This window comes from Haemaphysalis longicornis, unplaced genomic scaffold (genome assembly GCF_048455015.1).
Source record: "Haemaphysalis longicornis isolate Haplotype H1 unplaced genomic scaffold, Haemaphysalis longicornis Haplotype H1 scaffold_70, whole genome shotgun sequence".
Classification (NCBI taxonomy): domain Eukaryota; kingdom Metazoa; phylum Arthropoda; class Arachnida; order Ixodida; family Ixodidae; genus Haemaphysalis; species Haemaphysalis longicornis.
The window spans coordinates 228638-300726 of NW_027526423.1; the positions used below are offsets into that span (position 1 = coordinate 228638).

Here is a 72089-nt window from a genome sequence, read left to right on the forward strand (position 1 = left end):
TTGCGATTGGCTTCGGCAAAGCAGGACTGTTTATCAGATGAAATGGCTTTGTATTTTTGGATGCCAAACGGCCAACGACATTATATGGAAACTCTCGGAAACCCTGCAGAACAGCTACACTCTGACCTCCCTTCGCGTGGACTACTTTTGTCCTTCCAACCCGCAGTGGCAACAGGTGAAAAATATTGTCCGTCGAAATTCCGCCCTCGTGGAGCGCGCCGCACACTTCGTCCTCGGGGCCAGAACCAGGAACTGTGCAGCTGCATACGAGACCATGTCGTGGCATCCGCTCGTACTTCGCAAGGTGGCGAAACTTGCGTCCGTGGGTGAGGAAGAGGCCCGTCAAAAACTCACGGAGGCCGAGCAAGCTCTTCAGAACGACTTCTGGCGCCTCTCTGGCGTCGTCAAAGAGGAGCTCGCCTGCGAAAACCTTGGTCATGGCGAAGTGCAAATTGACCGACTCGGAATGGACGCTTGGCTTACTGTGCGGAAGTTCCTCAACGTGTCCGACATAGTGGACGCTAAACCGATCCTGAAACAAACTCGCAGCCAGAAAGCGAACATTAAGTATTGACTTCCGCAACTACGGTCATGGGAGAACCGACCCGGAAGCGAAATGGCGTAATGCGTTATCTAATTATATTCAATATCATTTATTCCTTACCAAATGAGAAATTATTTTTCGTTACTTGAAAACATGAACGGAACTGTTCAAATATGGACACTAAACCTTTCCTTCATCCCACCTAAATTATGGAACTTTTTGAACAATAAAACCAATAAGATGATGTTTCGACTCTGATAAATCAAACTGCGATAAAAAGCGACATATCGCTTAACATTTGTTGACGCGATGTGAAACAAATCTTGCGAGTCGCGTCATGATGCTCGCCTTGAATTATTTTTTTTTTTGATAAATCTTGTGTGTGCAATCGAAGGACGAGCTTGCGTCCAGGCCCTCAACTGTCTTCATAATAGTCTACTCCGAGTGCGTTATAGGTCGCTAAAACATGCCAAACCACCGGGACGTACCATTGCCCTTAAGCACCTACATTTGGGAGAACCTGACGACCAGCACCGGCTTGGATGCCCAGGAACTCCCGGTGTACATGGCTGAGTCAGCAGGCTCGTCCCACAGTCTCCTGGAATGAGGGACCGCTTCCACATCACCAGGCCTAAAATAAAGCTTTTCCTCCTGCTCCTCCTCCGCCCTCTCCTCCTCCTCTCTATTCAGCTCCCACGGCCGGCCAAACAACACAGGCACCTTTTTTTACGCGCGTGAACTACAATCCGGCTAGTTCTAACCGGATGTACGCGAGCGAAACCACTGAGCGCAGTAACTGGCAGTATTGTCTTCCCACTCGTGACCATGCAGAGTGCGATTTAGACAGTTACCCTGCGGAAAGCGCATGCCCGCCTTTTCAGGCTGAATCTATCAGCCGCTCTACGGTAAGTTTTTTTTTTTTTTTTGAATCTATGGGTGAACAAAACTTGCACGTATATGAGGTCCCAGGATTTCTGGGAGTCGGTTGTAACCTCACGCTTTGAGGTCCAATATTGTTAAGAGGTACCTGTAGTTAGACGTAAAATGGGTTTCATCTTGCTTGCCACTTCGATATACTCAGCGCTATCACTACCGAACGCAAGGCTAAGCAACAAAGACATGCGACGTCTACAGGTGTATTGGGCGAGGTTGACTCTCGGGAATAAAGAATCCCCCCGTGCTACAAAAAACACAGCAACACATATCCGCGGACATGCATCAGCCGATGCTTTCAGGTATTTTTAGTGCGTTCGGCTTTCAGTTGCAACTACGTTAACAGATAGTCGAAGAAGTACTTTGACATTTTTTGACACATTAGTTGTCTTAACCTACCATTCAGTGGCAGAGGTATCGTCCCAAGTCAACTGGCCTTCGCTAACAGCCGGGAATGGTCGCTTCCCCAGAGTACCGATAAAAGATAATGTTACTGGACCACAGAGCACAAACGCCCGCAGACGTGCATTGCCCAACTCGTACCCCCGCTTTTAAGGCGAAGCTGTGCGTGCCTGGGTTTCCACATTTAGGGCGCTTGGTTAGATCGGCGTATAATGATTTTTTCGCTCCCAAGGGCTATGATTTGTGTTTTCGTTTCTTGGCTGGTGCTTCGCCCATTTTGATAGAACGGCACCCTGAGCGGCCTTTTGGCCTGTGTCTTTGACGTTTTACCACGCGCAAATCACCGGCTTCCCGTTTATGTATGCATGGTTGGGGGTGGGGTGCTGGAGGGTCAGAGAGGGCGCGTGCACATGCAGGCAGTCCTCACGAGCTCACCGATCACACGCCCATTGGGCTGGTTGAGCTTGGGGGAGATTTAAACGGGGTCGTCTCACTGCCCGATGCCTCCATGAACTACCGGTTTGGGTACGTGTTTTACACAGATAGTAAGATGCCTACGATGCGAGAGGGAACGGACAGCACCAGGTAGTTTCGTTTCCTTCAGCTAACTGGCTAGGAAAGCAAACGTGTTTTGTTTCAGGCAGTCGCCCACGGCGCCCAACTTCACTGGTCATCCTTCCCGACAGAGCGCGAGGGCACTTAATTTTTTAGATGCGAACGCATCTCATTCACTCGCCTTGTCCCTGCATCCATCCGGCTTTGTTGTCGGCGTTGTCGGCGTCCACCCCTCCCCATTCTCTTCGCCGCGCCAGCTGCGCTCTCCGCCGCTCACCCCCTCTCCTCTCCGATAGCGAACACTCTCTCGCGAGGGACATTGGACTGGATTGGATTGGATTGGCTTGGCTTGGCTTGGATTGGATTGGATAGGATTTGGATTGGATTGGATTAAAGTCGATTGTGTTGGATTTTGTTGCGTCATAGCCGCGGCAGACGCACTGGCGCCGGCGCATGTGCAGTACTCTCTCTTCCGCGGTCTCCTCTCCTTCGGGCGCGCTGCGCATATAACCGGCGTGCCACTCTCCGGCGGCCTTTCGGTCGACGGTTGCTCTCCGTTGCGCTTGAACCCCCCTCAGCGTCGCATCACACCAGGGTTCCCGCGAGGGGAGGTGGGCGTAATTTTTCTGCTTTCTTTGAGTTGCGCGGAATGCAAGCACAAAAAATACCAGGTAAGCGTTTAGCAAACATAGGGTTACTATAAAGTAGCTCGGTCACATGCTCCTAGGGCGGTATCCATTTCGGCCGTGGTGGTGTCAATTGACGCCATCACGTAAATGTGCGTCTAGCGCATAGAGAAAGAAACCAAAACTGGTAGTTTTTTGGGGAATTGACCTTCAATGATGCCTATTACGATATATATCACTGTTCTTTCTTTTTGGAGCTACACGCTACCAAAAAGAAATAGCTCCGGTGAAGTCCAAATTATGACACCGAGGCTTTTTTTTGAAAACAATGGCGCTTTCAGTTTTATTCCCACGCTTGTAAATCTATAAATACGTGCACTACGAATCTCATTTTTTGTTTGTAGGTTCATGCAGTCATAACGCTTAGAAAAATGTGCAAAAACGATGTCTTCGCTGAAAATAGTTTTTTTAATTGGCAGATGTCCTAATTAATTGTCCCATTAAAAAATTGGTTAATAATTTTACTTCCAGATTTATTTTTGGGTTGTGTGCTTATGGGACCCTAAAATTGAGAAAAACACACAGAAAACACTGTTTTGCTTGAAATAAAAAAATCAGGGCTGAAAGGGATATAAAAAATATCTTCATTTTTACGTAATTTTTGGTTTCGCGCCACTTCCAAAATTCAAACAACGTAGCCGAAATAGGGTTAAATAAATCTAGCTGTTGAGCTACTCGATTCAGCAGTTGAGATGAAAAAGGGTATGGTGCTATACGAAGAAAAAGAAGGGCAGAAGCATTTGCGACAACGTAAAGCTAATAATTGAGAAGAAAAAAAAAACACGCGTAAAGGGACACTGAAGTGATTTGTAAACATTGCGGGATTACTAGCGCAAATTGTAGTCCGGAGTCCATAGGCCATATTTCGACCACTCTGAGCGCGTTTACGCGAATTTATTTAGTAGAAAAATCAATTCGAAAATGCTGTCCTCCTCTCTGCACCCTCGCCCATTTTCTGTGGCGTTTTCGTGTGACGTCAGCAGGAGATGAGCTGGCAATTGACTGCGCTACTTGTTGTTGTTAAATCTTTTATTTAAAAAGGGAAGGCCGGAGGCCTTGTGGGGGAGTTGGGAGGGGAGGATTCATGGTTGAAGGGGGCTCGTACGAGTTCGTGGTCTTCGGGAGGCGGCATCAGCTTTCCACAGGACAATTGTTCAGCATTGAATGGTCCATTCACTGGTGTAGGCCATCGCTATATAACTCGCGCTAGACCGCTCTTAGTGGCGAACCGTATTATAAGGTTAAGGGTGTGTTCATCTAATGTGAGGGGATCGATACGGGTTGAGGGATCTGGGTTTGGGGAAGTGAAATTCCGGTATCGAGAGAATTTGGGGCATATCCAGACCAGGTGGTGCAAATCAGCCGTGACGGCTTGCTGACAGTATGGGCATTTTGGGTTGATGTGGGGGTAGTACCATTTGCGAATTGTTTCCTGTGAAAATGATGCATCTGTATAGAATTTGTTAATAAATATTTCTTGGGTTCTTGTAAGGGAAGGTCTGTTGGAAACGCGATCCTTTGGCGTAAGTTGCTTGAGTCGGAGTTTCTTTTCGGTCGTGTCCAAGCATTCAGGAAGGTCTGAAGGCTGGGCGACGGCGAGGTCAGCGGAGGATAGGAAAGAGAAAGCCTCCTGCGCAGCTTCGTGGGCTGCCTTATTCTCCGGTGCCGCCAAATCATGGCCACGAGTCCAGTCTATGCGGACTTGAATGCCATGCAGTTGTAGGGTCATTGTTTGCCGGATAATTTGGTTTACGGAAGGGTGCGTTGAAAATGGTCGTCGAAGTTCTTGAAGTGCTTCGTAGCAATCGGTTAATATTCTGATCTTTTTTGGTATAGGCTGATGGTGGTCGTACATCAAGTAGTCAAGAGCATGGGTAATGGCGAGTAGTTCCGCTTCCGTGGGTGTTACAGGAATTTTGGAGTGTCGGGTTCCTATAATGGTTCGGTCATCTGGGGAAACCCAGGCAGTTCCAACATTTGGTGGTTTCAGGCTGGTATCAGTATAAATGTCGATTTCGTCGGGTTGTTTTGTGCTGAATAGCCTCTGACAACGTTTTTGTCTAGGAATGGCCGTTGTGCGGGTGATGGGGTAAGTTGTTGTTGGTTCGGTCAGGAGAGGTCGTTGCCACGGAGGAATAGGTATCGGGAAGTCAGGTAAGGGGATGTGATCTTGCTTATCCCAGGCCGTGAGTATGGTGAGTATGGCACCTTGATGGGTAAGTTTACGCTTGAAGTTGTATTGGTCGGTCTGCTCTTGAATAATTTTTTCAATTGGTGGAAGGGCAGCCGCAGATTGGAGGTTAGAGATTTTTGTATGGAGTGGTAAGCCAGTGATTGTACGAAGAGTCGCATTGTGAAGGACATTAAGAGCGCGTCTTTGGGTACAATTCAATGTGTAAGATTGGGGTTCATATGTAAGAATACCGACTGCAACGGCGCGGGCAAGTGTCTGCACTGCTTTTTGCTTTGCTCCTCCATGCTTATTAGATAGTCTTCGTATTGCATGTTGAGTCGAATTCCATTTCTGTTTTAATTGGTTTAGCCATATAGTCGGGCTACTTTTGTTACCGACGGGGATGCCTAGTAGGCGAATGTGGTCGAGTTTGGCGGTGATAGGTGTGGTGCCAACGATGATGCAAGGCGGACTAAAGTCAGGAGCTGGGTTGCGGCCAAAAACTGACAGAAATTCGGTTTTATTAGGAGCTAAGGAAAGCCCGAGGTCCGGTAGGGTAGATTCAATGCTTTCTACTGCATTTTGCAGGGCCGTAATCATGGTTCGTTCATTCGGGTAGTCCCTTGACTCTGCCCATATTGTGATATCGCCCGCATAAATAGTAAACCTCGCACTAGTGTCTCTTTGAAGGTTCCGGGTGATCCTAGTCATGGCTAGATTAAAGAGTGTGGGACTGAGGATCGAGCCTTGAGGAACTCCTCTGTCGAGGTAGAAGGTACGAGGGGTGCAACCTGGAAATGTTCCTTGAAGCTTGATGGGGCGGGCTTCTAGGAAGTTTCGGACCCATGTCTGTGCTCGTTGGCAAGGAAAGGCCTTAGCAAGTTCATCGAGGATGGCTCTCTGACTGACACAGTCGAAGGCCTTTCGGAGGTCCAGTGCGAGTACATAGTCCGGGAGTCTCGAACAGCTTGAGCCATTAATGACGCGTCGCAGCAGCCATAGGCTGTCGGTAGTGCCGAGATTCGGGCGGAAATCAGTTTGCGCTGGGTGAAGGTATGGTTCGACATACTCGAGGTAGTGCACTATTCGATTGTTAATGAGTATTTCGATGAGTTTGCATAGGACAGGTGTGAGGGAAATTGGCCGAAGATGGGAAAAATCGTTAGGAGAGGTTTGTTTTAAGTGCGAATGCACTTCTTAAGCGAGCCTGAATCGTCCGCCGCCGTAGTCCGCATAGCAACAGCTGCGGGTGCGCGCGCTCCTCGTCTCCCCTAGCAACGAGGGGAGATGGGCGCGCGCTGCCTGGCCGCTGACATGGCACATACCCACGTGGGGGATTGGCCAGGAATCGGGCGTGAGAAGGGCTAATGCACCCGCTTAAAGGAGTACTGACACGAAATTTCAAAGCTGAGATCCGCTCTAGCAATCAAGTACAACGACAACACAAATAGGTGTCTGTGAATAAATGCATCTTTCTTTCTTTGTAGTTGTGTGTGTGTGTGTGATCTCTCTTTCGCGAACATTACCGAACCACGCAAATTCAACTCGTGCATTCGCACTTTCACATTCTTCCCCTCGGGGAAATGCGGGGAATTTTTTTGTTAGGTTTCGGTATGGGATAGATGAGGGATATCTTGAGATGTAGAGGTACCTGCCCGGTTTCCCAGGAATGGTTGATTTGTTCCAAGAGTTTATATCGTGCTGGTTCTGGAAGGTTGCGGAGGTGGGTCCATTGTATGCCGTCGTGTCCTGGGGCAGACTTCGGTCTACCTTGGCGAATAGCTGTAGAAAGTTCAGCGATTGTGAAGGGGCTTTCAAGGTCGGAGCACGGTTCCGGGATCGGGAATTCGGGTAGAGGGGGTGGGAGAGTTAGTGATACGTGTGAAAAGAAGCTTTTGAGCAGCAACTCTTCGGTATCCACGGGATTCGTGCTGCTCAGCATGATAGTGCTAATTATTGGTGTCTTACTGCGTTTTTTGTCCCCAAGGCTGCGGTAAAGTTTCCAGAAAGAAACATAACCTGGTGTTTTCCCGAGGTTGTGACACAGATTTACCCAGTTGTCGCTTGATAGTTCTTTTTGGTATTGGTTAATGACCTTGTACTGATGTCGGATACGTCGGAGTATGTTGTGCCTTTTTCCAGTAGAGCGGTAGAGCTGGGTGAGGTACTGCATTCGTTTCCAAAGGTTGGCGAGGTGATTGTCAAAGGTAGAAGAATCTTCATCGCATAATAGTTTCCAATGCAGCAGCAGAGGATTTCCGTATAATTTCAGCCATTGCTGCAAGTGATGTAGGGGGATCGTATTGAAGCAGATGATCTCGGAAGGAAGACCAATTAAGGTGGGTGCACTGTTTCTTGTTCCGCCCGTCCCGGATTCGTTTGCCGCGAAATGTGATGATAATAGGGAAGTGATCACTGCCCCACGTTGTAGAGCAGGGTACCCATGAATTTGTAAGACCTGGCGAGGCCCACGTAAGGTCTGGTGTGGTATCCTTTTGAGACGGATGTAGACCGATGCGGGTTGGGTATATTGTATCATTGATTAGTTGAAGATTTAGGATTTCAGTAAATTCAACTAACTTTGTTCCACGAGCCGAATTTGTTGAGTATCCCCATGCCGTATGATGTGCATTGAAGTCACCCCCGACGAGAATGGGGGTATTTGGATGTGCATTGATAAGGTATTGAAGCCATGTGAAGGGGCCGGTGCCGGTGGAGGCAGAATATGGCTGATAGTAGGCGGACACCAAGACTAACTTTTTAGCGTGGGGTGGCTGGGCGATAATGGCCACAACTTCGTGCATCTTCGAGTTAGAGGCGGGAACCTGTAGTTGTACAGCCGGAATCGACGCGTCGACCAATAGTGCTGCATACCCGGGGGTGGCTCCTTTTCGTGATATGGAGGGATTTACGAAAGCGTTGTAGCCGGAAATTTTCGGGGCTCGTCGACCTTCCGCGACCGAGTCAGTCGGCCCAACGTTTGTCCGCCGGCCGCCGACGGGTCGTCGCAATTCGCTCGATCAGTTGAAACTAAGCCACAACACATTTGTGAATGGAAGAATGTGCCTTTCTTTACTTCATTAGTTTGTACACTGTATCAAGCTCCGAGTCCGTGTCGCTCCACACAAGCGCTGCACAAGTGCACATGCGACGCTTCGCTGACTTTACGCTAGTAGGAAAATCTAATGCCACTTGAAGGCGGGAGAAGAGTCAGCGAAGTCAATATAGGTACTAAAGAAATAAGATCAACTGAAACGTTTACCGTACAGCGCAAAACTAGAGAGCCAGAAGCACTTTTTTGCGCTGGGTGAACAAGCACAGCGGTCAGCAGCACGACCACACATCTGCGAACGCTTTTCCATCTAAGAAATGCAATTGCTAGACGTGAGATACTGTGGAAGTTTGGGGAAGCTTACTGCAGGAGCGCTATACAACAAATGGTCACCCAAAGTACTTGAAATGCTAACACTAAATAAAAGTGTAAACTGGTCGTGCATTATATACCTTATATATCCCACTTCCGGAAGGTTTGCTCGTGGGCGAGTGGTCTAAAGCGCTAGAGTTTTTGCTTTGCAAGTCACAAGTTTGAATCCCCGAGGGTGCATGTTCTTTTTTTGCATGTTGATTTTTTCGTTTGCGGCCGATGTTTTCTAACCCGAGTTCACCATTTTTGGGCCGTAACGTTCACCGCTCCACGAGCGATTTCGCGGAACGCGCGCAGACTGACACTGACGCGCTAGCCAATTCTCGTTAGCGTGCTGTTGCCACAAACACCGGCGGCTTGCGGGCAGTGGGCACAGGCCAGAATCAGCAGACCCCTGGCCTGGTGCGAACACGCTTTTTACGATACGGGCATAAGTGAGGCAAGCTCCGAATATGCGGGAAGAGCGCATGGCATTTGAGCGTCTGCGGTGACGCGGAGGGCGTTCATGCACTGCGTAGGCCTCGGAAAGTGAATGCTACGATTCCAAGCCGTCCTGGGAGGCTTATCTTAGGCATATTACAGCCGACAACATGTCAGAAGCGCGGAACGACGATTACTGAGATATCGAGAATGCCCATCCAACCATGCCGTCGGATGCCAAGCACGTTGTTTTACAGAACCGAAACCGAAACTTATTTGAATGCTATCCTTGGACATCGTCCAATCACGGTGCCCCCTCCTCCCGACGTCACAACCTTTAGTTGGTGCGGCCGCCACAGATCGCGCATGGTAGTTTTTCTTCTTTCCCGCTTTATAAAATAATTGCCGACTTATCAACCGGATAAACGATGAAAAGTGTGGTAATTTGAACCAGTCTACGCAGTGCAAGCAAAACCGGGAGCTTGAAAAATCCACTTCAGTGCCCCTTTAATAAATCTCAACCAAGTATTGATTATGCAGCGTGAAGATAAAATAACAAGCAACAACACAAACAAGGCCTGTCAGTCAACTGACCTTTCACAAATGTTGCGGCAGCCTTCATCCGCCATTTTGTGCGACTCCTTGGGCCACGTCATTGACAAACCCCTGTTGCTTGCGGACGCATGAACAAAAACGCGTGGGTTAAATCATAATTTCAATAAAAGAGCGTGGCTAAGGTTACTTACTCTTTCGCCATTTCTGGGGCCTGAAAGTTGATGATTGATTGTGGGGTTTAACGCGCCGACACAACGCAGGCGATGAGGCGCGCCGTAGTGGAGGGCTCCGGATTAATTTTGACCACCTGGGGATCTTTATCGTGCGCCGAAATCTCGTACACACGGGCGTTTTTGTTTTTCGCCTCCATCAGAAAAGCGGCCGCCGCGGCCGGGAATCGAACCCGCGACCTCGTGCTCAGCAGCGCAACGCCTTAGCCACTGAGCCACCGCGGCGGGTGGGCCTGAAAGTTAGCTTTTGGGGTAGAGTTAGCTGTGCCGCCCTTCGACTTGCTCTTGTTTCAATGACAGCACCTTTGGAAGTGCTGGCAAGGAGTGTTGTGGTATCACGCGTATGGATGAACATTTGCAGCAGTCAAGGTTTCAGCATTAGAAAAAAAGTTTTCAACAAACATTCTTCATTTATGTTACAAGGAATAGATGCCTCTCCTATGCCAATTATGCATTTTTGTGCTGATAAGCGAAGTTAAGCTGTTGCTGCTGTCTGAAATTTTTTTATTTCTCCTCGTTTTCGGATAGTTTACTCGAAATCAAAAGCGGACGGTGCTTTTGACCGACTTTTGCGATGGCATCAGGTTGTTTCCAGCTCTTGCATTCGTGCTATTTTATTTTTGTTTTCGTTGAGCAAATGTTTACGATAGCGTTACCACGAATAAATGACCATTTCTGAAATTACCCGTTTTTATGCAGGTACAAGGGTTTAGACTGGTGGAACTTATTGATAATTTTTTAAATATTCTTATTGTCTTGCTGTGTTATTTTTGTCGTAACTTCATGGGAAGGTGGTGAACATCAACCTTCCTTATTTAAACTTTTTATTTGAAGTGTTCGTGTTTTTTGTTCTTTTTCCAGAAATGTATTTAAATTGGCCCTATTTTCATAAAAAATACCCCAATTTCGTAATACCGTGTTTTTGCACGTACACGACATTATACGATCGTGTTCACGCCAATTTATTTTTCTTTCCGATTGCTTTTGTTGAAAAATAATAGCGTGCGACTGCAGGAGGCAGAGACAGAATGATACCGCACAAGCGCAGAACTTTCATCCCAATAGTTCTAAGAAGCGACAACGCACAAATACAGCTCCCGCAATCATGCTCCCCAGACCAGATAAAATCCAGAAAATTCCTTTGGTGTAACAACAATCTAACAAACAATATCAGGAAACAAATCGGCAGGGGAACTTGCAAGGGAACTTTCAAACTTACTTAAAAAAAGGAAACTTACAAGAACAGACTATCCGCATTGGTCCACACTGAACTAGATATTGAACATGTAGCATACCTAAAATAAACGTTACAACCAGCGCCAGCAATTGCAGAAATCTACCTAACAAAAAAGCTGACGCCTGAGAAGTGGAAACTCATTATGCAGAGTTACATCTAGAAAAGCAGGAATCATGGCAACAGCCGCTGAACAAAGCGAAGGCTGTGTTTGAGAAAAGGTCAAAAGCAGTTATTTTCACATTGAACAAGGTCACGTAAAAACATTACTTCTATTGCAATTAAGTGTCCCGGCCGTTTATTGGGTGCGCCTTGAATTAGGTTGCAAGGTCTGAGCTTGTCCTTTTATCTTCCTATCCCGGTCCTCCGTTTTCATGCAGTGTTTGTTTAAAAAAAAATATTGTGAACCAACTAGGCAGCAGTGAAGTCGGTTTGCGTGTTTTTTTCGGTAGTTTAATTCTGTCAGAATCTCGTGAAGGTTGTGCTTCAGAGGGCCTTTGCGATTTCCTTTTTTTGAATTCGGAATTCTTTTTGTACTTTTTTTTTTTTTTTTTTTCGGCAACTATTTTGCGTATACTCAATAAAACTACTGAATTTCTTCGCAGCGCCAGTTGTTCAATGTCCTGCAGATACACATGGCATTAATCTTTTCGCGGCTGGGATATTTCCCAGGCATATATATTCAAACAAACAAAGCAGCTCGTAAACTGAACCAAAGACTGCTGCTGTACATAGAGCCAGAAATATTGTAAAAATAATGTCTCCCCTTTTAAGAAATTCTACAGCCGAATAGGGCGTCATGCGCAAAAGAGGTCTCGGGTAGTTGGTTTTCTGGCAGGCGAATACCCCAACGACAGGTAAACGTTGATACGTGCAGTCACTTCGAACGATGATGCGTTCCGCACAAATGTCTTCAAAAGATAAAGAGTGCTGTTTTATCTTTCATTCGTGTTATATTTTCTTATACTTATGTACAGTGTTGATATTACCGTTGATATTGTGTAAAAATGTTGACATAATCTAGTTTTCCGTCGCTACGTGCTACACCACTGCTGTTGTCTTATGTAGGGCGTAAGGGGGGCTGAAGCTGCCAAGGGCAGCTTTTCTCCTTCCGTCCCCACTCGTATTGTATTTTGTTCCCTACAGAGAGGAATAAATAGCTTATCTTTTCTTATCTTATTCCGCCACGGGCACTCAATGAGGTCAACCCTCGGCTTTGACCGTGGCGTGAAACATCGCTACATACGAAGACGATAAAGGGCAGTGGACACTACGGGTTGCTCACTACGACACAAGCATGCGGGCCATAACAGCGACTGCTCTCTGCAAGCGAATCTGCGAATTTCGTCGCGCAATCTGGGTTGAAACTTCATGACAAGATCAAGAGAAGGCGAGTTATTAGCTTCCAAACCCACTCTCAACGCATATGTCAATGCTTATTACGGGAAGACCCCCACACCCCTTCTGGATTGATTGATTGTAGGGTTTAAGGCGCCGACGCAACGCAGGCGATGAGGCGCGCCGTAGTGGAGGGCTCCGGATTAATTCTGACCACCTGGGGATCTCTATCGTGCGCCGAAATCGCACACACACGGGGTTTTTGCTTTTCACCTCCGTCAGGAAAGCGGCCGTGGCGACCGGGAATCGAACCCGCGTCCTTGTGCTCAGCAGCACAATGCCTTAGCCACTGAGACACCGTGGTGGGTCCACACCCTTTCTTGTTCATCCAGGTATTACGGAGTTGTTTTACTTGATTAGAAACTTATATACCCTCAAAGCCCGCAGCACGCTTTCCAGGCATTTGGAGTTCCAGGGAAAAAGAAATGAAGGTTAGCAATCCACCCCTGAATGGTAGGAATTGCGGCAGGTCATACCATGGTGTTCGTTATTCACTGGTTGCACTATGACTTCACGACATGTGGTTTTCTTCTCTGCAGCGTTTCTGTTTCTTCCAATAAATTTTCCAAGCTTCCAACAACTGAACGTCGCACCCATTCAACAAAAAAAGGTATTTTTTAAAGCTCATGCACATTTTAGGACGAATATTTGTTTTAGAGGTATGACTGAAACGTCGCTGTAGCATTATGTTTCCAGCGACACTTGCGCGTCGTAGCAAAACTTTGTAGAATGTGGTGAGAGCTCCGACGTTGGCATGAAGCTACCACAAATACACAACCAGACGTGACTCATCTTACCATAATCTTCACGTACAGCGATAGAGAGAGAGAAAGAAAGAGAACGACCAAACCTTGTAGACGGTGGACAAACAAGATACAAACCTTTGGACAAAGTCGCCGCCTCCGAGGGAAGGTGAGCGGCATAAAAGGGGTGGCGAGAGATAAGCCGAGTGCGAAATCAGGATCTCTTTCAGCGGAGCAAAATTACGAGAAAGAAACGGTGATGTATCTGTTGAAACATGACAGTCTACGGAAGGAATATGCAAGTTCGGACAAGACTTCTTGAAAATCAGAGGTTAGAGGCTTAGGTCTTGCCGTAGAAGGTGTTTTGTAGTGACGCCGCGGCACCTCAAGCAAGGCTTTCGGGAACGCCAGAAGGAATGAGTTGGTGCAGGCGAATTTTTGCTCCGTAATCACAGGGTCCAAAAACCTGCCAGTTAAAGAAATAATGTTTCAAATAATAGCACTTTCAAATCTGGGAGCGAGCGACATTCCCGGAAGAAGCCATTTGCTGGAAGAACGAAAGATGTTGAGGAAAATCAATAAGGCTTGAAAGCGGCAAAATACGACACATTTTGACGGAACAGTAACTCTCAGTGCGCAACTGTGATCTCAAAAGTGTACCCCCAAACAACCCTTTCCGGTTTCATCCCGTCAAGGTTCTCCCCACTCCCGGAAAGCCCTTCCCATTTGAGGCCATCTCGTTTAACCCATTAACATTTCCCGTTTCGGGAAACGTGCAGTAGCGTTTCTGAAAGTGTTCCCCAAAGTTCGCATTCCAGGAGAAGAACATGCATTACTGTAAGCGCGAACCGGGCATACGGGACACTTGATTTTGATGTTTAAACTGACGCAGGAGTATGATCTTCGGGAGGATAGAGATAAAGGCGTCAAACGGAATTAGACCTTTAGAGACGTGCTTAAGCTGTCCTCTGATATTTGAAGGAGGCGTGTGACTCTGTGTGGCTTGCAAGGTAAATGTAACTGGTTGCGAAGCGTCGGGCGGAAAGCGGTTCAGAAGCTATTGCCAGCGACATCAACATGGGTAGTTATGGGAGTGGCGATTGAAGCACGACTAGGTGTAGAGGGTACAAACATTTAAAACAGAAAACCTAGTTTTTTTTTTCAACAATAAAACAATATTTATATTTTGCGAACCAGAATTATTTCTGAATCCCATTTGTTTAGGCATCGTCTGCAAATAATTTATTAAAATGGTATTCATTCTCAAAAGCCTTTTTTGTAGCGCCCTCTGATTAATGGCACGTGCCATTGCTCCGTGATGCAGTCCTTGTAGTGTTCGGAAAGGCGCGCGTACAGTTCGTCTGCTAGGAAACGCCCCTCACGTGTTTTCGTGTTCCGCATTTGCATTCGTTTGTCCTAATTAATTTGGTGTGAACTTAATTTTTGCCGTGCGTGGAGTTGCGAGGTGCGTTGTACCGCGGGTGAACACGTCGGGCACGGTGTCCTACGGGGCGGTGCTGCCAGTTCTTCGTCAATCGTCAAAGCTCGTAGACAGCTATTGGAATCAACTTTCTACTAAGTACTTCCTAGTGGTCCCACTAATGATTATAAGCGCATTGTCAAAGATACACGTATAGATTTGTATGGTCGCCCCGTGCGCTAATCGCCCCAATGTTTCTGGCATTAGTACTGTCACCGAGAACCTCTCGCGCTATGTTGACTCTGTTATTCGCGATATTTCCCCCAGATATCGGTCTTTCATGAGGAATACAAATGATATTCTCTCAGATTTCATGACGATACAAATTCTCAACAACTGCTTAGTACTTGTTATCCTCGATGTTGTAACCATACAGTAACTTTCCGCATGCAGATGGCATCCCCGCTGTATCATGTGCGTACGAGCAGTCGGCGTGTGACAAACCTATCGATTCCCTCGCCATCCAAACTTGCCTTCATCTTATCCTTGAACTTAACAATTCTAAGTTTGACGGTGTCAATTATGTGCACCTTAGTGGAACCGCAACGGGTACTAGAATCGGGCAGAACTTAACCAATATTTTTATGGGACGTCTTGAGTCAAGCTTCCTGAAACCCAAAATTTGGAGCCAGTGCACTACAAAAGGTATATAGAAGATATATTCATAATATGGCAACGTAATGCAACGGACCTTTTAACGTTTATTATTGTGGCTTTTATTGTGTTTTATTGTGTCAGAATCATGGTTTCTCAGAGCACGCTTCACACACTCTCTATAGGAAACCGACAGATAAGCGCCAGTATATGCACTTTCACAGGCACCATGATAGGCGATGCAGGACCCCAATACCTTATTGCCAAGCTCATCGTTTTAGGCGAATCTACACTAGCCAAGCGGATTTAATTTCCAATTTCCGAGAACTAATTAGAACCACGCTCTTGAATCCAAACTACTCAGAGCAGGTAATTGACGACGTTAGTACGTGAGCTAACCAACGAAACCACACCAAAATTCCCCGTAAAGAAGCTCTGAACCCTAATCCGCAAAGAAACTTTGTTTTAACTCATACAGACTCCGCTCCGAAAGCTGGATCCATAGTCAGAAAACGTCTAAATATCCTTGTTTAAAGTGAAAGCCCAAAAAGAATATTTCCTGAGCTGCCACGTATTGTTTACACACGGAGCAAAAATCTGGGAGACTTTCTCACTAAATCCAGCATCAGCCGACCGCAAACTACTGGTTGTATGCTCTTTAACAAACCACGATGTAAGGTATGCCCGCAATTGACGCTCACACAGCGCACCGCCAGCACGGCTTCAAATTATTATGTTAATGAAACAGGGAAATTTCACTGTGACTCCGCCAACGTTGTACACTTGCTGGAATGCACCCTCTACGGCAAACAATATATCGGCCAGACTGAAACGTCTTTCCGTTTGCCGTTTAATAATCACCGCTTTCATGCGAAAGTCTGCCCCTCTTTACTTCGATCAAGACGTTTGAACACTCCTGTCTTTCTTTTGAATAGCTGAAGGACACAATTCTCGAATCTGGTTTTAAAACGCATCCCGATCGCGAGGTCCGAGACTCGGATGCTACCTATAAGTTTAATTCAGTGTCGTTTTGCATCAATGAAAGTGATCGAAAACTTATGTGTCTTTCCTCGAAATAAAACACCGGTCCCTCCCCTTCTCCTCCTCTCTCTCCCTCTTATTCATATAACGCAATTCTGCACCTATCAGGATGCAGTTGTGGCCGCTTTATGTCTTCCCTCGATAACCATCTCCCATGGTTCGGGAGATGGTCATACCCACTAGCCGAGATCACTTAGGGTGCTGGCACCTCGTTCCTAAACACAGTGGCTTCACTAAACAAATGTGACCAGCCAGTCGCGAAATTATGTTGTTCTAGGTAGAAAGCTGGTGTACCATTGTTAGCTTTAAAACGTTCCCCTTGTTACACATTTGAGCACGCGGGTTTGTGTGATTGCTTCTCTCCTCCCTCCCCTTTTGGTATTCTTTTTTCTGAAACTCATTGCTTACCGCCTCATGCGTCCCCGAGGCCTCAATTTGCCGACCAGATGTGTATGTGTGCAAACAGTAAATGCACGCTTGTCTTCGGTTTCTATTTATTCGTCGACATTTCAGTAGGATTCTCACCTTGTGCGTTGGACGTGGCTGTGGGAGTGAGCCACTCCTGGATAAGACAACCTTTCTGATGGGAGCAATAAGCAAAACGGAAAGGGAGGTCATTCACGCTATTTTTTGTACAAGAGCAGGCGACAAGTGCATCAGCACGCCGCCACTAGCGCTATGTTACAAAGAAATGTCATTCTTAAAAGACAGCGTGTAGTTTAGCACGTGCAGGTGCCCTTCCCTCTTTGCGGTTTCGTTTGCGCCTGCAATGCGCGCGCGCTTCTTAGGACCGCCCTGAGTGCTCCCTTCAGGATGTAGTGCATATGCTGTTGTAGTGGCGGCAGCTTCACCCGCTAATAGCGCCACTATCCTCATCACCCCTGCATCCCACAATCATCATCAGCAGCGGTGCTTGCCGGGCTGCGTCATGCGTCAGCAGTGCCACGCGCCACGAGACAAAGGATGGAAGACGACCGAGCGCATGGGCGGTCGCTTGCCATCGCCGCTCCCACTCCAGTTCCGGCCGGGCCTTGCGCACCCCAAAAAATGTAGGAGAGACATCGCCTCACCGAATCCATGGCTCCGCTCCCTACAAGTGGTGACCCGGAGGTTCCGCGCCTGATACCCGGTCAGCGGCACATCGACATGGCGACGTGGGGGGACCCGCCGATACCGGTGTTCGACGCACACCACCTCAGAGGATGGTTTTTCAAGCTTGAGGCCATCTTCTCGCTGAACTACGTCACCATTCAGCCGCTCAAGCACTCCATCCTCTGGGAGACGCTTCCCCTCGAGCTCCGCTGCGTCCTCGCCCTACCACCGCCCAGCGAAACACCCTACGATGACCTTATTCGCGCTCCCGTGCTCTCACACTACGGCTTGGGGGACGACTGCTTTCGGTCTGCAGCAGATAAGGTACTCGTGCGGTTCGTGCACGCTTCGCCGCCGCACATCATACCTTCTGCACTATCGGCGTCGTTTCCTGCAACGAGTGTCGCCATCGCTGACTCCACCGCCAGCGCGGCAGCCACACCTACGACGACAATACCCACAGCTGATGACGTCACGGACGCCAACCAGCCGCAGCCCTCCTCCTCCCCTTCTACCACCCCAAGCAAGGGCTCCGGTGAGTGCTCCGTGAGCGTTCCATCCTTCCCAACCTGGTCGCCCGCTGCACAACCGTTGCACGCCAAGTCCACCACGACAGTAACGCAGAGCCCCGCTCTACTCCTACCGCAACATGACTCGGGTGAAGCCACAGCCGCGGCACCCTCCGCGGACACCAACACAGCAGCGACCCTTGCTCTACATGAAACGCACCGCCAGCACCCCGTCAACCGCGACGTGCACGATTACCGGGAGAAGCCCGACCCACTGACGACAGACGTCCAAACTCATAAACCGCTGATGTCGCCACCAGAGGAGCGCGTTCCCGAAACTCGACGCCGACGTCACCATCGACGCCGTAAGCACCAGTCAAGAAAGCGAGTTTCGCCACTGGCACTTCTTCGGCGTACATCGACCAGGCGCCAGTGCCGTTTTGCCAAACAACGTCTTGCATGCCGGCTACGACCAGCGTTGCGGGCTCATATTCGTCGGCGTTCCGGGATGTGGGTGACTCGCTGTAGCCGCGGTCACCCTAGGCGTCGTACTGCGGTTGCACTTAGAGCATGCGCAACGATGTCGCACCAGACACCGTGCTCAAACCGTCACCTCCGAGAGTACAAGCCTCCTCGTACCGGCACACGAACGCCAGTGTACACGCGTCGCAAGAGGCTGGTCGTGGAACGCCCGTTCTACCGGCCCCGCCAAGTTTACACTGTGGCCACGGTTCGTGCCTCTTTCACTTCGGGACTACTACACCGTACACCAGTTCGTCCCACTTTGCCCTCCTAGCCAAGGCCACCTGAGGCCAATCAACGCTCCGGAGGTCCACAACGGACTGACCAGGACTGCTTTTATAAGTTACGCACGATTTGACCTGGACTGTCTAAGGGCCTACCATGGACATGCTTAGTTAATTATCTGTACATAGCTTGTACTTCTCTGTCTTAACGCGCCCTGCGCTAGGGGGGGAGGCCTGTAGTGGCGGCAGCTTCACCCGCTAACAGCGCCACTATCATCATCACCCCTGCATCCCACAATCATCATCAGCAGCGGTGCTTGCCGGGCTGCGTCAGCAGTGCCAGGCGCCACGAGACAGAAAGGATGGAAGACGACCGATCGCATGGGCGGTCGCTTGCCATCGCCGCTCCCACTCCAGTTCCGGCCGGGCCTTGCGCACCCCAATAAATGTAGGAGAGCCACATCGCCTCACTGAGTCCACGGCTCCGCTTCCTACACTGTCATATCAGCAGTGCTGTACTTTTTCATCGAGCCTTGTTAGCATGATTACACCTGGGTTGTCCTTTCCGGTTTTTACTGCGAAGCGGTTTATGTCTAAACCCCTCCAGTTTTTATTCCGGTGAAGCCGATTTACTCGGCGCCGCTGCGGCGCTTTTCCTCACCACCGCTGACTCCGCTCGCCACCACCGATGCCTTCTTCACAATCTGCGCAGATGGCTGATAATGGCAGTAGCGCCCTTATCAGGCGTTACCAAACAACTTTCCCGGTTTGAACGCCGACGTGAGCCCACAATTCTTCAGCATAAAAGGCTTTCCGCGTGGCATTTCACGCCTAAGCACACGCCAATCACAGGCTGCCGGTTTACGCATGCACTGGTAAGGGGTGGAAGCATGGTGGCGTGCATGCACAGCTAGCCTTCATGCCGCTATCGATGACGCGCACGTTGTGCTGGCGGAAAATTTAAGCTTGGAAGTATCGCGGCTCAGCGCGACCTGTCAGCTGTCCGCAATGGTCGACCGGTTTGGGCATGTGTTGGTGTGCTACACAGACCGTGCGATGCGTACGGCGCCTGGGGGAACCGGAAAGCCACATGTGTGCCCACTGGAATAAAGCTCGAGTCCTACGAGGTTTTAACAACGAAGCTGTTTAGCAAATCGTAATTTTTCGTGTCCGTGCAGTTAAAAATACCAAGAAATTTACGAGCGCACGCACGTGAGCGCGGGCCTCGCGGCGACCACTCGGCAGTTAACAAACCCAAGAAAATGCCGATCGCTCCTGTGTGCGTGCCTCGCGAGAGAGAGAGAATAAACTTTATTTAATGAGACGAGTCAAGCGGGCGGTTTCCTCAGTTCAGGACCCCGTTGGAGCGTCCAGCCGCCTCAGCTCGGTGGATCAGCCGAAGCTGCTCTTCGAGGCTAGAGCTGGCCAGCACTTCCTCCCACTGCTCAATCGAGGGATTAGATATCGGGGAAAGTGAGGGGTTAAGCTGGCACTCCCACACCATGTGATACAAGGTGCAGGGCGCGTTGCAGAATTGGCACTGTGGGTAGTATATTGTTGGCCAGAATAAGTGGAGTTTGGTCGGGTGGGGGAACGTGTTGGTTTGGAGGAGACGCCAGGAGCGCTCCTCTGCCTTGCTGAGGGAGGGGTGGCCAGCGGGTAGCATAAGTCTGGTGAGCCTGTAGAATTGGGTCACCTCCTGGTATGACGTTACAGGGATCGCTGTCTCAAGCCAACTTTCTCGCGGCGCTCGGTTGGTCAGACCTCGAGCAGTCTCATGAGCAAAGACATTACCGCAGAGGGAAGCGTGAGCTGGTGTCCAGACAATCGACACCCTTTTCCTCGGAGGGTTCTGGCCGAGGATCTTCATGGCGATGCACGAGATGCGGCCTTGGAGGTAGCTCCTACACGCTGACTGTGAATCTGTGACTATCACTTCCGCTGGGGTCTGCGTTATTGCCAGCGCAATAGCTACCTCTTCGGCCTGTAGCGTCGAGACGTTGTTGAGAGTGAGGCTCGAGGCGTGGCTATCTTTCTTCGTCACAGTCGCTACCATGGCTCCTCGTCTGGCATAATCTGCGGCGTCCGCATAATAAACCATATCGTTTGAGCCGTAGTTTTTCTCCAGGGCTCTAACTCGCGCCTCTCTCCGACCCTCGTGGAACTGCGGGTGCATGTTTCTGGGCAGCGGGGCCACTCTGATGTCCCCGCGGCCTGAGTGTGTGTTGGTGATCATTCCTTCTGTGTTGCTGTGTTTGTAGTAACTTTTTATCTCTTTGTACGAGTTGACGGTGTCGAATTTCTCTGAGTGATCTGTTGCCACTGCGGGGGGGTTAACTGCTGCTCGGGTGACGATCTCGCAAGCAGCTGTGTGGGCCTGTTCGTTGCCTTGTAACCCTTCGTGTGCAGGAGCCCAGATAAGTTTCGTTGACCGGTAATTTGGTGCTCGCAGCTGTTGAAGCATTCTTGCGGCGACTTGGGATATCCGCCCTTTGCTGTAGCTACGTATGGCTGCCTTTAAGTCGCTGATTATGTATCTGGCTCGAGTTGCGGTGATCACTAGAGCGATAGCTGCTTGTTCTGAAGATGTAGTATTTTTTGTGAGAATTGTCGCCGAGGAGAGCGTTTGTCCTTTGTGGTCCACTACCACCACAGCCATGGCGTTGTTGTCGGGATAGTCCGCTGCGTCTACACATACTGTTTCGGGGTTGTTGCCGTACCGTTTTCTGAGAGCTTGTGCTCTTGCCGTTCTCCTGGCCTTATTATATGTCGGATCCATGTTTAAGGGTAGTGGAGTTGTGCGTATAAGCTCTCGTAGAGTGGCGGGTATGTCAACTTCTTCGGCTTGTGTCGATCCATAGGGAAGGCAAAGTTCTCTTGGAATTTGTCGCCCCGTAGGAGCTTTGGAAAGCCTTTCAAATTGTGACATTTTCTGCGCCTCTATGAGCTCGTCGATGCGGTTGTGAAGGCACAAGACATCGAACCTGTCGTTTGGGGTTGACATTGGCAGTCCAATAGCTATTTATATGCCCTTTTAATCATATTGTTGATTTTTTCTTTTTCCCCCTTCTTGAGATTAAGGTAAGGGGTGACGTAGATTATCCGGCTGATGATGAAAGCCTGGACGAGTTTTATGGTGCTTTCTTCTTTCATCTCCCCCTTTCGGTTGGTTATCCGAGAGATAAGGAGGATGGTCTGTGTAGTTTGCTTGTCCAATGCCTTTATGATTTCCGTGTTACTTCCTGTAGCGTGGATATTTAAACCCAGAATTCGAATTGAATTTACAGTAGGTATGGTTCTTCCCGCGTGTAGCAGCTCAATCTGGGGATCATCAATGGGCAGTGACCGTCGCGTACGGTGTGCAGGGCGGAGTATGAGCAGTGCTGACTTCTCCGTGGAGCAGGTCAGACCCTTAGGAGAGATGAATGCGTTTATCGTATCTACGGCGAGTTGTAGTCGTTCTTCTATTTCTCCGTCACTGCCTTTATTTGTCCAGAGCGTGATATAGTTAGCATAAAAACTGAATTTCAGGTCATTATCCCCTCTAGTTTCTTGGGTAAATCTAGTAGAGCCACATTGAAAAGGTAGGGAGATAAAACTGAGCCTTGCGGCGTTCCTCTGCTGCCGAAGTTGATATTTTTGCTTTGGATGCAACCAAGACTGAGTGTGGCTGTCCTGTCGCTTAGAAAGTTGCGGATATAGTGATAGGTTCGCGTTCCTACCCCTATCTTTTGGAGACTCTGGAGAATAGCTTCGTGCCTCACGGAATCAAATGCTTTGGCTAGATCTAACCCAAGTATGACTCTGGTGTCCAGAGGGGAACCGCCATGCCCCTCGAGAATCTGCTTCTTCAATCTAAGCATGGTGTCTTGAGTGGAGAGCTTTTCTCTGAAACCCAACATGGTGAAGGGGTACAGATCTTTTTCTTCCATGTATCGATTGAGTCTGTTGAATACGACGTGTTCCAGAAGCTTTCCTAGGCATGACGGGAGGGATATCGGTCTCAGATTTTCCAGATTTAGTTTCTTTCCTGGTTTTGGGATCAGTTTTATTGCGGCTGCCTTCCACTGCCTTGGTATGTTGCCATTTTCCCAGCATTTGTTGAAGTATTTTGTCAGCACCTCCACTGAGGTCTCGTGTAAATTTCGGATCATTTTATTTGTGATTCCATCCGGTCCAGGTGCAGAGTTAACTCGTAGGGTTTGTATTGCGTAATTAACCTTTGCTAGCGTTATAAGGTGTTCTTCAGAGCTGCTACGGAGTGGTAGTGCATGGTGTCGCATTTTGGCGGTCCGAATGCGGAGCGTGCGGGTTGCCGTTTCAAAGTGTGCGTACAGGGTCTGGACGGATAGCTCGTGAATTTGTTTTCTTCGTTAAGTATTTTTCTGTGTGGTTTTATAACTTGCAGGTTGTTAAGTATCTTTGTCCCGCAGTTGGTTGATTGATTGTAGGGTTTAACGCAGCGACGCAACGCAGGGGATGAGGCGCGCCGTAGTGGAGGGCTCTGGATTAATTTCGACCACCTGGGAATCTTTAACGTGCGCCGAAATCTCGTACGCACGGGCGTTTTTGCTTTTCGCCTCCATCAGAAAAGCGGCCGCCGCGGCCGGGAATCAAACCCGCGTCGTTGTGGTCAGCAGCACAATGGCTGAGCCACCACGGCGTGTCCCGCAGTTCGCTGTGATTGCCGAGTCCGCTTGGAATCACCGGTGTCATGTCCTGTTACAGGACCTGTGGGATTACTACACCTCTGGGACGAAAGGCCACAGCCGACTTCTTGTCAGGGATTTTATTGCTCCGTACTCAGCATTGTCCCGGTTTCCGGTTTCCCACACAGTATATCGTTGATACAGCACAGGCCTTTTATGTTGCCTGGGCTACCCCTTTCAGTGCCATGTTTCTACTCGGTTTCCCCAAGTGTGGCGACGCTCAATGAGCTTGCAAAAAACTTCCCCGCTACGCTTTTATTTGTGGAAACTGTTGACTGCTTTTATAATTCCACGCGCTCCTGCAGTAAACAATGCTACTATTTTGCGCTTATCGTTTTGTGCTCCGCATATGAGGCCAAGATACAGCAAAAGAAAACTTAATCTGTGTAGAAAGCAATATAGCCACACACGAGTTGCATGTGGGGACATTGCTGCAAAGTGAGTTCCCTTGTGACAATCGTTTTATCTATTTCTCAAAACGATAAATCGAAAGCGACAGGTGGTGCGAAATGCTCACTTCGTAAAGCTACAGCCAACACAGAGATGGAGTCGCGTGATTCTCGATTGAACACTATTTATGACAATGAATCCAACAGAAATGCAATGATGACCATAACATTCGCAAAAATACGATCTTTGGGAAGACTACGACTTTTCGGAAATAAATTGGGGTTTCGAAACTGCACGTGCCGATTTGGGAATCATGCCCAGATCCCGGGAACGAAGCACATGGTATGTTTCGAAAGAGTAAAAGAAACTATTCACTCGGACTGGCTATGATTGTGTGAAAATGCTATTTCAATTTTAATTAGGGCTTCAGGCTCATGACTGGTTTGCGAGCTGCTGATAGGGGAGCATATGTGTGTTGCCGCTTCTTGTAATTTAACGCGCCGGAGCTACAATTTGGTTATGAGGGGAAGGCTTCGGGTTAATTTCTATCCCGTGAGGGTCTATTAAGCCAGGAAGTGTGTCGAGCCACGAGCGCTTTCACGTTTCTCCTGCATCTGAAAACGGCCGCCTTGGCGACCGTAGATCCCGCGTCCTGGAATATTAGACCAGAAAGCCATGTCGGGGTTTTAGGGGCAAAGCTCCTAAAGCCATGGGTCTGTCCATCCCTTGTGTCTCGTGGTACGTGACCGCCGCATGCTTTCGGAGATGTCGCAAAGTGGGCCGCGTTGCACGCGCAAGAACCGGCTGCAACCGGCAGCGCAAACTCGGCACCGGGAGCGCGAGCTTGTCTGTGTTCGCCAACGGAGGCGCGAGCGCACGTGCACTGCGAGGGGGAGATCACGCAAGAGATTACGCCACGAACGCGGGCAGTCGTTCTCGGAGATCGAACGAGACGCAAGGACCTTTGCTCGTTTCCTCTCGTCTTGCTCGGGCACAAGTTCGCCCTAAATAAAAGTTCTTTCTTCAAATACGCACTCAGATGTATCCATATGAACCGTACCACGATCCGAGGAACGTGTATAGACTTAGTGTTTGCAAACTTCCCATTGCAGCCAGTACAAGAACCTCTCTCGCTTCATTTCACAGATCATAAAGCCGTCGTAATGAAGGGACCTCGCAATCCAGTCATGACAACGACGAAATGAAAAGAACAAACGAAGAAACGAAACAACAAACGAACAAGAACAAAATTAAAGTTGATTTGTACAATGTACGCACACAGTCTTACGTCTTTCTTAATGATCTAATGGGCGAACTTTCACGGGAGAGTTACGGTTACCGATGATCTCCCCCTCTCGAGCTTCGCCCCACTTATCATCATTCATTCCGTGAATATGGCGTGATTTTTTTTCATCATCCTGAAGCATTCCACCTTTATTAATGCAGTAATTCTTTTTTAAATACTGTGAACAAACTAGGAACTCCTTAAGTGTTTTTTCATCTTGTTTTTCAGTTTTATGTCGTAATCGCGTAAGTGCGGCTCTCCAGATGACCTTTAGGGTTACATTATTGGCGTTAAAGTTATGATTTTTATAGTTTTTGTTGTTTTCAAGAGACAATTTGCATGTATACATAAAACAAATTAGGATTCTAACTTCACCCATTACCAGTTTCCTCCAGATAGAGGTCGTTAACTTTTTCAGCACTGGAATTTTGTTTCGAGCAAAAATTGTTTTTCTGGATGCTTTCGTACAGTTTTGGACGTTCCTCAGAAGCGCAGAAACAAATATTGAGCTGATGGTGCAAGTATTTATTAATTTACAGGGCTGAGAAGTACTTAGGTGATTGGGTAAATCTCTCCAAAGTAGAAAGAATATTTCGTAAAAGCCTACGGCCCTCTGAGCCTACATGAAAAAAAAAAACTGGTAGAGCAATTATTCGCAGATTTATTGACATTCTGACCAACCAGGGTTAGAGTTTCCTTAACAGTACCGTCATCATGCCCTGTATGCAGTGGACCTTTTTTCTTTTTCATAGCGTCCAGCTGAGCGAAACCGCAACAATGGTGATGTATTTCGCAAGAGGCCTCCCTGAAGAGCGCTTACCCAGTACACCAGCAATTTTGTTTTGTTCCCAAGGCACTAGAAGATAATCTGTGTGGTGTCGTCAAATGCCGACACCAGGCCCGAAAGGGTTAAACTTTTTTTTTGCGGCTGGGGTAGTTGGCATAGCATGCTTACTGAAACAAAGAAAGCAATTTGTAAACTTACCCAAGGTCGGCTACTCTACACTTAGCTCACTTTTTGAAGAACAATATTTACCCGCCAATAAAACTCTACACGTGGCGATAACGCAACGCGGAGAAAAGGTCACTGGCAGATAATACAGGATAACATTAACCTCTCGAAACAATCAAGAGCTGCGCTTCAACATCTTGAAAAGATAAAGACCGGTCGTATCATTCATTCCATCATGCGCGCGTAACGAGTTCAAGTTTGCAACATAGTGGGCGCGTGAAACATCGAGCAGAGAGAGGTCCCAAAAGGTTGGCCACTACAACATAGGATGCGGATCATTGCGTCGGGCACAATGTGCAGGTGGATGTTATGCCGGCGGGTCCTGCCAGACAAGCTGCGTTCCAGCTTGGTGATGAGGCGAAAACATGAGGCCTGCTGCGTCCCTTCGACCTGTCTCACTGGCGATTATGCTGCAAATTACCGGTAGGCCCGAAATTCCTGCTTGGCCTCCATAGACGCAGACATTTATTCGCAGTGGTATGCTTAAGCGTCCATTCAAAACATTCAGCAAATTATTTAATTCCATAAAACCAATTTTCACTTTCAGATTTCAGGCAGGCCAAGCGGTAATTTTTATTGCCAACACATTGCCCTCTGATTTAAGCACTTGTGGTTGTAGTAACGTTTTGGAATATATTTGGAAGCGGGGCGATAATTTTGCAGCCATTGAAAACAAAAAGTCTTATTCAAAGCTGATGCATATGATTTGATTGAAGGATTTCTAAGCAGCAGTGCAAATCGAACATCGCTAGTGTTTTCATGATCGCTTTGACATGCGTGCCTTAGCGAATGTAGGGTAAAGTCACGGTGAGCTCCGCAATGAGTTCTATGCTCCTTAAAATGAGTTTTTTATTGCGGACTATTGCTGCGAACGCAGGTACCCACGCATGACGTGTATAGCCATGCGCTTGACGTGTGTGTTGGTGTGTGCGTATATTGTGATGCAAAGACCGCGCAAAAAAATAACCGCGCAAAAGAAGACGACGAAGGAAAAAGGCAGAAGACGCAAGCCACGTTGCCACTAAGTCAGCAACCCGGGCTACTGCGCCAAGCGCTCAAGCGAAGGGCTCGATCTCGTGCAAGGCGCCGACCAATCTCAAGCTTCCAGGCGAGAGGAAAAAGGGAGAAAATATAAGAAACAAGAAATTAAAAAATCGTCGTTAGTTAATGACGGCATACTCATTCGTCAAGTAAAAATGTGGTAGACAGACCCAACGAGTGACCAACTTACTGATCGATGTACTAGCCGACCGACTGGCGGGCGGATGGAAAGGCCATTTGACGGACCGGCCGACCGACGCATCAAAGCTCCGCTGAAAGCGCTGGACCTAGAGAGTTGACGGTTTTGGAGTACATTTATACCATGGCATAGCGGCTCTAGCCGTGAGTTTTCAAAATTACACCCATATAGACCCGTTCCCGCTATGAATAATACCTGTTTTTGTGGCCAGTAGAGCCCGCTAAGCTCACACGTTTTAAGCCCCGCCCCTCGGCGCGTCTCCACGGAGAGACATTTCGTTCCAAGATAGTTACAAGTCAGGCGCTTCCTGTCCTACGCAAAACGTCAATTAACCGTATTGATTTTCCGCTCTCCCCCTATAAAGCGACATACAAGGCACCGCATTTCATTTATTGTAGCGCAAGCTACACTACGCTACCTTAGGCAGTCTTCGCGGGGTGACCAGTTTTGCCCTTGAGAGCTAGAGGTCAAACAATAGCGTGCACCCTTCCTCAAGCGCCTGGCGCGGAGCAGCGGCCCAATGGCGGGGAGAGATTTGCGGCAGGGGAGAGGTAGGCTAGGACTCAGGAGGAAAAAAAGACGTGCGCGGGACCCACGCTCAGGACGTAGCGGAGGAAAGCGAGCAGGCCGCCGCCGCAGCCATAGAGTTTCCTAGTACGTATACTAGAGAGGAAACTGCGCCTCGTAAGCCATGTCGTCGGGGGGGTTCATGGGAAGACATCATTTTTGGCTTGGGCTTGGCATGACAACTGGATTCTTAAGCGGTTTTTGGGATTTGCTTTCTTCACTATGCATTCACACGTTTACGAGCTACAAGGAAGCCGAAATCCTCCAGTTTCTGTGGTAGCCGTGTCCAATGAAACAGCAAGCAATGCGTGATCGCACCTGACGTTGCTAACGCCGCAATCGAAGGACGTATGACTGAGCGGGTAATATGCCGCGGCGAAATTCGTAGCCGACGAAAAGAAGAAACAAAACGTACTTCAACGACGACAAGATAGGGCAGATACGGGCGCTTGCATACCTCCTACGTTTTCATTTTTCTTGTTATACTAGCTGGCGGTCGCGGTGCACTGGTTCACCACGAAGGCAACGTTTTCATAGGCACGCTCAAAAAACTTTCGAAACTCTTCAGACAACGTATTTTTTGAAATAATGGTAAAATTAATAAAATTACATTCTCTAATGATTTACCCCCCAAATAATAACATTGTTCGTAACTACAACCTTGGCCTGCGGAATAGCAGGCACAACCGTTCCGGCAAAAATACGCTTTACTTCTTTTTTTCTTAGTTTTAAAACAGCCTGTTTTTATTTTGCACTTTCATAATTGCACACTATTCTTCGCGTTTTTGTAGCACTTTGTTTAAATTTGCGGTCACTAAAACGTTTCAATCCAAGCCAATGATGAAACAAAGGCGAGCGCGATGTATAATGGCGGTTCATGATGACACAGACGACCTTGATGTGAGCCGCATAGACGCTAGCGCCAAATTCCTCTCTAGTGTATACTGTAAGAAACTCTATGGCCGCAGCGATAAGCGCGCGCCACGAAGGAAGGCCATGAGGCCGCGTGCGGCGCAGAACCGTGTGCGATAGACGAAGACGAACAGCCAGCTGTGGCCCCTCCTACAGCGGCGAGGCTTAAACAACGCCGTGAGGCCAAAAAGAGTGGTACTTTTGCGTACAGCTTCGCTACCCTCAAGTCTTACTTATTAGTGTGAGCTTCCTTCATTTTTTAACAAAAGAAATGTGCAGAATTTAGCTAAGAGAACACTGCAAAATAAAAGATCCCGGGTTTCGCATAAGATGGGCATTGCTGGTACTCGATACAGTGGCGCTCGTTCCAAAACCCACGATTCTACCACTAGGTCACACAGGTTTCTTTTTTGTTTATTACCCGCTTGGTACAATGGAAGAAAACGAAAGGACATACATACAGACACCTCAAGGTAAAAACACTAACCAAAGCAGTTTGGCTGGTGCACCTCGTTTTAAAGCGTCACACGGTTACGAGGTCATTCAATACGCGCAGTCGGCTGGGATTGCGTACCTCGAGTTTGTACACATCTCTGATGTAGCAGCACTATCAGTGGAACAATCCTTAGCACGCTGCCCATTCGGGTTTGCATGGTGGACATCAATACGGGGTTGCCATAATCTATGGAGGCCTAGTAGAATGAACATACCAAAATGAGCACCGTCAGCATTCCTGGTAGGCAAAAAACGTACGCCATACGGCGTAATGGGCAATGTCTCTTTTATTGTTCGCTGCGGAATGCCCCAGTGAAACGCAGCATCGAAACTATCCAAGAACATACGTTCGACTGGTTCCGGCTTATGACAAAATGCACACTTTGTGTAGCTGAGCACGAATATTACCCTTTGCTGCAGCCATGGTTATACCGGCAGTGCCATAGTGTGCAGCTGGAAAAAAACTTCCGGCTGGTGCCTTCACCACCATCTTTTTGACTCGCTTTAAGTCATTCCTTGCTGTGCCTGCAACGATTATGAATAGGCAGACTGGAACCGGTAGGAAAGTTTCCATGATATCTCTCCACAGGTTTCTGCGTTGCATCTGGTTAGGTACTAGAACGAAAACCATGCCGTGAGAAACTTCTACGACCGCGCAACTTTACCCAGAAATCCTCGCAGTCAGGTCCTTTGTACACCGCTTGCAGAAACAACTCAGTAAGTGTATCTCGCAGTCTTATCGCCACAGGGCAAACATGGGGGCACTTCGAAACCAAAGCGGTGCACAACACAAAACATGTTTTATCGTTCCGCAGCCTAATGGACGCAAGGAACTAAACATGAATACTTGTAATTTGGCATAGACAATTCCTATAAATTAATAAGCTTAATGGAACTTGCAGGTATCAAGTATCCTAGCAGTCAAACATGGGTCTGTCCGTCAGACGGTGGCTTCATAACGAGATCGAATGGCTCCGGAGCCGCAGCTTCATAATAGTTAGACCTATAAAGTTTGTTATAACGCTGCGACTGATGGTTATCCACCCCCTGCGACAACATTTCTCGCGGTTGCGGAGCCCTTGAGCTGTAAGACTTCACGTTATTTATGTCGCGATCGTTCTATTACAACACGAGTTACAGCCGTTTTCTGCAACAATGATTCTCCTTTAGAAGACCATATTTTGACAGCATAGGAGAATTCCTAACTGTTTAAAAGTCAATAGGGAACTAATTAGGACACATTAAAGAGCCCACGTATTGAGAATATACAACAAAATTGTTGTTTACAACTTCGCGGTAAAATAACTTATTTTGACGTGTACATAAAGCTTTTCGTAATTACAGAGTCGTTATAGCGCCCAACTACGGCATATTTTGTTTGAAAACAATGGCAATAAAGTGAGACATAGCGTTCGCTATAAATATGGTTTCCCGCAAGGCGCATTCTGTGTACTCTTGTGTACGGACGCCGGATACCATTAATCCGCCGCGTCTTGTGAGAGTAGTTTCTCCTGTGAAACGCTAAAATGTTTGTTTTGGAAAGCGCTGATTCTCTCCCGGGTCCGTCCTGGCATACGGAACTGGTGTTTGTTCATGTATGTAGCGCTTACTAATGTCTATTAAGTAATTTCAGCGTTTCCCCCAAACAACACCTAACACTTAATGGGGCGAATCTAGCTTTAAGGACAGTACCAAGCTCTATAATAATAGCACACCCCTTGCATTCCATCCTGAATAAGTATTTCAATGATTTCTCGATATGTTTTACACGCTGTTTTATTGGCACATCCAGGCATCGCCGGGCTCGGTAGGGCTAATAAAAACAATGAAATATTTGCCCCGATGCCACTTCAGACACATTTGATAGGGTCGAACACAGTCAGAAAGGTTCATGGGGCAGAGCAGCACGCCCTCACCATTAGAGGATCTTGCAACGCTGGTGAAGTATTCGGCAGCAGCCACCCTTAGACCCAAATTATCAACTCACGGAAAGTATTATTAGCCGTGTAGTAGGTGACTTAACCATCGCCATGGCCAGTTGAGGGATACAACAAAAAGGGTGCTAAGAAATCGTAGAACGAAAGATACCGATACGTGCACCAGAATAATTTACTTGGGATATCGAATTATTTCGGATAGGGCACGACAGGAGCGTTTGGAACACTATAAAGAAAGCCTTCATAATTCAGTACGTATAAAAAAGATAATGATGACAATGACAAGAAAAGGCTGGTGATGATTACCTAGTATGGCCTTTGTTCATAGTGAATCAATCATGATTATTTGGAAGCACAAACGCTCAACCAGTTTACATATCTGGCAGGAGCGCAGCCAGAACTGTGCCCGAGCGAAAGACATTCTCTATTTGAGGAGCATTTCTAATATCGTGCATGCCATCTCACGAGTGCAGAGCTGTGAACCGGTACTCTTCTGAGCTACACCAACCTCCGAAGTTATACTCTCCGACGGACCTCCCGGTGTTGGAGGCGAAGGAGCTGATGCTGTCGACTGTGATGGAAATGGACTGTGGCGTGCCAAGAGCACGTGAGGCGCTGGATGCTTTGCGGGAAGCACTGGACTACGCCCTTCGCGCTCAACTCCGTCTTCGCCTCCTGGGTGTGCTGCGCACCTACCAGCTGTTGGCAGAGGAGCCGGACAGGAATCTTCCCTTGGCTGCTCTGATCGGTTGGTGCGTCGAGATGGTAAGCGCGCTTCTCAAGGCCATACCGAATGTGATATTTTATTTCAGCGTAATAGTATATTGTTACGGAGCGGCGGGATACAGGACGTGAACCGTGAGAGATCGGAACGATATATTTACGCGTTATATGGCGGCCGCGACCGCACCACGCAGGCTGCGCGCCACACATATTCCTTCGTCGTTAATGTAGCACCACAACGTATGCCCTACTGCCCTATTCGTCTTTTCGTGACACTGTGGCTTGACTGTAACCTCCTTGCGTGGCCGGGAAAAAGTGGAGGGCATAAATCAGAGTCACACAAGGCGAGAAAAATACATTGTTATTTCAGATGTGACCTTCCATTATGCCACGAAGCTGAACACATGCTCTCCCGCGTTTTCTGAATTTTTACCGATCCAAGGGCTAGCTCAGCCTTGAAACTGTTTTTACTCATTCATAAAGTGACCCCTGACGCATTCTTCAAGAGGATTTCAGGTCGTGAAGAAGAATGGTACTTAGTAACAGGGATGGCTAGTCTTCACTGATGCATCCTGGGAGATCTTAATTTTTTGTAAGAACCGTTGTCTCTGTGAGCTGCGTGATACTACCTTACTTGGGGCAGTTCGGTAAATGGGAGCAGTACTTTTTTGACTAACATGTCGTCATAGATCAGTTACACAACGACCGCGTTTATGGTGCGAGATTTTTCGCATGGGAGCGGTATTTAACAACAAAATACTAACTCTACATTAAACCTATTTCATGACGAGCTCTTCTCGCAGAGTTAGTTTTTTCTTCTACTAAAATGACTTCATCCTCCACTTGCATATACACATTGCTCGGAACATTGCTGGCGCTAGGCAGAACAAGGACGACGAATTACACACAACTGGAGCGTCCTTGTCCTGCACAATTCGTCGTCCTTGTCCTGCCTAGCGCCAGAAATGTTCCGAGTAAAAAACCAACTAGCCCCATTTCAAGCTCTGGTTAAATACACATTGCACTCGGGAAACTCCACTTGGATAATGAGTATGTGGAATAAGCCATCCCCCTGAAAACAATTTTTTTCTGTCGTAGGGTGAGCTTTCACAAGCGTACGCTTTAGTTTCCGGAAAAATGAACCCTATACTGTCGACAGAACAGATGAAAGCACGTACCAAAAGACGCGACATCTGGGCATCAAAACTTGCTTGCATGCGAAGAAAGCATGACTTCAAACGGACACACTCCTAGATGCGATCATTCGCAATAGCAGAACATGTAGGTCGATCCTACTGTTGCCGTCATGTACCTTGGAAAGGTCGGCCGGATGAATTCCGTCGTAGGAATCTTTAGCCAGGCCAGGTGTAACAGCATGGTACGCTTTGAAGACTGGGGCCTTTATAGCTAGTAGAATAGGCTTGAGTGCGAGTGAGTGAGTTTCAGACGAGCTTCAGACCCCGAAAATGAATCTTAAACAGCGTAGCTTGCTTGCCAGTTGTCACTGACAGGATTGGGGTTTCTGTGCCAGCTTCAATCTCTTTTACTCAAATTGCATAAAATACCCTCAGACACATTGACGGCATTAGGTCCTCTTCTATCGATTTCAAAAATTATATATGCTTCGGAGGATCCTATTTGCGGCCATGGCAGAATGCGGACGTCGGGGAAAAAGGTCGCCTTACAAGCTTAAACATCCGCTCGGTCCATCGACTCCATCAAGCCGGTGTCGATGCTTCTCAATTAAGTCATTTCTATCAGAAAATATAGTCTAGGCTTTACAGTACAAAGTTCGCATGGTATCTACTGGGGGGAGGAGGAATCCCTTATCCAAGTAAAATTCTTAAGGTGACATGAGGTACAATATGAGCTTCCTTCCTCTGGCGAGCACATTAATCCGGTTTACAGCCAGGTACAATGAATGGTATTCTTGTAGCTCAAGTGCGTCCCTACATTTCTAACGGTTCAAGGGCATCACCGAGAGCTGAGCTGCATGCGCGAATCGTATGTTCGACAGAGGAGGCCATTTTTGTAAACCACAACCGAGTCGACCTGTACTCTTCACAAGACGACGTCTTGCTTTACAAAACATTGCTTCTTGATTTATGTGAGGGCGGACGCCGATGATAGTATGCCAAAACTCGATCAGCAAGGTAAAGCGCGGCTTCAATACCAACGTTGGTGGATGCTTTTCAGATGAAGACCCCAGTGTGCCAAGATTTCGGCACCTAGTAAAAAAGATCCCCAGAATAATTCCGGAATCCTCCTGCACGCCGCGGCTCATAGCTTAGAGTAGCGCTAGAGCATGAAACCATCAAATCTTGAATAGATTAGCAAGGTAAACGCATGCTATCCTCTCACTCTGTGTCATAGAGAACCTCTTTTCTGAGCAAGCGATGGCCTCCCAAAAACCTGCGCCTTCAATGAGATCTTGATATACATCCCCCGTTCGTGTCTACCCGTCAGGTTTTTCCTCCAAGCCTAGAGATGCCAACTATTTTGCTCTTTGAAATATCACTAGAACTCACTTGCCTCGAGAGCTTCACGTAATTAACTTTTTTTGTGGCCAGCCCTTACAATTTCAGGAAAAGCATGAGTACCCAAACTGTATTGCAAATTCAATCAATGATATAAATTTGCTTGTTTTGGGCAATTACCCAAACAGCTTTCAAAGCATCTACAAAAAAAATGTGCACTACTAATACTCAGCAAGTGTACTTTGGATGTATGCAGTATATTAAAAACGAAGGAAACCCCTTTTTCTACAACTGAATCTTCAATTCCATGAACAACCGACTTTCCGTAAGCGCGTAAGTGATGAAAGGACCACACAACACAAATTACGGGTTTACAAACATCGCTGTTCGGTACAGGGAACGAGCCTCACAACGTTCAAACGTTCATACGCCATCCATTGGCAAGGACTAGGTATGACGCTTTACCCAATCTTCAAAAGTTACGCCCATCTTCCCGCGAGGGAACCCTGATGTGATGCGACGCATCGGGGGGTTCAATTGGTCGTAACGTTGCCTTGAGCGTTTGCGCTGACGCTGGTATTGGATTGTGTCAGCCCACTCGGTGAAGGGACCGTCGCTTCCATCACGTCTTCATCGAAAGAATCAAGTCAAGCACGGAGTCGTCAAGCAAAGGCACGCGGCGTCGAACGAGAGCGAGCGCTGACTGAACCGCCGCAGCGCGTTACCCGCTTTATATTCACAGCGTCTGAAAGAGAGGAGACAGCGGAGGAGAATCGCGCATGCGCGCACTTGCGTGCCGGAGCAGACGCGAGTGGAGCGAAGCGCCCGCACGCAGCTGTTGTTTATCATAATGAGACGGAGTGAGAGTGTTGCGCACAGCTGTCGGAGAGAAGAGCGGAGGAGAGGCGCGCATGCATAGGTGGCGTGCGGACGCCGCCGACGCCGACGACGCAGGAAGGACATTCCTCAGAGCAAGAGATGCGTCGCATCTAATAAAAACTCTTCGGTGAATCTATCTCTTCGGTGAAACCGCAACACGACAACGCTTTTTTAGGTTAAACGTGAGACGCTCAGATCGCAAATATCCGCGTAAGCCGCGTGTGAAAGGTGATTGATTGATTGTAGGGTTTTAACGCGCCGACGCAACGCAGGCGATGAGGCGCGCCGTAGTGGAGGGCTCCGGATTAATTTTGACCACCTGGGGACCTTTAACGTGCGCCGAAATCTCGTACACACGGGCGTTTTTGCTTTTCGCCTCCATCAGAAAAGCGGCCACCGCGGCCGGGAATCGAGCCCGCGACTTTGTGCTCAGCAGCGCAACGCCTTAGCCACTGAGCCACCGCGGCGGGTGCGTGTGAAAGGTGCTGAGGGAGATGCTCAATTCAGGAGGATGAGCGATTGTACAGAGCGAGTGTCCAGTGTGGGAAAAGGAACAGATGTACAACGAAGACGAAGGAAACACCCACTCTCAGCGCCCGCCGCGGCTAAACTGGGGAGGAGCACGGTGGAGACTTGGGCTGAGCTGTGTGTGTGTGTGTGTGTGTGTGTGTGTGTGTGTGTGTGTGTGTGTGTGTGTGTGTGTGTGTGTGTGTGTGTGTGTGTGTGTGTGTGTGTGTGTGTGTGTGTGTGTGTGTGTGTGTGTGTGTGTGTGTGTGTGTGTGTGTGTGTGTGTGTGTGTGTGTGTGTGTGTGTGTGTGTGTGTGTGTGTGTGTGTGTGTGTGTGTGTGTGTGTGTGTGCGCGTGCGTGCGTGCGTGCGTGTGCGTGCGTGTGTTTTCTCGCTTAATTTTCCGTGGCTCTCGCTGCATTGCGAGAGTTAGTCCTTATGTTGCAGCGTTTAGGCAAAGGAACAAATCAGTGTTTACTTACATATAAAGACCTGGAACAGATCGTCCCTCAATGTTTTCACTCAGCGAAAACAACTGCTGGAACTCACATCACAGCCGCGAATTTCACGCTACACACCTCAAAGTGGCGGCCACACGCGCTATGGCTCTTCACACATTTGCGTAAGGATCTAGGCAATCTTCGTTTACCACCAGCCAAGTATATACAACTTCTCAGTAACCTGCACCTTCATCACTCCGTCAGAGAGAAGTTACGAACTTTGCACAGCAGAAATAAAACAGTTCCGCTTCGCCCTATGGCAAGAAAAAAAAAAACGTTCAACAGCACGGTTTTGGAAAACTTTAGATCCGCTGGTATTTATTTCTGGGTACGTATCACCGTAAACTAAGCCTTAGAAACAGCAAGAGACAGAATATTGTTCTCGTTCCTGTGGAAGAGAATTCTGCTACGGCGAGAAGTGCCCCACCCAGCGAAAAAGCGGCGGCGTTGTTGTGCTGGTGTTATTACTGTTGTACGGTCATGAAAAGAGCCGCTGCCGTAAGGAGTAAATAAATAACAGCAATATGCGTGATCCCATGGCATTTTAACACGGATCTACATAGTAGCAGTACAGTGCTCTACCAACTGTGCTATCTCGGCACGTTACCAGCGCAGAACAAAAGTTGTTGTTGTTTCTTCGTGGCACATGCGCAGTTGGCTGACTGGCCAGTATTCGGGAGCTTTGAGGGGCACTATGCCCGATCCACATAATTCACAAAACTTGCAATTTGCAAAATAAGATTTGTAGACTAATGAGTGCCGCATGACACCCAAACGTGATGGTACGTGACTAGAACGGGTGCACATCTGCGGGGAAGCATCTGGAGAAGCAGTGGCGTGTGCCAGTCCGGTTGCTGATGTATTTGGAGCCATAAGACGGAAAAAACGAAAGCGGTGAGGCGCATACGCGCGAAAGCCGAAAGGAAGGCGAATGAAGGAATGGGTGCCTTAAGACAAACAACGGAAGTGAAGAAAGTGATTCAAATCCGATGTCGCAGTCAACACGTATTGGCAGGCATTTGCCGTCAAAGCACGTACGAAGACCTAAGTGCCTCGAGGAATTTTAATGAAACTTTCTTATTCCTCTGCGATAACGATCACCATTGCACCCGCCCTATTACGCGTGTCACGTTAAAAAGAGACACGCTAAGCAACATATAATAGAGTGCGGTCTGTAGAGGTTTGTTGGTGCAATCCGAATGGTTTGAAGACGTTATTCCACGAAGATCCAATACGAAGGCGCTGTATGCGCCGTTGACAGTTTAGTGCTGATGAAATACACTCGCACGAAATCATATTTTCAACTTACACTCCCCTGAACAATAGGCACGCCGCCAAGCAGGATCCGTTAGATGTGTCAAATAGGTGCTCGAATAGTTATCTTACTTATAACGTCTGCAGGCAGAGCTAGACGCGTTTCGGCTTTGTTTCTTTCAGGCGGAGTGTTACCACCTAGTGATAGACGACATGGTGGACCAGTCGCCGATCCGCCGTGGTCGCCCAGCTTTGCACACACGTCCAGACGTCGGTTGGCGGGCAATCTTCGATGCAGTGCTCTTCGAGAAAGCCGCATGCTTTGTCCTCAAGCAGCGGCTCGGATCACACCACGTTCTCCAGCCACTCTTGGAGCTTTTTGACGAATGCAACTTCAGGTGCATGCTTGGCGAAATGTTTGACGTGCTAACCACCGCAAAAACGAGCGCCGGCCAACAGCTGCGGCAGCCCTCTTTCGACCGCTATTGGGCCGCTGGAATATTCAAATCAAGCGCCTTCGGCCTAGAGCTACCCATACGGGCCGGCATGTTTGCGGTAAGAACTACTAATTTACTCCTCACCATTTCCTGTTGAATTGTTTTTTATGAAATGCTCCAACTACACTCGCATAGTTCCAGACGTTCTGTTAAAAATCTAGTATCTAATATCAGCATCACTTTTTCGCTCTCATACAGTGACAGTTTTTTGAACGTAATGCGTCACTGCTAATTAAGATGGTAGGAAAGAGTCTGCAGCTCGAGTGCCGTAATAGAGCACAATTAAAAACCATGGGTACAGATGATGTACTCCATATGCACATTTCACCTAATTTGCGGCTAATAATTTCACATTTACAGTTTCAGTCTTTTGAAATCTCAATGCCTATATAACGAACATATCCTTTTTGCCCAGAAAGCTAACCAATAGACATAAATTTCACCAAAAACACGAGAAAGCTTACTCTGAAAGGCTTTTCTATGTGCGTGGACTAGTGACGCGCGCAGCGTAGCTGATTCTGGACAAAATGCCGTGAGATGAATGCTACGGCATATGGGGTAAACCGTAAAATGTTACAGAACTCCTCAAGGAATATTAGGAATAAAGAATAACGCAAATAAAACCCGCAGCTCAGATTAGTGTTGGAGCCAACGTAAACACTAAAGTTAGGTTGGTTTTAGCTCAGGGTTGTGTTTATGTGCCTACCTTAAGGACGTCGTTTAATCGCCATCGATGCAGCTGTGCAATTCCTCTGTGTGCCGTATGTCGTGCCTTCGAGCTGTAGTGGCGCTTTTGGAAACGGAAAGCGACGACCGAGACTGAAAAGGTTTCGTATCGCCTGACAGCCACCGCCACGGTGGTGACGCCAAAGTCCAGGCCTCGCCCGGCAGCGGTGCCCCTTCAGGCATCGGGACGACTGGAGCGGTATTATCATATCAGACTGACGAAGAATAGTCTCTTCCGGTGGTGGCTGCTCTTGAAGACGGATTTCCGGAAGCTACCACTCTAGCTCCGGTTTCAATCGTCCTCACCTAGCGCTTGCCGCCCTTGTTGTGCATAGTGTCGATGTTTTTTTTTTACAATTTAGAACTTTTCTTTTTCCAGCTCCCAACTATTTACCGTGGGCTACTACCCCTCTCCTTTTTCCGCTGACAAACCTGACATCGTATTAAACGCCTGCTCGAGAGGTCGAGCAGGCATTTCTACGGAGTCGAGAAAGTGGGCGACCGTATTGCTCCCTCCCAAAGTGCAGAACCACAAGCACAAGATAAAATCACTTGTAAAACCACTGACACTCTCAGCAGAATTACCTAAAGATTCGCAGACGCATAGTCAACTCTCTCAAAGTGTCCCAAAAGGCGGTAGCGACCGCGAGTCTAATCCGCGGAGACGCAACTGATTTTTACGCGCTATTACATTCTGAATACCATTTTTGTACTCTCTAATAATGTCTGTTGGTGAGTCTCTTCTAGTGCCTGTAAGCAAAGGCCACCGGGAGGTTTCTAAAAGGAACTGCTTTCTAATTAAAAATTAAGATGGAGTGGTTTGCAAAAACATATACGTCATTTTGCTTAAACTCGCACAAAGCATCATCGCTTCCCTCGTGGCAGAAGACGACGACTCGTTTCGGCAATCGTGTGGAAAAAATTCTCCTTCATGCCCAAATCCCACCTCTTCCCCCTTCCTGGAGCAGTGGGAGTGCGAGCTGACCAGCTGCCTGCTAGAGACGCAGGTTAACCTCGTGCCTCGGGCAAGAGCAGCTGCCACGACTCTCGGCTATCCGGAGGAAGGCCACCCACAACAGCACTTCCGCTCCAATAAACGTTTCTCTCCTCCTCCTCCACGCCCGTTAAGTGTTTCGACGAGTGCACAAAACGTTTGAAGAAGTCCAAACCCTTCATATTGGCTAGCAGGTACACGAATTCTTAATTAAGCGTATCAAACGCTGTTTTTGGCAGGCCACCGGAAACGGGAGTAACAGTTTCCCTGTTCCGGGTCAGCGTAATTTGCCGTGGACTATCAGTACCCTTCCATTGAGAAAAAGCTGATTGATCATGAAACTAAAATCGAGTTGATTCCGAGTGATCTGCTTGAACCTCACTGACGGGTGCACATAGAAGCCGGGATAGCAGCCTTCGTTACCTTACCGACCTCCCCGCTAGAGTTCATAAACGACACCCTCGTGCTACCAAGAATACTTCCAATGCCGCAAACGCGCTTTTAGTAGACCTGGTGCTGCGACTTTCCCCCCGGAGCTGGTAGCAGGGTAGGGGTGGCCAGAACGCCTACCGGCAGCCGCCAAATGTCTCAATTCTGAAGGGCTTTATGAAATCCTGGTTTCAAAGTCTGCCGCAGCAGCGATGCAGAAACTGATCTTCATTAATTACTGCAGGTTCTGCATCGCCTTTCACCCGACAGGGATCCCGCATCTTGGGTCGACGGGCGTCTGCGTAGACGACGCGTCGGCTTTCATATCTTGGACACAAGCCCGTCATTGTTTACTTCTGGGCTTCATCCATGAAGCAAACATTTTCATGTTCAGTTTATTACCTTTCCTCATTGTCATGAGTTCGTGCGCCTTCATCTATGGCCTGCGGCATGGGTGCAAAAGCTCTCATTTCTCTCGTGACGCGTACCATCATTTTATGTTCGCAGGCACTCCTAAGCGCGCCCATGATAAGTGTTTGAAATGTCACAACAGAGTAGCCGAATTCGCTTTTGCTGGGACTCGTCCCCGGCCGACACACTGTGCGAAAACGCCTAAAGGGCTTTGACGCGCCTTTCGAGGTCTTTATGGCAATGACGACATCATAAACGCAATGGTGATGTTATGATTGTCAGCGACACCACGGGTTATTGAACGTCTGAAACGGTTGGGACAGTTTTAGATGCAGAGCATCTGATTCACTCGCCTTGTCCCTCCGGCGTCGTCATCGTTGTTGTCGTCGGCGTTGTCCACCCCTCTGCCATTCTCCTCGCCGCGCGAGCTGCGCTCTCCGCCGCTCTCCGCCGCTCACCCCCTCTCCTCTCCGATAACGAACACTCTCTCGCGAGGGGCATTGGATTGGATTTGATTTGATTGGATTGGATTGGATTGGATTGGCTTGGCTTGGCTTGGATTCGGTTGGATTTGGATTGGATTGGATTAAAGTGGATTGTGTTGGATTGCGTTGCGTCATAGCCGCGGCAGACGCGCTGGGGCCGGCGCATGTGCAGTACTCTCTCTTCCGCGGTTTCCTCTCCTTCGGGCGCGCTGCGCATATAACCGGTGTGCCGTTCTCCGGCGAAGCAACATCCACGCTTGGCTCAAACACCTAGAGTCCACGCCGCTTTACAAGTACGCCAACGTCGTCATCGACTGGGACCAGCTTACGCAGTCCCCTCAACGTTATGAGCGCTATAAAACGCGTTCCCTTCGCCGCTCCGCCTATGCGTCGCATCTACACAGGGGTTCCCGCGAGGGGAGGTGGGAGTTTTTACACCAAGAGTTACAGAAGTCAACTAACATAGTCGCATCACTCGCATAGGGGCAAAAAATGCTTCGTTCTTCCAGCAATGCCAACTCGTCCATACTCTTTTGTGAAATCGACCGGAGAAATCAAGCGGCACCTTTCAAACTACGCCGCTATCATGCAAACTTTTCGTTTTTTTATTGTCCGAAAGAAGGAGAAATCTGAGGACTCTGAAACTGATGCAAAGCTTGGTACTTCCGTCCGTCTGGTACACTGGATGAATAGGTGACTCCGAAGCTTACATTATATTCATATATATTATCACTGGTTCTTTTTTCTTCACTGGCTGCTTAATGCGAAAAGAAATTGAATATTCCCCATTTGGATTGCGTGGTATGTTGCCAGGCACCACTTACATTGAACAGGGCCTGTCTTTAGAAACCTTTACCAAGGTATGAGAGCGTATTAGATTGTGCTGGGCGATAATCCACATGAGCGTATTGCTCGCCAGTCTGACTAGTCGGGACCATCATATTCCCATAAGAACTGTTTTATCTGGGTTAGACGCATGGTACATCCCTTCCTTCAGCGTTCTGCAATTGCGTACCACGAAAAAAAACGTTGTGAGGCTTGCGCTGCGTGTTATGGCTCTTTGTGCAAGGATATTCGTGTATATGGACGCGCAAATACACTTAGCCTTCTATTGAGTCTTCTTTCCGCGTGTCCCGTTGTTTGGCCGCGTCCTAATCTAATAGTTCTCCAGGGTCTTTTTAACGTTTCTACAACAGTTATTCATGTCAGGTAATCTAACTACCCTGAGAATGCGTTAAGAGTATCCAATGTTCATATTATAAATCAGTTATATTATTTTCGAAATACATTGCAGTGTAAGGCTGCATATTTACATCCCTATATAACTACTTTTCTTATGGATTAGGATGATGTTCGCGTTCTTCTAAGATTCCGGTACCATTGCGGCATGAAGGACTTGAAAAATTACAGGCCTATCAGCTTACTGTCAGTCGTCTACAAGGTATTTACCGAGGTAATCGCTAACCGAATCTCTGCAACCTTAGATTTCAGTCAACCTAAAGAACAAGCAGGGTTCCGTAAAGGTTATTCCACAATGGACCATATTCACACGATCAATCAGGTGATAGAGAAGTGCGCTGAGTATACTGAACCCCTATATATAGCCGTCATAGATTATGAGAAAGCATTTGACTCAGTCGAAACCCTAGCAGTCATTCAGGCATTACGGAACCAGGGGGTAGATGAGCATTATGTAAGAATACTAGAGGATATCTACAATGGGTCTACAGCTAACATCATCCTCCATAGGGAGAGCAGTAAAATACCTATAAGGAAGGGTGTCAGACAAGGAGACACAATCTCTCCAATGTTATTCACAGCATGCTTACAAGAAGTATTCAGAACCCTGGATTGGGAACAGGTGGGAGTAAGGGTTAATGGAGAATACCTCAGTAACCTCAGATTTGCTGATGGCGTTGCCTTGCTAAGTAACTCGGGGGACAAATTGCAAAGCATGCTTTCCGCACTGGGCGAACAGAGTAGAACCGTGGGCCTGAAAATTAATATGCAGAAAACTAAAGTAATGATCAATAACCTCGGGACAGCACAGCAGTTTGAGTTAGGTGGCGAGGCAGTGGAAGTGGTAAGCGAATATATCTACTTAGGCCAAGTTGTGACCCCAGATCCCAACCATGAGGCAGAGATAATTAGAAGGATCAGAATGGGGTGGGGTGCATATGGCAGACATTCTCAGATAATGAATAGCAGCCTACCATTGTCGCTGAAGAAGAAAGTGTATGACAGCTGCATCTTACCGGTACTCACCTACGGGGCAGAAACTTGGAGGCTCACTAAGAGGGTTCAACTTAAATTGAGAATGACTCAGCGGGCAATGGAGCGGAAAATGATAGGTGTAACATTAAGGGACAAGAAGAGAGCGGAGAGGGTCAGGGAGCAAACAGGTGTTAAAGACATATTAGGAGAAATTAAGAAGAAGAAATGGACGTGGGCAGGGCATGTAATGCGAAGGCAAGATAACCGCTGGTCATTAAGGGTAACAGAGTGGATCCCTAGAGAAGGCAAGCGTGGCAGGGGGCGGCAGAAAGTTAGGTGGGCAGATGAGATCAAGAAGTTTGCGGGGATAAATTGGTCACAGTTGGCACAGGACCGAGGTAATTGGAGAATAATGGGAGAGGCCTTTGCCCTGCAGTGGGCGTAGATAGGCTGGTGGTGATGGTGATGGTGGTGCTAACTACTTTTGTCTTGTGGTGTACTGGTTTGATTAAAAGTTTCACGGTGGAAGCGATAATGCGGATTTAGCTCAGTCCACCCTTGCGCTCCAATAAGCAAGCTAAAGCGCTCAGATGAAGTGAGGCGTTTGGCATGTGCGGCATAGTGGGTTCCCTGATGGCTGCCAAGAGATGAAGGAAGGAAGTTCGCATTCGTCGGGGTTCGCACAAGCTCAACGCTTTGGAAATTCCACTCCAAAACCTTCAACACAGTTTCGTGGATAATAAATTCGGTCGCTCGTTCTGAAGCAAAGAGGAGGGATATATTACATTCCCCGGCCAGTAATTTACCATAATAACGTCGTTCTGTAAGCTTCATTTACCCTCCTCTACATATTTGAGACAGCGAGAGAACGATCTTTTTATGAAAACTGGCGATGTCAGCCAAGCTAAGATGCCTGGTTTGCTACGCCAGATGAGTGCGATGACGATGATGATTATAATGATGAAGAGGAATACACATGATTTTAACTAACTACAAAGTCTGATCAAGACTTGTGCCTGTTAGGTATGCCAATAAGGCTTTTGTTGCACGAGCGACACGTTTGGAATAATTCCAAGGACCTGATACGTCCCTCAGTTCTAGTCTTGCGGAGAGCGGCCGGCCCATGGACACTGCGAGAGACACTCTTTGTGTAGTAAAGCGCACACAGTCACATATTAGGTGTTGGAGGTCTTCACGCACACCACACTGTGGTCACAGAGGCGAGGAGGACTGGTTGATTTTGTAGCAGTAGTATCGCGTGTAGGCGACGTTCAACCGCATGCGGTGCAGTACTGCTTCATCATGCTTGGATAGTCCAGGTGGCATCTTAAAATTACAATGCGGGTCGATAGAGTAAAGGGGAGCGTAATGGCGGGATGTGTCTGCTCAAAGCAATCGCTGCAGGCTCCATGCCACACTGGATGCAAGGGCTGAAGCATATTTGCGAGAAAATGGCACCGGTATTTTTGATCCGCGTAGGTCATGCGCCGTGGATGCTGCAACGTCCGCCTTCACATTTCCAGTTATCCCGCAATGGGCAGGGGGCCACTGAAGTGCTATTTGATGGTGCGCTTGCAGAGCTTGAAGGTGTAAAGCTTGTACATCAAGCACAAGCTGATCTTTGGGGAAAGACGCCAGACATTGCAGTGCAGCCCGAGAGTCCGTGAAGATGGCCCACACGCGTGCCGGCTGCTCGATGATGTGAGCCAAGGCCATCCGCAGAGCTGCAAGTTCGGCAGCCGTAGATGATGTTTTGTGGCTGAGCATGGCACTGAGGGTGGTGCGGGACGAAGGTATCCACACTGCGACAGTGGATGATGTGGATGACACCGATCCATCAGTGTACAGATGTGTATGACCTCCGTATGTGTGCTACATATATTCAAGAGCAAAAAACCGTAGAACGGCAGGTAATTCCTGGCACCGTGGTCACTATTTTCATGGGCGGGAACATTCAGGGCGTGTGGAGATGAAGTGATGGCGGCAGGTAATGCTGCGGCACTTCAGGGAACGAACTTGGCGCTAAAGGGTGGTCACATTGCCTGGCCACAATACCCAGTCGCACGCGGAGAAGCTCCTGCGTGCCGGGAGCCAAGGGGGACGGACGTCGGCATTCCGTCAATGTTCCAACAGTAGAGGTAGTTTTCGGAACACCAATGCAAGTTCTCAAGATTTGTGCTTGCATGGACTCTAGAGCCTTGATAGTTCCTTTAGAAAGAGGGACCAAAACGGCGATGCTGTAGCGTATGAGGCCAACGCAGAGCGCTTCGTAGAGCCGAAGGAGAGAGTTAAAGGAGCAACCGCCGGAGTTTCTGGAGAGCATACTGAATATACGTGCGATTTATGTAAGCTTCTTCTTGAGATGGTGGACATGAGGTGACCAGGTGAGTGACCTGTCGAATGCCACCCCCAGGAACCTATAGCTGGGAAGGTATGGGATGTCAGTGCCGCCAACAGTGAGCAGGTAGTGCGTGAGATCTCGCTTCGTAAAAGCCAACACAGCACATTTGCTTGCCGAAATTTCCATTCCTCGTGCTGCGAAGAACGATGCAATGGAGTTGATTGCTCGCTGAAGTCTCGACCGTAGCACACGCCTGTTACAACCAGAGCTCCATATGCAGATGTCGTCCGCGTACAAGGAGATTTCAACCGACTGCGGCAAGCATTTTTCCAGGACTATATTAGAGATGTTGAACAGCGTGGGGCTTATCACCCCGCCTTGGGGAACACTTCGAGTCACTCTGTACAGTGCTGAGTCGCCGCTGTGTGTGGACATGTATACATACCTATCAGAGAGATAGTCTGGTAGCCATGCATACATGAGGCCTCCTATTCCTGAAGACTTCATCGCCGAGCGAATAACATCATGCGCTACGCAGTCATAGGCTGATTTTATGTCTAGGAACACGGCAATGATGATGTTCCGCCGATACTTAGCTTGTTGTATGCTGGTTGCAAGGGCAATGGCATTATCGATGCGGCTACGGCCCTTGCGGAAGCCAGACATCTGTGGCGGGTATACAGTTATGACTGTCAGATCCCAGTCCAAGCGATACAGCACCATCTTCTCCATCAGTTTCCCGACACAGCTCAGGAGGGCTATGAGACGGCAAGACTCTATGGCCGTTGGAAGTTTCCCTGGCTTTAGAACTGGCGCAATGCGGGCGTGTTTCCATTTCGGCTCTAGTCGGCCGGTCTCCCATGAGCGGCTAAAAACGTTTAGAAGGCATCCTTTCCCCTTTCGCCTAAATGCGAAATTGTTGTATAGCTGACGTCATCCGGACCTGGGCACGTGGAGTTTTGATGGAGGCCAGTGCAGCCAGCAGTTCTGCCATTGAGAATGGAACATCCATGGCAGACGACATCGCTGGGAAATCCTCGCTCTCGGGCGAAGATGATGGTGGTACAGGTGTCGGCGCCGTGGTAAGTTCTTACAGAAGGTGTTAGCGACGTGTAGGTCAGTCGTGTTTGTGCTGAGTGCAATAGAACTAAAGGGGTGCAGTTGACTTGATGGGGCCCGCAGGCTTCGAACCAGGCGGCATATTCTGGAAGGCGGCTTCCGCGGGTCCAACTTCGAGGAGGACTCCCATTCGCGCTTGGTAAGCTTGGCCATATGCCTCTAGACCACCCTCTAAGCACGCCTGGAAGCTCGGATATCCTCAGGTGCTAGCGTCCGACGGGCTCGTCTTTCGGCTCGTCGACGCACTGCTCGAAGCCTCTCAAACTCTGCGTCAGCAGTGCTGTATTTGGGTGGCAACCTCATCACTTTGGTGCCGGACTTACGAGCTATTGACATTGTATCCACGAAGTAGTCATATGAGCTCGTCTGCACACTCCTCCATCACAGTTGTAAATGCTTCCCAATTTGAACAGCGAATTACACGCTGTTGGAGGATACCCGTAAGACCATCCACTGAAATGTAGGTCGGCACATGATCACTACCATGCCCTTCAATGTCCGCTGTCCAGCTCGTCCTAGCAATAAGTTGCGATGAGACGACCGTGACGTCAAGGGCGCTTGATACCTTGCCCCGGAAGAAAGTCGCCTCTCAAGTGTTGACGACGTACATGCGATGCCTTTGAGCAGTGTCAAGGGGGCGCCGCCCTTTGACAGTCGTTTTTATACTGTCCCAGGAGAGGTGGTGAGCGTTAAAATCTCCAGTCAAAATGTGCGGGGCAGGTGTGGCACGGATGATGCTTTCTAGGCGGTTTGTTTAATGCAGCGCCAGGCGGAATATAGGCAGCAATTATTGTGAATGATAGACCTGCGCCCCGCACAGTTGCTGCCACGTATTCATTCGATACGTCTCGTGGTAAGCTATGCACCACTGAGGTGAGGTCGTTTCTCAGGGCCACTAAAAGTCTTGATATTTCTACACCAGTTTTAACCGATCAAAAAATTTGTAGTGATAGGCACAAGTTATATAATTCAGAGTATGGTAATCATTTGCTTTCAGCAGTCTGAATGTCCGAAAATATAAATGCTTCAAAGTGTCCTGTCAGTAAAACCTGTGTTTTTATCCCAAGAAGGAGACACACACATTTTTCGGTACCCTCCGGTAACACGCTCTAGCCCAAGTTTATGCTCGGTGCAGCGCCCCATTGTCTTCTTGTAATGAGAGGACCGTTTCCTTTTTTCCTGTAATGCATCATTTTCTTGCAGGCCGGCGTCGAAGACAAATCCCTGCACCAGCAAGCGAAACAGGCTTGTGTGGCCCTGGGGCAAATCTACATGGCGCGTAATGATTACAACGACTGCTTTAGCTGCCCAACGCTCACTGGAAAAGTTGGAACTGACATTGTAGAGCACAAGCACACATGGCTACTTATCACCGCCCTCAAACTCGCATCACCAGAGCAAGTAGAGCATATCCAGGTGAGATCTATTATTATATATAATTGAAAATACTACAGACCACTTCCTGGTCTGAGCAGGAGGAACAAGTAGGGTTTGCCCTCTTGCACATAGTAATAATAAACACAAAACGCCTTTACGGGAAGCACATTATGCCGTCGTAGCTCATCTGAATCGACGTAATGCCTTTCCATACTTTTCAAACAAAACCAAAGTTTTGGAGCCTAAAAGATTCAGAAATTCCTATTCAACTGATGTCAAAGCTGACTAGGGTCTTCTAATACTTGTTGCCAGATGTTTTGCCAGACGTTTTTTTAGGGTTCGAGGTAAGTGCCTGCCAACAGAGAGTTCACAGTACGCTTCCTCGTCATTTGAGCCCTTCGACCTACTTTGCATTAGTCTCTTCCTGTGCATACTGGTACTCTCTGTTTTGTGGTTAGTGTGTATGGCCTTTTGCGCGCTTGAGTACCCTCGCTATAAAAGATTATCCGTATATGTGCACACTCTGTTTGCCCATCCAAAATGTAGTAGTTCAAGAACGATATAAGGCCGCTGAATTGCAAGCACACTTTATTGTTAAGGACGATGGCTTGGTTGGCAAGTTGGTAATAAATCTTCCAAATGGCGTAACAGCGCCCTTTGACGGAAGATCCGCGTGGTAATAACAATTTGGTACATGCCAAAGTGATTTTGGACATTTAAAAAACGTTGCACAGCATCGCTAATATAACGGCTGACTGAAGGTTATCACAGTTAAAGTGCAGCACATTATCACGTACCACAATTAAATACCGTTCATTTCACAGAGGAATCTCCAATACAAGAACAGCTGCACAACTAGCAAATGTTAGCCGTCTTGACATGCCAAAGGAAACTGATAATTGCGTAAATGTGAAACGCAACATTTGACGTTTCGTTTCGTTAAATTAAAAAGTATCCTTCCCCTCTGCAGTGTGAAAACCTGTAAAATGTATGCGTTAGTGTAACGTTTTTAGAAACAACTGGTGTTCTACGAAACGCGAAATAAACAAGTATGGCTTTTTTGTGTCACTCGCAGGCACACATTGGTCGGGGTTCTCCTGGTGGTCCTGATGAGGCTGCAGTGAAGGCCGTTTACAAGGAGCTAAATATTCAAGAGCACTTCATGGCTTACGAAGAACAATCCATCCGTGACCTCGACGTCCTCCTCGATCGGATGCCACGAAACCTATCTGAGGCATTCCGCCTTCAACGCACAATTCTTTTGGGCCCTGATACTTAAGTGGGTATCACGGTCAAGCATGCATGCTACCACAGAAAGAGAGTGTGCATATACAACCTACGAAAACTACACAGGAGCTCTTGAGCCCCACGTATCAACACGTTTAAAGTTAGAAAACAACTCACGCGTAATTAGGCCGTGTAAAAATGCAGAAATTGGCATTCTCTAGTTACCAAGAGCACTAAGGCATCTCTCGGGCACCGTTTTGCACTCAGAGCGATATCTTTCTCCAAAATTATATTGACTATAGTTCCCATAGCTACCCTGTTCAGGAACCATTTGTTTGGCATTATTGAGAACGGGTGCAGATTTTTCGCTACCAATCGCTACAATGCGCTTTAGTCTAATATTTTGTATTATACCAACACCATTATAAGTCTCTGCAATAAAGAACAATATTAAACAAATATTTGTTACCTGAACATCTAATTTGTTATTTTGTGTACCCACAAAAACAAAATTTGCAAGCTAGTTTGTAACTTTTGAACATCAAACTAATCAGCTGGATGGCGTGAAGGAGTGGTGGGGAGTCTGAGAAATGCGAGGAGGACGAAGATATGAAAACTGGACGGTAGTGGAGGGAAAAGTGGTGTGATAAGATTATTTAAGTTCGTCAACAAAAATATGTGACACATCTCTCTCTATGACCAACGTTTCCACCATAATTTTTCGTTCTAGTAAGCTACTCTCCCTGGCCGAGATACAGGAGTGCAGAGGTAAGCGTGGTGCGTCTGCCTGACAGCCTAGCTGTCGGAACCCGTCAGGCCAGACCATGCCCAGACCCCCATATACAAACGAAGAGCCACTAGAATGCTGCAAGAACAATACACCGTTCAAATAGCCAACGGCCGCGTGTACCCATATGCTGCTGCGAACCGCCACGTTGAGAAAGACTTCAGTAGTATTTCATAGGTCGTGTATGGTCTGAGACTGGCTGTGGTTCTACTCAGTCGTCGACTTGATCTAAAATTCAGTGTGCCATTTTTCTGCCAACACAAGAATGCTTCGCTTGATATAGTGCTCAACTCAAACGTTGGTTTCCTAAGTAAAGAACGTCAACAAACTGCTGACCATTGGAAACAATAAGGACACCCTATGCTGGAAATAGTGCCTTTTAAAGGTACCGCCTAGAAGTTGCAATTTGTTCAGTTACTTGAATTGTCTCAACTACGCCCATGGTGACATCCATCATGTACTACAAACTGGCCTTATACAAATATAATACTTTCAAGTGCTTTTTCCGCAACAAATAAAATGATACTGTAAAGGAAAAGGCAAATGAGTAGCGGCAATCCTGTTTATTCCGTGAGCATCCCGAACCAAGCACAGCCACAAGAAACGCTGATGGGTGATGAGCAGTCGGGAAAGAAGGCAAAGTGTTCCACTCTCAGACCATTTGATGATTGGGATAATTGCAATATGAAACACAGGAGAGAGAGAGAACAACTTTTTATGAGCATTGGTCAGAAGATCATGCGGGAGTGGTTTCATATTCACGGGAATTTATAGGCCGCCTTGACCACGGCTGCCCTTTCGATGAAGATGAGCTGGCCATGGAGGAAGGGTCTAGACAGCAGTGTCTCCCACTGCTCTTGGGGGTCGGGGGAAGGGAGTATTAAGCTTCGCGTACCATCGCTTGTTGATCACACTAATTCCCGCTGCACGGACGGCGGCCGCCTGTCCATATTCACAAGGAGGAGCGACGGTGGAATGTTTTAGCCGAGACACATGTACCATCCCGCAGCCTCGGTAGCGACGGACCGTAGTGAGGCTTAAGATGAATTACGCGATAGATACCTGGAGATGTATTTTTTTCTAGAACGGTAAACGGCCCTGTAAAACAGTGACGGAACTTTTGGTGAAGTCCAGGAACGCAGATGGGAGTCCATAATAATACTTCATCGCCGGGATAGAAATTATTTGCACGATGTGGGGAGTCGTAACGAAGCTTCCCGTCCTGATGACGTTAGAGAGTTCTAGCGTAGCGGCTAGCGTATGGTACGATAGCGGCGACGGGTGCCGGGAGCCGACGTCGTATGGGCGCATTCCTTCCAGGGAAGGGGTGGCCCCTGTGATATGCCCGCCCACGCATTTACAATCGGGTGCCGGTACCCACTGCCGTTACCTTACCATACGCTATCTGCTGGGCTTAAAGGGGCACTGACACAAAAATTTTGCATCTTGTTTTTTTTTTGTTGCGATAAGTAGCTAGTGACCTACTTATAACCTGTAGAAACCTCATTTGCTTCAGCGTGCGACGGTTGTTTAATTGGAGGCATTTTCAATGCGGCCAGTCGCAGTTTCGGTTTCAGCGAGTGCCGCGAAACGATGGATTTTGTGGATTTTGTGTGAACAAAGCTGACCACGTGACCGTCGGAGGGATATCACAGAGCAGAGCCGCCGTAGCAGTGTCGAATCCGCATCGACGGCAGTTTCTGCGAATGCCCCCACGTACTGATCTCGTGAGGCGCTTAATTAAAAAATTCCCCGCATTTCCCCGAGGGGGAGAATGTGAAAGTGCGAATGCACGGTTGTCGGCCCGCTTGCGGCGCTTGCGCTCGGCCCCCGCAGCCCACCGCCTCGCCGCCTTCTCTTCCATCTCTTCCATCGGGTTTGTAGTATCACGTGTACACCACGCAGTTATCAAGCCGCTATAACGCCGCTGAGTCGCCAACGCACGCCGCTGACGACGTAGTTTGAATGCGTTAAAGATATAAGGCACGTCACTAACACTGATATCACCGTCGCGTCCGTGGCTTGGTCGGTAGAGCGTCGCGCTGCGGCCGCAAAGTCCTCGGATCGAAACCTGGCGCCGGATGCTGTTTCTTTTTTAAATATAGAGGAGCACTGCGGACGCCGCCGCCGCCGCCGCCGCCGGCGGTGGATGGTTTGGGGTCGCTTATAAAGTGCATTCGCACTTAAAAAGCGACCGTGGATGTGACGCAGGCGCTGCGAGTGCAAATGCTACCGCGGCTAAAGAACGACGCGCGACGCTCGAGACGGTGGGTGGCAAGACGCGCGCTGGGAGCAGCCGGCCGGCCTGCCTACAGGTCCACCTACAGATGTTTTCGGCTTAGCACTGCGGCGGATATTCGAGTGCCGCTCTCGTACGCAGTGCAGATGACAATTTTTAATGCAACCCGCCATCGCATCATTAACTCCTTTCTCATGTAAGCCACCATGGTCGGGACTTGGGGACAATTTCGTGCAGCGCTAACAAGCTATCACTCGAGCTACCTGCGCCGGCCTGGGCCACTTCGCGGCCGTGGCTGCCGCCTGCACAGCGACCGTGCGGCTAGCTCAGTGGGCTTTTCGTGCCTCCGGCGTGTTTTCGCATCCAATGGTAATAATCAGTTATAGAAACAGAGTGCCTGGAATCGCTGTAGAACTTTGGTCGCGGCCAGCTGCCCGATTAGCTTACGAAATCACGGCGCCTCCGCCGCCAACGATCGGGTCGTTCGTTCTCGAGATCAGAAGCTCCGCCCTTCGGCCCTCCGATTGGAGCAGCGAGCCGGGCGAGCCGGCGAAAAACGCCGGCAGTCAGGAAGCGGCAAACACAAACTCGTGACGTGTTTGGATGTTGTTTATTTACACAATAACCTCGGGATGTCGATTGCGCGTAGTCCTCTGCTGGCTGCTCGGTTGCGTTTCGCACACTTTAAAATTGATTTTAAATATGTTCAAGGCTGTATTCTCCGCTGATATTTTGCAGATGATGTATATGTGTTCCCACCAATCTATCTCCGAAGTTATCTCGCCTTCAAAATTTTGTGTCAGTGCCCCTTTAAACTCGCTATTGAGGCGTGGGTTCATCGGCAAGCTCGGGACAACCGTTCATGCGAGAGAGAACTGTCCAACAGGCCGAGCGGACTTTGGTTAGTTCCCGTGAAAGAAGACGTGTCCAGGAGAAAGGACGGTTGACGCCAGGTTACAAGGAAGAATGGTAAATAGCCCTTGGTGCATCTCGTTGGGCATTGGAAGCAGATGCGACGAATGAAGAAATGTGGTTCCAATTACTGTGATCAGGCGCGATGTACATGGAAATCATGCCGAAAAGCGCGCGAGGAGATCTCCAGTTAGTCTATTAGCCTGCGAGTGATATCCGGCTGTCGGTTTCTGAATAGTTCGTGAGAGTTTAAGGAGTTCTGCAATAATGCTTGAGGAAAACGTTCTGCCGTGTCATTCAAAATGACACAAGATGGGCTGTGCTGCAAGAGGATGTTATGAAGGAAGAATGTGGTCACTTTTTAAGATGGTCAACAGCGGTCACTATCAGCGGTAATCGGTAAAAGTCGCAGGTCCGTACAGATCGATCCCGACAATTTCAAGAGGCCTAGCAGGGAATGTGAGTGGCTGTAGCTGTACATCAGAAGGAGATGTAGAGTGCTAACGGCGCTGGCTGAAAATATATGACGTGGCGCACTTGCACACATTTGTGAACATAGCAGGCCAAAAGCGAGCCGAGAAGTGGTCATACGTTTGCTGGCAGCCAAGGGGCCCAGCGGTGGCATCGTTTTGAAAGTCCTTTAAAATTTCCCGTGGCAATTTTCGGGGCTAACAGGAGCCGACTTATCTCCAGCAGAGCGTTAACTACAACCATTCAACACTCCACCTACAACCTGGAATTTCTTTAGCTGGCGACGTAAAGTAACTTTCACAGGCTTCCTGGTGCCGTTCAGTCGATATACCATGGTCTTGCAATAATGGACGTCTTTTTGCAACTTCTCCAGTTCAGTGCATTCTGCGACCGCGATGTAGTTGACGTATGCAAGCGGAAAAGTGGTAGCGGGTGATTTCAGGCAAGCGGTATGGGAAGGTAGTAATTGGGTCAACGGGATATGTCAAAATGTTTCTTGGCTGACTTTTATATGACAGACAAGTATTCTGGCAAAAAAAAATAATTCAATGGAAAGGCATCCAGAAAGGTTCTTTAACGTCCACAACCACGCGAGTGAGTGCGTGCTGGTCTTTCACAATAGGGAAATGGCAGCCGTATAAGTATGGTTTAAATTTCTCTACAGTTCAACTGTCGGACGACACTCCTGTTCTGTGATGCTGTAATTTTTCGGCAGGCGTGAGAGAGCGACTGCCTTAAGCAACAGGCCGTTCACTGGAGCGATCATACTGTTAGGGAAGGACAGCCCCATGGCCTGTTCCGATGGCATCGCTATGAGGAATGGCCGGTATTGCTTCGTCAAAGTGGCGCAGCACTTGGAGAGAAGTGAGAGCGTCTATCAGAGATGGAAAAGTTTTTCACAATCCCCGGACCTGATAAATGAAGGGTCGGATAAGCGAAGCATGTTGAGAGGCGAAGCAACAGTGGCGAGACTACGGACAAACCGACGAAAGTAGAGAGGCCAAAAAAGCTGCAGGGAATTTTTGAATTAAGCGAACGGGGAAAGGTGAGTACGAGGAAGTTTTCTCTGGGTCATTTTTACTTGTCTGACAACACTGCCGAGAACGTTCATGGTTTTCCCGTAAACAAGACATTATTTGTTTTAGGCTGAAAGGCGGCGTTTTCTCGGAACTTTATTCATACGCTGAAGATGCTGAGGTGAACTGGAATAGAATATAACGATATCATCCAGATGTCACAAGCGCGTCTTCCATTTAAGCCAGCGTAGCACTGTATCCATCAGCAATTGAAAAGTAGGAGCATTGCATAGTCACACGAGCCTAACGTCAAACTTGTTAAGGTTGGCGAGGCTGCAATATGCAGATTTCTCCTTGTCAGATTACTGCATCGGGATGTGCCAGTAGCTGGAGCGAAGTTGAAGGCTCAAGAAATATTCCGCACTCTGCAAGCAGTCCAAAGCATCGTCTATTCGGAGTATCGGTTATATATCCTTTCGGGTAATTTTGTTGAGTCTGCGGTGATCAACGGGGGAACGCACCGATCAATCTTTTAAAAATGAGGGTTTTCATGCCTGACAGGTGCCGTCGTTCGCCTGAGTAAAACGCACTGCAGGAAAGTCAACTTTACGCAACGGGCTTAACAAAACAATGATGATGATAAAGGAAGACCTATCAAGCGCCTCAAGCAAAAACTTCCCGTGGTCAGAATCAAACCTGGTCCTTAGCGTTATGAAACCCACGCCTATCTGATTGCGTCGTTCAGGCCAGGTCGCAGCAGGTTGCATTTTCGACTTTGCATTTGACTCAGGTTGCATGGAAGAACGCTTTGCGATTTACCCATCTTTCTTATAAGAAAGGGGCTTTATTTTTTGCGAAGCAGGACTGGGGCGCGACCAAGGTCTAACGGAGGGCCGGATGATGTTTCGCTCAAGCATTTCGGAACATGGTCATCAATAATCTATCGTTAAGAAGAAGATACGCCGTATGGAGATGTGGAGATCTGTGAAGATGTGGAGTCAGCAATGGCTAAAGTAAAAACACACTATACCGTAGTTATGGGAGACTTCAGTGCTAAAGCATGCAAGAATCAAGCTGGAGACAAGGCAGTTGGGAACTATGATATGGGTTGCAAAAATAACAGAGGGGACCTATTAGTAGAGTTCACAATACGGAATAATCTACGCATCATGAATACCTTCTTCTGCAAACAGGAGAGCCGGCAGGGGACGTGGAGGAGCCCGAATGGGGATCATAAAAATAAAATCTACTTGCTACTCTGCGATAACCCAGGCGTGGCGCAGGATGTGAAAGTGCTCGGAAGGGTGAGGTGTAGTGAACACCGTATGGTAAGATGTCGAATTAGGGTAGACTCAAGGAGGAACCGTAACAAGCTAGTACGAAAGAAGCCGATCAATGAGCCAACAGTAAGACGGAAAGTTGAAGAATCCAGGATCGCGATGAAGAACCGATATTCAGCTCTAACAGATGAAGCAGAATTTACAACACAGGAAGCCAGCGACAATCTTACACGCATTATCAGGGAGGTTGCAGTAGAAGTCGGAGGTACGATCACAAGACAGGATACTGCTGAACGTTACCAGGAGGTGAAAGATTTTATTGGGAAACGGCAAAACATCACAATCAACACCCCAGCTGACAGAATAGAACTAGCGGAGCTTTCGAAGGTAATTATTAAGCCTAAGACTGCTGACATACCGAAGTATAATATGGTGAGGATTGAGTATGCTGTAAACAAGGGATGCAGCCTGAAAGCAGTGAAGAGGTGTCTAGGCATAGGGAAGAATCAGATGTATGCACTTAAAGACAAGCAAGGCAACGTCATCACAAATAGAGACAGAACAGTTATAGTAGTCGAGGAAGTCTGTAGACATTTGTAACGTAGCTTCGACATCCATGATAATACCGAACGAGGAAGTAGTTCAGAGAAGATAGACATCCAACCAGTAACGACCGAATAAGTAAAGAAGGCCTTGAAAGAAATGAAACGGGGCAAAGCACCTTGTGAGGATCACATACCAGCCGACCTCATGAAGGATGGCGGGCAGATTGTACTAGATAAACTGGCAAACCTGTTTACCTAATGCCTAATGACCGCGAATATACCGGAATCTTGCAAGAACCCGAACATCATCCTACTCCATAAGGGCTTGAAAAATTACAGGCCGATCGGTTTACTGTCAGTCGTATACAACGTACTTACCAAGGTAAACGCTAGCGCAATATCTGAGGAGGGGTTAAATAGCTCGCCTGTGTCACCACCTCCTTTCATTACAGTAACTTATATGACAGTGCAATAAGAAGAATTATAGGCAGCACAAAATGTTAAGTTGAAAGTGTTGACGGCCCTTCATTAGTGTGTACCAACCAAAAGCAAGGTTCCTACATACGCTATGAATTTGCCCCCTTTAATGCAGGTGTTGATAAAAAATCACTCTGAAGCATTTATTAGAGCATACGTTTTCAATTCAACAATTTTTTATAGCTAAACTAAATGTGCCAAAATTGAGGCGTGTTGATCTTGAAAGAAAAATCACGTGTTATTTTATCAATATTAATAGTTCATTTTTTATGCCAAAACCACTTTGAAAAGGCTCCTAAATCCGCCATGATATTATTTTTAAGGGTTGGCAAACCTTCACCAATTGAGAATAAAACAGCGTCGTCTGCACACATTGAAACTTCTGAAAAAGGAACGGACACAGGAAGGTCATTTATGAAAATAGAAAATAAAATTGGCCCCAACACCGAGCCTTTAGGTAAGCCTTAGCTGCACACTGTCGCCAGTGTAAGAGCGAACCGGAATTTAACCCCTGTCAGATCATTCGAAGATATGCTGACAAACACATACGTGAAATCTATGAAGCTTTATGCATCAGTCAGAGGTGCGACAAGTGTGCAAGCAAACCGTCTGTGTTACTGAATGAATGTGAAATCATGTATCTTTCGAATCAATAACAGGGCTTTACTTATCGATGAATGTGAACGCTTTATCTGACAATAACTTTTGTCCCTTCTCTGTTTTTTCGCCTCGTTTCGTTTCCCTTTCCAGTGCTTTGCAGATGTGTACTTAAGCCGCCTGCAAGCAATAAAAGTTTAGTTGTTAGTCAGTGCCGTGTGTGTGTCTTCTACTGTGCATCCCGTTATTTCGCGCTGTTTTCCACGTTTTTGTAACTAGCAAGCCAAAAGAGCTAAGGGCAAAGCTCCGCGTGTTTATCTTTATTGTCGATACAGTATACATCTCACAACACGGGCGTGCTGGCATTTTTTCTTTCAGTGCCTGTAACTGGGCCTTTTGTTTTCTGGAGTGCCTGCACGCTCGTTAGCAACAAGAAGGTATCTGCCTGCTAAAAGCGACAATACGCAGTAGCAGGAAGGCCTGTGACCTCGCAGAGCCAGACGCGTGTTGAAGTTTCGTCGATCCCACATCTGCCGTACTTTTCTATTCTGAAACGCCTCCTACCGCTTCGCTGTTTGCAGCACTAGCAAACTTTCTAATTCACTGCGGGAGAAGTGGCAGCGCATCCCGTGTCTTGCTGGTGTCAGAAGCATTGCACCCAGCAGGGCAAGAGGTTCATTACACTTCTAGACATTACACGACCATTTTGATTGAGAAATAAAAAAATACTTTCACATACAGTCGAACCTCGTTATATCGAAGTAGTATCGGGGCAGTAAAATATTTCGTTATATCGGATATTCGTCGTAACAATGGCGGTAAAAATGTACTTTAACCAATCGACAATCTGGAGCACGCAAAAATGCTAGATAATAAGCACATTACTGTAGGCTCCGCGCCCGCTATACACGAGGTAATCCTTAGCTGTCTACATTTGGCATTTGAATGTAAATGAACGGAACATCGCAACGTGGAATTACAACAGAAAAAGGCACGTTTCACAAGACAAGCCTGCGGACTAAATTTATTTGAAGAGGGTTGTGATCTTCGCCTGGCGGCTATTCACAGCACTGCCGGGTGAAGTTTTCCACAGTGTCCGCGCACGAAAGAGCCTTTTCTACATTTGTAGTTTTACAGACGGTTGATCTTCATATTTTCTATTTTGCTTTTTTAAAACTAGCTATCTAGTATAACGCCTCGCATGAACAAAATACTTCTTCGCTATAGCTGATGTCGCGCTATAGCTGATCTGGCGGTTTTTGTTTCGTCATAAAAAGAATCTGTCACTGAAATAAAGCGTGACCAACCAAAGTTCGTATTTGGTTCGCTGTAGCCGATAATTCGCTATAGCGATGTCGGTATTACGAGGCCTGATTGTATTTTAATACCCCAACCATCAGTATTCTTTCCCCGAAAACTTGTTCATTATTCAGTTAGGATTGATTTGTTCTTGAGTTTGAAGGGTTATAGCGCAAGGCTAAGTTTGCACGATGTGCGACGGACGCGTGAGAAACGTTCTTAACGGGCTTTTAAAGCTGCGGCAAAGTGTTCTTACCCATCCAAGTCGTGACGCAGCCACCATTCCGAGCAGGCTACCTCGGCGATGGTGTTGATATGAGCGCAATGGTGGGCTGGCTGCGCATGCGCAGAAGGGGCGTTTTGTGTATATACTGGCCCACCCGGCTTGCGTGGGGGCGTTCTTTAGTAGTGAGGCTGCCTGTGTGCTCCTCGGGAAACGAAGCAACGTTTCCACCTTTGCCCGGCCTGCGGTTACTAAATGTGGCGCCGAGGAAGGGATCGGCACCAAGCTTCTAAATACATTGACTTCGACCGCCGTCCACACCACGGGCCCTATTCTCTACTTCATAAAAGCTGCAAAGCTATGACTGCAAGGAACAAGGTTCCGGTGAATATGAAAATTGCTTCCGACACCGCGCACACCCGACGTGTTGATCACAAAACGCCAGAGGAGCCCCTCAGAGTCAACAAAATGAACGCAGCGCTTAGTTGAAGGTTGCTCAGAGGCACGCTTTACATTGTGCAACTCGGGCAAGGGCTCTGGGGGACTGCTTGAAAGCATTTCCTGATTGCAATTGGGGATGAACTATTTTGGTTCTGCCTGTCACCTCTTGCTTCTACTTTTCCTTCGAAAGTGGAGTGGGGAATTCACTGCATCGCCTGTAGTTGTACTTGAGCCTCCCGTTTGAAAGACGAAGAATTTACGCCTCCCTCCGTTATTTTTTCGCTCTGCTGCGACGAGGCAGCGACAGGGGAAATTGGCAGCACGAGCGCTCAGCCATTCCTCTGGCGTGGCGTCGAACACTCAATCCTTCCCTTCTAAGCCGGCGGTAACCCCAATGTGCACCTCGTAGGTAGACAGAACGGAGACTAAAAAGTCCTGACGGGGCACTTCGCAGCCTCCATGCGCAAAATGAGCGTACGTCTGTCAGCATTACGGAGCGGTTTCAAGCAAGCGCGATTCTGGTTCATTTTAGCTTTTTGCAAAACTATAATGTACTTCACAAGCTTCTGTATAGGAAAAACCGGTGCCGATTTCACCGTAGCTCTTTGTTTGGTGAGGAAGCGGAAATTTCCGGTCTGACCATAGCAAATCCGAAGATATTTCTACCACTATTGCCGCACCTGAGCAGCGTCCGAAATCGCACTACAATCTCCCCATCGCTTCGCCTTCAGATCATCCCTCCCAGGTACGCACCATTGGACAAAATTGTCCGGCTCCGGCCATTCGCAATGAAAACGTTTAGGAACACCCACTTTTGGGGCGAAGGATTAATAAAAGCTCGTTCATTACCGATTTCTTGTTTTTTTATAAAGACAAACGTCGTTGGTCTGTCCAACCCTGGCTTCAACCCTTGCTTTTACCCTGGCCCATGAAGTTGGCCCATTAGCTTGCGATATACATCCTAATTGGATAAATTCTAGTGAATTCGTTCTGACCTTTTACGTGGTACACATTTTAAGGTTACATTAGCCGAAAACCGCATTCTCAGTTTTAGTCTCTTGTAATGAATGGGCGCCCGTGGGTTTCCCACCATAGGAGAGGGAGATCACGATTTTTAATGAGTCTGGCTAGGTCGGCCTAGCTAAAGCTAGGTATTCTACACATGAAGAATGAATCTGTAGAAAAATGCAGTATGCAAAATCTGTTTTCTCTGTTTTGGAAACTGTAAAAAAATAGCCATTTTAAACTAACAAATTGGCAGTTTTAAGGTGCAGCAGAGCATGCTGTCTCATGACGGAAAAAATTGCCGAGCATGCGATCAAATGGAAAGAAGTCATTACGAACCTACCTACAGAAAACTACGAGACAGCAGGGCAGCATGGCACAGGTTGAGTACGCTGCGAATAATGTACCTCTTTTTCAGTAGCGGCCTATGCATGGGCGGGCTGCCGGTCCGCTATTCTTAGCAGTTGCCTAAGGCAATGTAAACGAATGGCCGCACCCCCAGTTTGCTGATCGGATGGCAGCCATGTTTTTAAGCGCTGTACCTCCTTATTTACCTGTTCAAAAAATCGTACAAAGGAAAGAAGAAAAGACGGTGGAAGCTGACCACTCTGTAAGCACATGTGGCTATTATAGGGAGGGAGTAGCAAAGTTAACAAGAAGCACAGAAAAAGGGGTCCCGCGCAGTGACGATCAGTTTCGGGAATGTGTGCTTCCTTGCGTATACTGAATGTGTACTAATTTTTCGACAGCCATACTTCTTGAGGGGCGTGCTGACCTGCCATTTTTGGTTTGCCGGGGCGGCCGCTAGGAGGACCGGTGCCGGAAAAAGGTCCCTTGCACGCCAAATGCAGGCCGGCGAAACACTCCCGAACTCCGGAAGAATGCCGGTACCATCATCGTTCCTTCCTTGGACTCTCCGGTATCTGCACAATGACAAATATTTGGAGACACCCCGGCATTTGCTTAAGTTTTATTGCATTACCTAGAGGCATCGAAACTATGCTCTGCGAGCCATCCAAGAAGTACTGCCATTGCGACGATATCTTGCAACATATGGATGATCATCTACAAATTGACGTCATCTCCCTCGACTTCTCGAAGGCCTTGGACCGTGTCCCACACTATCACCTGCTTGCAAAATTATCTAATCTTGGAATCCCCCCGACACTGATTACTTGAGTAGAACATTTCTTAAAAGGACGTGTACAATACACAACTGCTAACTCTCATGACTCGCAAATTTTTAGTGTTACATCCAATGTCTCCCAGAGAGCAGGCTTATCCCCCCTATTATTTTTAATCTACGTCAACGACCTGCCATCTAACACAAAAACCAGGCTTCGGCTTTTTGCGGATGACTGCGTCATCTACAATGCCATTCGTAACCCTAGCAATACCACTGATCTTCAGGAAGACATTGACACTATCGTTGCATGGTGTGAAAAATGGCTCATGTCTCTTAACCGTAATAAGTGCCAATCAATGTCCTTTTCCCGTAAACGCAGCATCACAAATCACGCATACCATATCAGTTCAAATGAAATAACTCGAACAGACTGCTATAAGTATCTAGGCGTTCACTTAACATCGTCATTATCATCGGTCACTCACATTTAAACATAATGCGCACACGCCTCACGCACACTTGGCACTTTGCGCCGCAATCTCAGATCTGCATCGCCAGCTATTACAAAACTTGCATATCAGACATACGTTCGGACTAAATTGGAACACGCTTCATCTATCTCGCACTACTCACAAGCATATCTCACCTACGAATTAGAACCCATCCAGAATCGCGCTGCTCGATTCATTATGTCAAACTACTCGCGTAAATCTAGCATCACTGAACTCAAACGTACACTTGACCTTCCATGTCTCCAATCACGTCGAATTATTTCGCGTCTGCTTGCTTCACTCGTTCTACTATCACCCACTAGCCAGGTACCCTCGACTTCAACCCCCGGCCAGAATCTCGCCGCGCCTCAACCATAGCAAACCAATCGCACACATTCAGCGCCGCACACCATCGATGAACGATTCTTTTTTCCCTCACGCAATAACCCTGTGGAATACCCTACCCGACAGTATTGTTTCGTCTGCCGACCGCACGACTCTTTGCGAGAAACTAACAATACATTTGACCTAAATGGTTTTTGTTAAAATGACTTGCTACTTGAACCATGTTAGTAACAAACTTTTAGTGACCCATGCATTCTGATGCTTATTACTTATGTATATTGCTCTTTTATTTCCACTCTACGATTTTGAATATTTTTCTGCTGGCTTGTTTCCTTTCTGAGCGATGTTTTTCTTCCATTTCTTCGTCTTTTTTCCCCTTTTTTCGGTCATTTGTTTGATGAAGAGTCCCTCATATATTGTTTGCCCCCGCCTTATGTAATGCCTCCGGGCCCTTAAGGCTTCAATAAATGAAATGAAATGAAATGAAACTTCAACTGCGAAGCTGAACGCCTGCGTCGATCGGGAAACAAGGACATCAATAAATATCCGGTGGACTTATATTCTGTGAGGGGTACACCCCTGTTTCCAGGCGGTTGTCGGGAACCCTCGAACGATGCCACGTTGTCACACGCGGGATCAGGCTAAACGAATGCATCCGAAACGAATTCAGGCTAAACGAGGGGTAAATTGAAGATGTACCAATTGTTTAGCCTTCATTTGTTTCGGATACAACGGCCCGTACTCATCACACTTCAGCTGCATCGCGCGCAAAAAAAATGCAGAAATTCAGACAATTTCAGGGGGCACGACATCGGCAGTCGCACCATGCTCACCATTCTGACATTCCAGGTGCTGGCATGCTGGCTCCCCGTCAGCACTTGCCCGACCCTGGATCCACAGCTGCTGACTGGACCCTGCGACATCGAAAGCCCTTACCTCGTCGAAGCGGAGCAGCCAGAACCCCCAAATCTGGCTCGCACTGGGACGTTCGCCTGGCAACGACCGTCAACAACAACAATGTCAGAAGTCACGTGGCCTGAGCGCGGCGTTCATAATCTGTGCGACAACACCTACAACTCGGGGCACGACATCGTCAGTCGCACCATGCTCACCATTCTGACATTCCAGGTGCTGGCATGCTGGCTCCCCGTCAGCACTTGCCCGTCCCTGGATCCGTAGCTGCTGACTGGACCCTGCGACGTCGAAAGCCCTTACCTCGTCGAAGCGGAGCAGCCAGAACCCCCAAATCTGGCTCGCACTGGGACGTTCGCCTGGCAACGACCGTCAACAACAACAACGCCAGAAGTCACGTGGCCTGAGCGCGGCGTACATAATCTGTGCGACAACACCTACAACTCGGGGCACGACATCGTCAGTCGCACCATGCTCACCATTCTGACATTCCAGGTTAGTTACCTCAACCGTACTAAAGAATATCGCTCTAGCAATCGCTATGTTATTGCGGTGTCGTGCCCCATCGCCCTGTACTTCCACTGTATCAACTGTGCCTGTTATCCCACGCTCGCGCAAGGCTTACTGAGCCAGCTACTGTTACTACTTAGCGGAGACGTAGAGCTAAACCCCGGTCCCAATAAGGAAATCACAGCCATTCTAACCGCGAATAAAGAGCTTCAGGATCAACAGACTGCCACCCGCGCAAAATTCCAAAAACTTAAGGAAGCCCATGAAACGCAGGAAGGTATCATATCAACGCTGTCCAGCAGGGTGTCTAAGCTAGAGGCCTATCACGAACATCCTAACGCCGCAACCATCAGTGTAGAATCGGGCATTCTAAAACAAGACATTGCTGTACTCAAGGCAGCAAGTGTTGATGTGAGCAACCGACTGCGCAGAAACAATCTACTTTTCCTTGGAATCGACGATAATGACAAGGAAACGTGGAAAGACTCGGAAGATAAAGTTCTGGCGTTTTGCAAGGAACAACTGTCATTTGAAATATTTCCGAACAGTATCGAGCGAGCGCATCGCATCGGAACACCTTCCTTTGAAAAAAAGAGGCCCATAATAGTTCAATTTATGAACTTTAAGACCAAAGAGGAAATACTGTCTTGCGGCCCCAAACTAAAAAACACAAACTTTGCGATAAGAGAGGAGTTTGCCTTTTCCACCCGTCTTGCTCACTCAAAGCTTTTGAAATTCATCAGGCCTGCGCAATGTGCATTTAAACTTCGTCTCGACAGGCTGCATGTTGGCAAGAAATGCTATTATTACAATTCCGCCTCCGACTCCGTCCTAAAATGTACTAGAAAACTTGAAAATCTAACACAAATCGAAGAGTAAACCACTAACCCGACCGGAAACAGTAAATGACGTGATTCGCCCCGCCCCAACCATAACGACACCCCTCGGCATTTGTCATACTTGAACTTTAGCATTGCATTCACTAATATACGCAGCCTAATACCAAAGCGCGACTATCTTGACAGTTTCATATGTGACGCTAATGCAGACATAGTCATCCTAACAGAAACGTGGCTACACGATGACATTCTTGACCGCGAAATCTTCCCGCTTAATCCAAACTTCACTCTGTATCGCCGACACCGAATCGGTCATAGAGGGGGTGGCATTCTGATTGCTGTAAAAAACACCATATACTCATCACTTGTATGTCACGACGACACAATTGAACTAACCTGGGTGCAAATTCATTCCCACGGAGTAAAAACCATTTTCGGCGTATCCTACAGACTACCTGACAGTGAACCGACATTTTGCAACCTGCTCAGCCGCTCCCTAACCGCTATCTCTAAGACGTATCCCGATGCTCCTGTCTTCCTTTTTGGAGACTTTAATTTCCCTCAGATTACTTGGCCCCAGCTCTCCATGACGAGCAGATCCCCTTCGAACGAAGCTAACCATTTTGTCAACCTGTCACTCGATTTCTCCCTTCAACAAGTAATAACCTGTCCGACTAGAGGTAATAATACGCTTGATTTGCTGTTAACAACGCGCCCCGATGACGTTACAAGCGTGACATCATTGCCCGGTTTGAGTGACCACGATTTACTCCATATTACCATAGCACTGCCATTAGGAAAGAAACTCCCAGCAAAAAAAGTAATAACGGATTTTAACAAAGGGAACTATGATGCCATTAATGATGAGCTTGCTACTTTTTACGGCGACTTTTGTAGCGCATATTTAGCCCGCTCCGTGAACGCTAATTGGGAGTTGTATGAAAACAAACTTCTTGAATTACAGAACAAATACATACCAACGCTAACCGTAACCTGCGACTCGAACAATCAGTGGTTCAGTAGGCAATTGAAATCCATTCTAAACAGGAAAAAACGTCTCTACAGATGAGCGAATCAAAAGAACAACCCGGCCACATTGGATAAATACCATGCGTGCGCCAAACAGTACATTACAGCCCTTACCGAAGCAAAAAACAAATTTTTTTCTTCTGATCTAATATCAATTCTTAAAGGAGCCATGAAGACAAAACACAAGTTTGGTTTATTAGAAAGACTGCTTAGTCCCGATAACAATGATACCAATATCATCGCAATCTTCGAACAAATAACTGAGATATTAAAGAAAACGTGTGAAGCAGTCGCGACCCCCTAGCCAATTTCCCGCAACTTTTCTATGACGTCACGGAACCTTGTTTGTGCGATTGGCGGCCGCCTAACTGACCTGTCGCAACGACACATGACTGTACGATGTAATGGGGCCTCTAGTTCCATTTGACCGCATCACTTGAATGCTAACGTGCAGTTAACGCACTGAAAATTATGTTTTATTGCTGGCCCGTATGACGTCATTCTTGCTCGTAACACGTCCCTGTGGCGCAAAATTTGAAAGTTTTTAAATACTTCTTGCTTTTTTTTCGTTAAAAAACATCTTTTGTGGCTGCAATGGAGCTGAGTGAGATACTGAATCCTAGTTCTTTCAAATTAAACAAAGTTGTATTTTCTCTTCATGGCTCCTTTAAAACGAATCCTAACAAATTTTGGCGCATTCTATCACCCAAGTCTAGGTGCGAACAACTACAACTAACAAGTGCTGATGGTGAACCCATACACAGCAATCAATGTGCAACCGTACTGAACAATTATTTTACCTCCGTGTTTACCTCTAGCTCCGAAACCATCCCACAATTAGAACCTCCTTCATGCGACACCTTCCCAGATATACTGATCAGCCCTGAGGGAATAACCAACTTAATTCGTAATCTGAAGCTGTCATCGTCGGCAGGCTGGGACAAGATTAACAGCAAACTGTTAAAAAACACCGAACACTTCTCAAGCCTAATCCTCTATTTATTATTTACACAGTCATTACAATCAGGCGTCGTACCAGACGATTGGAAGATCGCCCAGATTGTGCCTATCTTCAAAGCTGGTAACCGCTCACTAGCAACCAACTACCGCCCTATTTCCCTAACGAGTATTCCTTCCAAGCTACTTGAACACATCCTAACTTCTAATCTAATGGCTCACCTGGAATCTGTTAACTATTTTTACGCGCACCAGCATGGCTTTCGCAAACACTACTCATGTCAAACACAGCTTGCAGAATTCACCCACGACTTACTACAACAAATGGACACTAACCTTGAAGTAGACGCTGTCTTTTTAGACTTCTCAAAAGCCTTCGACCGGGTTAGCCATAACCATTTACTTGCTAAACTAACTACCTTAAACATTCCTTCTAACTTACTTTCATGGATAGAACACTTTCTGAAGGGACGCACACAATTTACCTCTGTTAATCATCACAAGTCCGATCTAACCAACGTAACATCCGGTGTCCCGCAGAGGGCAAGTCTATCGCCTCTACTTTTTCTAATTTATATAAATGACTTACCCTTAAACATCACTTCAAAACTCCGACTTTTTGCTGACGACTGCGTTTTGTACACAACTATTGCCGCCACAAACGATCATAGCACCCTGCAAACTGCCTTAGACAACATCTCCCTCTGGTGTAACAAATGGCACATGCCATTAAACTTAACAAAGTGTAAATTCCCCTTTCTTTTTGTTTGTGTATAAAAATTGCACATCTCTGTTTTCTTACCCATATTTTAGTGTGAGACTATGCATAATGGTATAATACCCTAATCTTTTTTACTATGTTCGCTATGTTTTCGCATCTTGTGTTCTGTATCACGTTACAATGCCTTGTATCACTACATTGGACACTGTATTAATAGCCTTTGGCTGCGGGTCCAAGCAGTTTTCTTTATCTTTCGTTCTTGAAATGTACACAAAGTGAAATGAAAATTGAAATTGAATGAATGATCATTTTCAGAGAATTAGAGAGCCAAGGCGAATTGAAAACAACTGCGGAGGTCGGCTCCACAAGGGTCCACCTACAGAACCTACTCTCCTCTTTACTGCTTTGCTACCTCGACCCACAACACGACTTCGGACTATCTCCACTAAACCCTTCCAGGACAAGCGCCTGTTTCAACCGGTGTCTAAATTTGGCGCGTTGTTGTGAGCACCGTCACTTCCCATGTCAGAGAAATGAAAGCTCTTGGGCGCTTTATGCCCAGTTAACGAGAGGAAAATGGAAATTCGGGGCGTTGTCGTCTTGTACGTACCCGCAATGAGCTCCATACGGGAAGGTCAAACCCTCTATTTGTATTCATTCCCGAGGCAATCCCCGGTCCGCCCCGGCTCCCCAACCACAATTTCTTGGGTAAACACTCATAATGGTAGGTTTTTTTCTTGGGTTTCGAATGTAACACCACCACCTTGAGGCGTTGGCAATTTTTTAAAGTACATATCAGTGATTTGCGGTAGGGAAAGCCAGACCGGAATATTTTCTGCATACGCTGCAGTGCGGAACCCTCGTTGGCGATCGTCTTCAAGCGCCCCAGATAAACGGAGGGGCACCAGGTCAATTTAATTCACTACACAGTCTACAACCCATCGTTCATAAATTGCCGGTAAAAATGAACCGTTACGCAAGATAATTCGTACATTCCTGTGATCTCATCGAAATGTCCATAACCTTTCTCTATCGTTTTAAAATGAGAAAACAGTACAGTCTGTATGGGTTTCAACTATCGCCACCTGCAAGCAGATTTGTACCATTGTGCATCCCTCGGCAAATTCCAAATTCTCTTGTTTCAGCGGAGCGTTCACAAGCCCGGACCTTCCAAGTCTTTTCATTGAAGTTTCGGTCACAAGAGAGCGTTTACAAAATGGTACTTTCCCGTACCGAAGCCGCCACGGGTTTCCCTATTAGCCTTGCCCTGTGGCCTTTCCATGACGCCAAATGCCAGACTAGAGGCACCAATCATTACGAGCCAATCAGTGATAATGTCTGTGACATCGCGGGGGCCGTTTCAACTGCATCCATAATGTGCCTACGCGCCAGATAGACGCCACTGTTGCCGGGAACAGGTGCCCGATGAAGGAGTAGCGTCAGCGAGGCGCCACCGGGCTCCATCCCATCGTCCACCACGATTGGCATCTTGTAGACCAACCGCCCCATTTATACAAATGCGCAGGGGCCCCATTACCTGCAATTACGCCTGCGCGGAAGCAGACCTACAACCTGTACATGCGGAACGTAATGGCAAGAGGCGAAACCTCATCCGATGCCCGTCGTGTTGCAGGCGCCATTCATCGACATCCTCTCAGGGTGTTATGAGCTGCATAACCCTCTCCCACCCCTCGCTACGAAAGGTAACCTGTGTAGGTGGAAGCCTTTAGTAAAGCCTCACCGACAGGGTTCCGGAAGAACCATGCATGCGTCTAAATTAAATAAACATACCTCACGACATGCTATAGCGATGGGGCCGAGCAAAGTAGAGAACCTCCGATGGGTGAGGAATGAAAAGTAAACCCAACAAAAAGATGGAAATATTCTTTTAGCCTGAGTTTGGTTGTGTTGCTGGCACCGCTTGTGCCACAATCTACTGCACGAAATATCTAAATCGATATTAGTTTCCAAATGAATTCGTTCCCTGGCCAAAAGAATATAAACACTTGGAAGTTTTTCAATTCATCTGCCCGCAAATGTGCATCCAAGCAAACAGCTCTGGACCTCTATCGTAAACAAAAAGCATGACTTATTTGCGGGTATCATCCACACTCTGCAGCAGAAAGCTGTGGTATTTAAGACTATGGCTTACCCGTACATTAGCTGCGCAGCCCTAATCTTCTAGGTCGTGCGAAAAAAAAGAGAAAAACTGTGCATGTGTAGCTGATGGACGGCGACATAATCTTTTTTTCATACAAGTGGTTCGTTCACCTCTTTCGCCTTTGTATGCTAAATTTTTGCAAATATAACAGAAAGCGAATTCCTATCTTCCCCACTTCTTTAGCTATTGTGCTGATGTCAATGTCGCATAGATATACTACGGATATTTCCCCTCCGCCGGCGAAAAACAACTGCTGGCGATAACGGGTATCAAGTCGCCCCGTGTGTGTCATCGGTTATCTCAACATAGTTCACCCCAGCAACACAGCTCCAGGTGGAGGTAGCAACTTGGCAAAAAGAGAAGTGTCGGCGGTGCCCGTTAAACATCTCCCTCACGTGCTCTTCAGTGGGTATTCGAGGCCTAATGTGTTGCTGCATAGCGGATCGAAATAGCGCTTGGAAAGTTTTCTGACGTGCCCTCAATATTATACTGCGGCGTGGTTTAGGCCGATAGGTACGCTTGAACGTGGGTGCCAAGTGGCGTTAACGAGAATTGTTTTGCTGCAGAAATAGGTGTCTATCTTTTCGCAGGTATAGGTTACAGTATAACGTGGGGTTGTGTGTTTCTTTACGTCGCTACGTTGGCGGAAAGGTGTGCATCGGATTTTAATACGCATTTTTTCTGGACACTTATCGCGTGACACTTAGAGGTCTTTTTTTCGTCATTCGGTTTCCCAGCGAAAGAAAGAAAATTAACTAATGCTTCAGACTACGCTAAAAAACGTAGAATGCGATTCACGGACCTACGACCACATGATGCTGCATCCAATTCCAATTCGCTGGAAAGTACGACATGCGTGATACGTCGGGCATGCATTGAATCCATTGCGCATTGACTGGATGATGATCTGTTGAACTGCGTGCCTGAGAGTGCCCTGGTTCACTGTGCTTGTTGTTCTTTATGTTTTTGTCCTCGTAGACGTATCGTAACTTTTCCCTACAAATTGTTATTCTTCTAGAAGCACAAAAAGAAACCGCTGACTTTTCTGTTTTCGGTTTGAGCTGTACTTTTGAGCTTGTTTTTATATGCTACCATCCCGCTACTGCAGTGTAATCTTACCCATCACTTACAATGTTACTGGTTACGAAACAAGTTTTCTAAAGTTCGGTGGGCGACGGATGGCTGCTGAAATTCTGTAAGGCGCATTCCTCAGTAAAAACGACGTTTGGCTACACGAACAGTGAATAAAAATAAAATGGCGTTGTATCTGTAGCAGTAGGAGTATATGTAGCAGTAACCAATTATGAGGCGAAAACCTTGAATGTCTAAGCTGATTATGGCAGACGATACCAAAGCAGAATATACAGTACAGGAAAAATAGCAAGGATGTTGACTGATACATGGGAAACAAAGAGAAATTCATCGTATTATCTAGACTCTCCTGACAACCTCGAGAGCACACACAATCAATCCGTGCTTTGTGACTCCAACTTTCCTTACGTGTCGTATTGTTGGACTTCTGGGTTTCGACGGCTGCGAATATTTTTACCACCGCCGCTAAAGCTGGAGAAAACAGGGTTTTTTAAATCATTTAAAAAGCATTTACATCTTACATGCTCATCACCTTTCAGTGCCCCATTTATAACAATCTCATTTCACGAGGCATTCGAGTTTTATGGTATTATGTACAAAACTTAGCGATCTTTCGTCAATGTATACGCAGTTCTAGTTAAAACTTCGAACATGAGGTCGTTAATTGAACGAGTCGCTGTCGGACGTACTCAGAAAATAGCAACACGAAAAAATTGTGCTCCTAACGGCTACTATACCGAGACTGCACTTAAAATAGGAAGTTGTGTTTTTTAAACCTCTGTATAAATCTAGCGCGAAATGACATTACCCCGACAGGGAGCCCTTCGCAGAACCACTGCGTATATCGTACATGACAGAGAATTTCTTTTATTCAAACACTACAAAATCTGTTTTTCATCTCGCAGTGAAGCATTCAATCATACACAACGTTTGCCGATCAGGGGCGGGTTTTACTGGAAAGCGAACTAAAAGGCGAAGTTGATCCTCAACAAGTAATACCGCGAGCTAACAAAAGACTAGTGCATTGCCACGCGGCACCAAGTTATAAAAAAATGGAGATTTGCTTTTCTGATGGAGGCGAAAAGCAAAAACGCCCGTGTATACGAGATTTCGGCGCACGATAAAGATCCCCAGGTGGCCAAAATTAAT

At 47.5% G+C, this 72089-nt stretch overlaps 1 protein-coding gene across 1 annotated transcript; it reads left to right on the top strand.

The window, feature by feature from the left end:
* Nucleotides 1-1010: 1010 nt before the first annotated feature.
* LOC144148005 (farnesyl pyrophosphate synthase-like) lies at nucleotides 1011-49517 on the top strand. Its single transcript, XM_077679607.1, has 6 exons — nucleotides 1011-1137; nucleotides 2296-2404; nucleotides 31780-32071; nucleotides 37829-38200; nucleotides 48065-48277; nucleotides 49314-49517. The coding sequence occupies exons 1-6, from the start codon at nucleotides 1011-1013 to the stop codon at nucleotides 49515-49517; spliced, it is 1317 nt and encodes a 438-aa protein (XP_077535733.1).
* The last annotated feature ends 22572 nt before the right edge of the window (nucleotides 49518-72089 follow it).

Bases quoted from the DNA above. Each gene is read 5' to 3' on its own strand.
- LOC144148005 (XM_077679607.1), top strand. From the start codon at position 1,011: ATGCCAAACCACCGGGACGTACCATTGCCCTTAAGCACCTACATTTGG. The intron at 2,405-31,779 runs GTACGTGTTTTA...TCACGAGTGCAG, and splicing joins TCCATGAACTACCGGTTTGG to AGCTGTGAACCGGTACTCTT. The intron at 38,201-48,064 runs GTAAGAACTACT...ATTTTCTTGCAG, and splicing joins TACGGGCCGGCATGTTTGCG to GCCGGCGTCGAAGACAAATC.